Here is a 72,089-nt window from a genome sequence, read left to right on the forward strand (position 1 = left end):
GGTGTGGGAAGGAGCCGGATTGCATGACACGTTGGGTAGTTTCTTATTGTATGGAAAGGTCAGGGCCAATGTAGGGTCTGTCTCAGAAGGCGATAATGCTGGGTTATGTCACTGAACAAGACAAATGGGTGATTGTCCTCGCACACCTCGTTAGCACGGGGGGGTAAAAGTGCACGCTTCGTGGGCGTATCCGTTTCTCTCCATGTAAGCGTGAGCGGGTGTCCAGATGAGCTGAATGGAATCATTTGGGGAGTGGTTTTTCACACACGCAGTGCAGTTCGGGACACGAAACCCGACTGTTAATTCCCGTAGGCTTGCAGGGAATCGGTGACTAGCTTCATCATCATTATCAGCCTATCTACGCCCACTGCAGGGCAAAGGCCTCTCCCATTATTCTCCAATGAGCTCGGTCCTGTGCCAACTGTGACCAATTTATCGCCGCAAACTTCTTAATCTCATCGGCCTATCTAACTTTCTGCCGCCCCCTGCAACGCTTGCCTTCTCTAGGGATCCACTCTGTTACCCTTAACGACCAGCGCTTATCTTGCCTTGGCATTACATGCTCTGCCCACGTCTATTTATTCTTCTTAATCTCTACTAATATGTCCTTAACACGTGTTTGTTCCCGGACCCACTCCGCTCTCTTCTTGGCCCCTAATGTTACACCTATCATTTTACGCTCCATTGCCCGCTGAGCCGTTCTCAATTTAAGTTGAACTCTCTTAGAGAGCCTCCAAGTTTCTGCCCAGTAGGTGAGTACCGGTAAGATGCAGCTGTCATACACTTTCTTCTTCAGCGACAATGGTAGGCCGCTATTCATTATCTGAGAATGCCTGCCATATGCACCCCACCGCATTCTGATCCTTCTAATTATCTTTGCCTCATGGTTGGGATCTGGGGTCACAACTTGTCTAAAGTAGATATATTCGCTTACCACTTTCACTGCCTCGCCACCTATCTAAACCGCTTTGCTGTCCCGAGGTTATTGATCATTACTTTAGTTTTCTGCGTAATAATTTTCAGGCCCACGGTTCCACTCTGTTCGTCCAGTGCGGAAAGCATGCTTTGCAATTCTGTCCCCCGAGTTACTTAGCAAGGCAATGTGATTAGCAAATCTGAGGTTACTGAGGTATTCTCCATTAACACTTACTCCCACCTGTTCCCAATCCAACGTTCTGAATACTTCTTGTAAACATGCTGTGAATAACATTGAAGAGATTTTGTCTCCTTGTCTGACACCCTTTCTTATAGGTATTTTACTGCTCTCCTTATGGTGGATGATGGTAGCTTTGGACCCATTGTAGATATCATCTAGTATTCTATTATAATGCTCATCTACCCCCTGGTTCCGTAATGCCTGAATGACTTCTAGGGTTTAGACCGTGTCAAATGCTTTCTCATAATCTATGAAGGCTATATATAGGGGTTCAGTATACTCAGCGCAGTTCTCTATCACCTGATTGATCGTGCGAATATGGTCCATTGTTGAATAGCCTTTACGGAACCCTGCTTGTTCTTTAGGTTGACTGAAATCTAAGGTTGCAGAAATTATGTTAGCAATTACCTTGGTAAGTACCTTGTAGACGACTGACAGTAAGCTGATCGGCCTGTAATTTTTCAGGTGCTTCATGTCGCCTTTCTTATGGATTACGATGATGTTCGCATTCTTCCAAGATTCCTGTACCATTGCGGTTATTAGGCATTGCGTATACAGGTTTGCCACTTTTTCAACTACAATTTCTCCGTCATCCTTCAAGAGGTCTGCTGTTATCTGATCCTCACCAGGTGCTTTGCCCCCTTTCATTTCTTTCAAAGCCTTCCTTACTTCTTCGGTCGTTACTGGTGGGATGTCTATCTCCTCTCAGCTACTGTCTCGTTCGGCATTATCCTGGATGTCCCGGCTACTGTACAGATCCCTGTAGAACTCCTCGGCCACTGTGACTATTTTATCCCTATTTGTGATGACATTGCCTTGCTTATTTTTAAGTGCATACATCTGATTTTTCCCCACGCCAAGACGCCTCTTCACAGCTTTCAGGCTACCTCCGTTCTTTACAGCGTATTCGATCCTGTCCATATTATACTTTCGTATGTCAGCTGTCTTACGCTTATTGATTAACTTCGAAAGCTCCGCTAGTTCTATTCCGTCAGCTGCGGTAGAGATTGTCATGGTTTGCCGTTTCCTAATTAGATCTTTCGTCTCCTGTGAAAGTTTGCCACTATCCTGTCTAGCCATAGTGCCCCCGACTTCTACTGCACACTCCGTGATAATACGTGTAAGGTTGTCGCTGGCTTCCTGTGTCGTAAGCTCGGCTTCCTCGTTAAGAGCTGAATATCGGTTCTGCAGCGCCATCCTGAATTCTTCTACTTTACGTCTTACTGTTAGCTCATTTATCGGCTTCTTTCGTACTAGCTTGTTGCCGTCCCTCCTCAAATCTAGCCTAATTCCAGATCTTACCATACGGTGGTCACTGCACCTTACCCTTCCGAGTACTTCCACATCCTGTATGACGCCAGGGCTATCGCATTATATGCAGACTATTTCATTTTTATGCTCCCCATTCGGGCTCCTCCAGGTCCACTTCCGATTCTCCCGTTTACAGAAGAAGGTATTCATTATGCGTAGGTTATTCCGTTCTGCAAACTCACTAGTAGGTCCCCCCTGCCATTTCTACAGCCCAGACCATACTTCCCAAATGCCTTGTCTCCAGCCTGATTCTTGCCTACGTTATCATTGAAGTCCCCTATAACTACGGTATACTGTGTTTTTACTTTAGCCATTGCCGATTCCACATCTTCATAGAAGCGTTCCACTACTTGGTCGTCGTGGCTGGATGTGGGCGCGTAGCCTTGCACCACCTTGAGCGTGTACCTCTTATTGAGCCTAATTACAAGACATGCTGCCCTTTCGTTAATGCTATAATATTCTTCTATGTTGGCACCTAGGCTTTTATTGACTAGAAATCCCACTCCCAGTTCTCTTCTGTCCTCTAGGCCCCGGTAACATAAGACGTGTCCATTTTTCAGCACCGTAAAGGATTCGCCTGCTCTCCTAACCTCGCTAAGCCCTATTACATGCCATTTAATGCCCTCTAATTCCTCGAACAACACCTCGAGACTCGCTTCGCTAGATAAGCTTCACGCGTTAAACGTTGCGAGGAACACGACAGCAGGCAGTGCTACTACGCCAACTACAAACACAGTTAGTTATCACGCCGGCGCTCGCGCGTCACGTGTGCCCGGACGTGTACGCCAGTGACGTGTGTAGTGTGTGCGGGCAACATCGCGCAACTCTGGCCCACATCCTGTGGGACTGTGCAGTGCACCCCGTGGAAGCTGCCGACCTCTACGGCCGGCTGCCGGACACCATAACGAGTGCCGTATATTCGATGAACCTGGCCGCACAAACTCTAGCCGTCCAGCAGCTCGAGGCTGCTCTCGCCAGGCAGAAGCGGAGCGAGTCGCAGACGGGGGGGAAAGGGACGAACTCCCGAGTACCTTTCGCGCACCGCTCACGCCGATGCCGGCGGGGCCTAGTCCCGAAGACGTCGTGAACGTGGGTGGGATGTGGAGGCTCTGCGCATCCCGACCTCCCACTCCCTGCTGGCCATAAATAAAGTATTTCTCTCTCTCTCTTCAGATTCCATTGGCGGCCTGTCCGGATCCAGGGATTCTTCGTACCCTCTGCTGCGTCACAGGTCTGACCGCCACCGTGGTCAGTTGCTTCGCAGCCGCTGGGGATTGAGGGCCGAGGGTTAATTGGTGTATTCATGGGGGGTTGTGGCCGTTACTACACGAGGGTGGCCAATCCTGCTCTGGTGAGGGAGTGCATTACAAGCAATGGTCGCCGGGGTCAGGCCGCACCCCAAGCTCCTTTGTGCAATTCCATCAATACACGGTTTTTTGTTTAATCCGGTGGGAAGTGTCCGGTACCGGGATTTGAACCACGGTCCTTCTGAACGCGAGGCGGGTGCTCTACCTCTACGCCATCGCTGCGTGACTAGCTTACGAACCCCTGGTTGAATAAGAGGCAAGGCGCTGGCTGCAACTTCTGCTGCTGTAATGTATTGGGTCTTGAGTAAGGCACAAGAAAGGAGGTTGATTCTCGAGGAAGCCACGATGATGGCGTAGTGCTGCCCCCGATGTTGGGAGGCGTCTGTGTAGATAACTGCTTTAACCCCACCCAGGGTGGTATTCAGCGCTTGAGCCCGTGCTTGTCTCCGACCCTCGTTGTTTGAGGGGTTCATATTTCTATGCAAAGGGACCATCTTCGGTTCTTGTCGCCAAAAGTCCAGGAGTACATCCAGCGGCGTGACATTCTGTGCTGCCCAGCCAATCTGGTGAAAGATGCGGCGTTCCGCCGCAGCAGAAGATGACCCTCTATCAGCTCTAGAAGATGGCCCTCTATCAGCTCTTTCACCGTGTTGTGGAGGCCCGTGCTATGTAGCCTCTCTGTGGACGCACACATGGGAAGACCAATGGCCTCAATGGCTGAACCGCCTTTTTAATCATTATATAAAGCATGTTTATGTCTTCCTTGGCGAGAAGAAGACAGGAGGTTGACGTAAGTGATTCTTGAGAGGCAAAAGCTTGAACTAATCTAAAGGTATCAGATTCCTTGAGGCCTCGCTTCTTGGTGGCAACTCGCCTTATCATGTGTATGATTTTATTGATGCTGTGTTAGAGGCCCTGCAAGGATACGTCACTCTTGATGTTGGCCTGATGATGTAGGCCCAGGATCTTGATCCTGGGGCTAGGAGTGATAGTCTGGCCATCTAGGAGTGTTTGAATCTGTTCCTTAAGGTGTGGTTTGGCGTTAGGGTGGACGACACGGAGCTGAGATTTTTTACGCGAACATTGATACTCACAGATGTTAGCATATTGGCGTACTAGAAGTGAGATGCCATGAGTTGGTGTGAGCTCCCTTTAATCGCTATTGCGTGGCATTCAGCGAGTATGCAGGCGTTAAACGCGTAGATGTGCTTGGTGAGTGCACCACATGTCTTCCCTGTCTCCGCAGTGACTCGTAGCTGAATCGGCAAGACAAGGCGCTCTGGCTTCGTTACTCTATTAGTTCCCGGTTAGATTCCTGGCGGCGCCAGCACATTCTTTTATTTTTTCGCGGGAGTTTTCTATTGACAACAACGGTCGCGAAATAACGCTTGGGGGTATAGTTAAAAACATTTGCTCTAAAAGGCTTTATGACTTCTCACACGCAGGATTCTGAGGCTGCAGGAATTTGACATGGTTATTCAGTACAATTCTGGAAAGCAGCATTGCGATTCTCGCTTCTCTCGCCAGCCCGCATTCAGCCTGCAGATGGAGAACACAATTCATTTGTGTGTACGGTACGGGGCAGGCGACAACCATTGCAGAGCAACTGCGCCACGGCCTATAATTGCGGCTTCTCATTGATTTCTTGGAGTGACACACTTCAACTGCGCCTAGACTATTCTCAAGAGGACTGTACTCCTTTTGCTTTATTAATAACGTGTTATACAATAAAAACTTTAGCCCAAATGGCAGAAGCCTTTAGCTTGTATTTCCAACTCTCCTGCGAGAAGTCTTGCACGCCTCCCTCAAAAACCCCTCGGCCAGTCACCTTGGCTACACTGGAACATTAGCAAGGGTCCAACAAAATTATTACTAGCCTAGACTCTCCACCGTTGTCAGGCAAAACGTCCGTACCTGTAAGAATTGCCACCGACGCAAATAGCCACTGAACCGGCCTGCCGGCTTGCTCCAGCCCATTCAAATACGTTCGAAGCCATTCGAACAAGCTGCGATTGACCTGCTTGGCCGCTTTTCAACGTCCTCGCAAGGTAGCAAGCGGAGTATCCCGGCTACAGATTATCTCACGCTGCAGGCGGAAGCAAAAAGCTGACGCACCGGGAAAAGCAGAAGAAGTAGCCCAATTTTTGTTGAAAACATCGTGCTTCGACACGTTGCCCCTGCTTGCGTATATCACAGACAGAGACACAGCTTTTACCGCCAAGTTGTTAAACACCATCATGACCCTGAGTGGCACATCCCACCGACAAACGACCCCGTACCACCCTCAAAAGAACGGGCTTAAGGAGCGAATGAATGAAGCAATTGCTCACATGCTAAGGATGTACGTCGATGCCGAACCCAAGGCCTGAGACATCGTTTTTCTTTACGTCACGTTCACCTATACGTCACCGCACCTGCCTTCGACTTCACCCAGCGTGAAAAATAAGCACGGCAGGTGGCGGGTCAAAGGATACGCTACTCATAGAGTTTCTTAGTAAGTATACTATAGAGGAAACTGCGCGTTGTAAGCCATGTCGTCGGGGGGGGGGGGGGGGGTTCATGGTAAGACCCCCTTTTTTGATTTGGCTTGGCATGACAATTGTATGTTTAAGCGATTTTTGGGATTTGCTTTCTTCACTATGCATTAACACGTTTACTAGCTACAAGGAAGCCGAAATCCTCCCGCTTATGTGGTAGCCGTGCTCAGTAAAACAGCAGGCAATGCGTGATCACTGAGCGTGATTACTCGAAGAACGCATGACTCTGAGCGGTAGTATGCCGCCGCGAAATTTGAAGCCGACGAAAAGAAGAAACAAAACGCACTTCAACGAAGACAAGATACGACAGATACAGGCGCGTGTATGCGTCCTATCTTGTCATCGTCCACGACTGTTTAACGCGACGTTTTCTTTTTTCTGGTTAAGCTAGCTGACGGTCGGTGCACCGGTTCACCACGAAGGCAAAGTTTTCATAGGCACGCTCAAATAACTTTCCAAACAAACTTTCAAACAACTTATTATTTGAAATAAAGGTAAACTATTATTAGAGTCTTTAATGAGTTTCCCCCACCAAATATTAACACTGTTCGTAACTACACCCTTGGCCTGCGGAATAGCAGGCACAACCGTTTCGGCAAAACTACGCTTTACTTCCTTTTTCCATAGTTTAAAACAGCCTGTTTTTATTTTCTACATACATAATTGCACACTATTCGTCGCGTTTTGTGGCACTTTGTTTAAATTTGCGGTCACTAAAACGTTTCAATCCAAGCCAATGATGAAACTAAGGCGAGCGCGATGTATAATGGCAGCCCATGACGACACAGACGGCCTTGACGTGAGCCGCATAGACGCTAGCGCCAGATTCCTCTCTAGTGTATATAGTAAGAAACTCTATGATGCTACTAGGGTGCATCGATGCGCGCCCGCTCCGCTGAGGGTGAGGACAACCGCGTCGTGTGCTAGCGCGACCGCCATTTTCTTGCATCCGCTGGACGCGGGACGCGCGTTTGCTGCGTGACGCTCCTTGATAGTGCTGGTCTCGCTAACAGTGTGGGCTTAACTTGGCTATACTTTTGATATACAATTCTTTTCTAGGGTAGATGAACAGAATAGTAAGGTTTTCGTGAAGGATTCTCTATTTTGAGATGATTAGCACGGGTATGGTGAATGCCTTTCTTTTTTTTACGATAGGTGACACGGCGGGCAACTTCTCGCCGTCGTTGTCATACTGGTGCCTTGAACTGGCTGTCGTTGCGTTTACATATACGCATAGAAGAAAGTAGGTAAAGTACACGAAGGAAGGGAATTCCTACATATTCAAGTACGAATTTCCCGCACGCTTACGGCCAGTGAAAATATTATGCGGTACTTGCACATATAGGAGTGCCTGGCGGAAAACTGTGTGCTGCATGCACTGTGCAATATAAACATGATTGATTGATTGATTGATTGATGAGGTTTTACGCGCCTACGCTACATAAGCGATGAGACGCGCTGTAGTGGAGGGCTCAGGATTAATTTTGACCACCTAGCGATCTTTAAACTGTGCCGAAATGTGGAACACAAGGGCGTTTTCTTTTTTCGTCTCCATCAGAAAAGCGGCCGCCGCGGCCCAGAATCGAACCAGCGTCCTTGGTATGCAATCTAAACATAAACGCTTACACGGAAGGAAGAATAATCATTTAACACCTTGAAGCAAAATACACTATGTACAAAATGACGACGAACATACTCCACTGCTGTTACATAATACATTATGTACAAAATGATACAAACACACTTCACTGCAGTTATAATACCGGTAATTATGATTACATTGGAATGTTTTCTAACTTGCTCTTTGAGGTTTTGAATTGCGTTCTTAGAATGTGTGTGATGTCATTCAAGTATGGTGTATCTTCTTTCCAGGTCTGCCAACTGCTTTTTGAACTCAGCACAATCCCTTTGTGTCTCACTAGCTGTGAGAGTTTCATTTGCCGTGTTTGGAATTCCGACACTCAAAGCTTCGACACCTGGGCCGTTGAGTTGGAGGTTTTCCGATGACGTCTCTTGTGGTGCTGTGTGAGTTGACTCGGGGAGCATTTCCGTTGTCTCTGATATGCGTGAGGCTTCGATGCCAGTCACCTTCGATGTGGGCTCAGGCTGCGTTCTGTCTCTGGGTGGCTTTCGCTGCTTTGGAGCAACTGGGAGCATAAAGATATGCGAACCAATGATCAAATTAAGCAGTAAGTTCATGGAGAACGCGGTAATCAAGGGAACGGGAAATGAAGACAAAGGACAAAGCGGAAACACTGCAGTGCAAGCGTCTCAGCATTTACACTTGTAATAATTAACCAGGTCTTGCGATTGTGCCTTTTCCTGTAGAAATGGATTATGTGGATGCGTAAGGTAAGTTTGCTGCCTTGGCTGATCGACGTTACAATTGAATAGGTGGAAGTGACTCCCGATAAGAGAGGGAGAAGCAGCATCGATACATATACATACTTACATGCATGCATGCATAACGTGTTAAAGTCGAAATAAGTGAAGCATGCCAGACCGACGGCTCAAATGCCACTGGCACGCTTCCCAGTGGCCACCACCGATTTGTTAAGTAATGTACGCACTTTTACAAAACGACGCAGTGAATCAAAGGGTAAACGCCTACCTGTGATTGGGAAAGGCGTTGGCACCGCATTTTGCTTCAGCTTCTTCCGTCCACCTGCCAGGTTTTGTTCAAAACAGTCCTTCAAAGTGAGCCTGCATGGTAAATTGTCAATATAGGTGCCTTTTTGTCCCAAAAAATAAAATTAAATGACGTGAAATCAAGCAAATCGAACAAACTGGCATCCACACATATCGGCTCACATCTGCCCATGATTCACAAAATAGCGGTGTAATTGACACATTTCTTTTCACCTCCATGCGCTGCTTTTATGGCATGATAAGCGAGAATATATGTCTTAAATATCATAATGTTTACGCACAAAATTTACAACGAACCTTAAGACAACGCCGTAAAACACGAGCATAACGTGTCGCATGCAGTTTTTGCTTCGAATATATCGTTCACACTGCCAAAAATGGGCTTTTGCTGAAGTAGGCGTGATGCGCTGCGATGACGCTTCGAGACTGAGAAAAGTCGCGCACCTTACAACGAGCGCCTTATTTCGTGGCAAAAAGTGATATTACAGGAGGTCCAAAGCGCCACACGTTTTATATCGGCCCCCCGCTTTAAGAGGCCACGTTCGTTTGCATCAATCAAATATAAAAAGGCCGCAAAAGCATGATGAAACCTCCAACATAAACACATAAATCCATACATCTGGTATGTAGAAACAGCTGCACATACAAGCTGACAATAGCCCCAAATGAATTTCGCACTGCTGAGAAGCCGGGTACTTACACTCCATATGCAGGAGTGGTTCGTCGGCTGCCACTTGTCCCGCTTCATTTTCACCGCCCACAGAAGGCGCCTTTTTGGCTCTCTAGGAAACGAAAACATCCTCCAGACATTTTTAGCGCTGTTAGAATACTGGGGAATGCAGCACCCAGACATTCTGCAAAGACACTTCGTGAAGAGCGCCGCTTTTCGCGCGCCTAGTGCGGGAGCCGGCGGGTGCGGGGTGCAAGAAAATGGAGGCGGCGCCTCCCGAGAAAGGGTCTTGGTGGCGGCGACCCCTTCCAAGAGTGGCGCCACCCTCAGCGGAGCGGGCGCGCATCGAGGCACCCTATACGCAACAACAGCCCTTTGAAGCAGCCCGTTAGAATATCCGGCGTAGACACGTGGAGTTTGTGGAAGGTGACAGTCTGGATATGGACGCCAGTTCGTAGAAAGGGCGTATCGGAAAAGCTTCTCCAGCGATTTTTCTTACCCTATACAGTGCCAAGAAAGTGCCGCAAGAAGTTGTTCCATCATGCCCTTCTTCTGCAATACGCCGCCGGCCGCAAACTCAGTTAGTGCAAGTGGTACGTACAAAGCCGTATATCTCCCAATGACGACTCCCTAATCTGTGCCGACTCGAAGCATCGGGATGATACTTTCTTGGGAGGGGGGGCAAATGTCGCGTGTTCTCCTGCCCTACACAAGAGGTTTGAAGACGACGACGAGGAAGGGAGTGCCCCCAGCCACATCTCTTCGGCGCGTGCTGGATGACGATGACGGCAACGAGGAGAGTGTCTCGGACGGTGGTGCGCGAGAGCACGTGCAGCGAGCTGGGCGAGCAAGAACGCCAGTCTAGCGCGTGTGTTGCCGGAGCTAGGGACTGCTTGGCTCAGTTGTTGGAGGCGCAAGTTCGCCTTACAAAGTTTTCTTCAACCCCTCCACTCACCCGGACTATTTCACCTTCATTCTCTTTACGCCAGAGCATGCATCTATTCTCCTTTCACGCTTGCACAGAGCGACGCTCCGACAGGTTGTCACTAACGGACATTCCGTTTAACCGGAATAGGGTGATCAGACCGTCTGCACTTTCCAAACTGCTTTCGATAATAGCTGAAGGCATCCATGCTACCTGGGTCACAAAGACTGCGTGAACTGGCACCCTGCCTACGCCTGTAGTACCGGGTAATTGTCCAGAAGGCCCTAATTATTCCTAATTTAAAAATCACCTCCTTTCCGATAATTAGCCTCTTGCGCCTCGATAAATCTAGTTCTACCCAACTTGTGACATTTTTCATAAGTTAGCTTACTGCTTGTTAACTGCTCCTCAACAGGCTTATACGTACGTCTTCCCCTTAAAGATACGCAGAAAGGGCTTTCCACCCACTTTATCGGTGATCTCACGGCCACACCCCGAAGCGTAGTCTCCGCATCTACAAGGTCCCCTAAGGAGCCTAATTTGCAAAAATGGTATTGAATTTGCAGACAGTTGTTATTGGAAAAATGGAGTTGAAGCCTGTGAGAAGGAACTAAAACGTGTTCAACGCAATTTTTAGAATTTATTCGTAGTTTTGGCCTGCACAGTTACCAAAGTTCTTGTCAAGGATATTTGCACCGTAGTTAAATAAGCCCATAATTTCTGTCTGTGCTACACCTCAACGGCCCGCGTATTAACTACCGGCACCACACACCAAATATGTTTTTAGATGCCGGACAGGTTATCACTATTCAGTTATTTTCAATACTACGCATGAGTGCTAGTGTTAGATGAAATTCATACCTTGAAGCTATTTGAGTGCTTTGCCGTAAAACAAAACGGGGTGTTTTGTTATCCCAATAGGAAGATGCAGTGCCTTAGCCGTCTATTTGAATACATTAAAGCAGTCTTTCGTATTTCTATTCATTTCTCCATTGTTGTGCTGGACTTCGGTACGGCTGCCACGAAATAGGCCAAAGGCACTGAATGCCGCAATCACACAGGAGTGTTAAAGTACTCGTGTCCTTCTCGTTATACTCCTGACAAAAAAAGCCGCCCGCCCGCATCTTCCCACGGGGGGAACTCGAGTAAATGCGTTGCATAGGGGTGATTGTATTGCGTGAACGTTGCGTAATTGGGTAGTTTGTGGTTACCGTTCGGATATGGGGAGGGTTTCGTCTTTATTATTCTTATTTAATGTTTCGTGATTTTGGGACAGTGGAAGGACAGGTGAAGGTATTGTGGTCATTATTATTTCTTTTATTCGTTGGTGCTGTCGTAGTATTGAACCGAGAGAACGACTGCTTTATGGTCGCTAAAGTGGACTGTCAAGGGATCTTTGAGCAGCGGTCGTGCGTTGGAGTAACTGGTGAAGACGAGGTCGATGCAACTGCCGTGGATGGTGGTGGGTTGCTTGTTGTTGTTGTTGTTGTTGTTGTTGTTGGAGGTGGTGGAGACGCAGTGAAGGCCGTGGCGGGTCCCCATGTACTCGAGCAACCACTCGTCCTTGCGTATGTGAACGACGGAGCTCCGTGGTGGGACACGAGGAACGTGGATCGAGCATAAACCAAGGATCGCAGTTGACTGAATTCCGAGCGCGCGCTCCGCCGCTTATATACACAGCGCGCGCAGTAGAGGGGGAGGAGTACGGGAGAGAGAAGCGCATGCGCACACTTCCGTACACAAGCTCGCGACCTTTCCATGCCCACCCCCCCGCGCCGTTATCACGCAGCTGGCACGCCGCTAGCACGTCGCTACCACGTGTACACCTGCCGCTGTTGCTGCTGAGCGCGACGGAGCGCACGGGCGTGGCCTCCGCATGGCCTACGCGAGCGCGCACACACGCGCGCTCCCTGCCGCACCGCCGCAGCTGTTTGTGAGAGCGACGAGGCGCACGGAGCAGCTACGGCGCATGCGCGCGCAGACGCGCTCCTCCCGCACCGCTGCAGCTGTTGCTGAGAGCGAGGAGGGTGCGGGATAGCTACGGCGCATGCGCGCGCAGACTCGCTCCCCCCGCACCGCCGCAGCTGTTGCTGAGAGCGAGGAGGGTACGGGGTAGAGACGCGCACCTGCGGAGTGAGCGTCTGGACGGCGCCGCCATCAACGACGGAGGACTAGGCGAGCCTAAAAAATGCTCCGCATTTAAAAGTAGCGCTTATTTTTGTAACATACTCTAACTTTCATTGATTTTTTTCTCCGGCTATCTAAACCGCTTAGAAAAAACAATCTGACTTACCAGCATCTTTTTATAACAAAAGCGCACCTCCTACAAGGTGATACACTGTTCACCATAGGTAATGCCAGAAAAACATATGTAGAAGGATCGTATAGCTGCATATATCTTTGACGTTCCACCTTAAAGCGTAACTCAAAAGCATACGACAGTTACATCGACTCGGCTTGAAAAGCGCCACCTTTATGTTGTTTTAGCGTAGGACGATGAATATATCAAAGGGTTCTACGCACAATTTTATCGCACGTTGATATAGCCGACTTTCCCGAATTAAATCTTTACAGCACTCCTGAACGTTCTTGCAATGTAAACACGAAAAGCAATTAACGTATATAGTCAAATGTAAACAATTGCGAAAGCTGAAAATTTACGACGTTGACTGCACGAAGCAGCTTTCAGTTTTCTGTTTGGGACTACTTGAAATTGTTTGGAACAGGAAAAGATTTTTTTAAAATCTGCATGCATGGCTGTACATAGTTCTGTTGAAGCAATATCTATGACTATATCACCCAATTTTCAATTTAATATGTCCAAATTATGGACTTTTATTGGAAGCAAAGCGTACACACATTACCTAAGAAAACATTCAATTGCAAAAAAATGTGGACTCAGGGCAATTGGCCCTTTTTTACGGTTCGGTGTTAGGTTACACGGTGCATTGTGTATAGAATTTCACATATTCAATTGTTCGTGCACATGTAACTAGGTATAAAACCACTTATCACCCTCGATCTCAGATGCGTTTGGGCTGCGAAACGCGGCGCGTACACACAGGAGCGCACGTTTGCTGATAAAAAGGTGGGGTTACGATCCCACGCATGTTTCCTTGTTGTAAAGCAGAACTCCTGGTCCGCAGATCTTCTTGTTTTCTTGAATGCATTCCTCAGAAGGATTGTCGACAGAATCACTGCTCAGCCAAATAATGCACACTGAAAAAAGTACATGGGTTATGCATTGAATTACACAAGTTCTGAAGTGCACATAAATTTTGCTGTTTGTAATAAGATATAGTTGCCATAGCCTTAAGGTTCTGCAGAAAAGGAAACATCAACGCCGGATTCTATGGGGTCCGATAGTTGATCACCGTCTCCAGCCCTCCCAAAAGTTCATCGGACCTTCGTAATGATCACCGACATTGAGCACCCCATCCAGCCGTCTTCCACGCGGGGTATTTCATGCTATTTTGCAACACAATTATAAGAGTTACCTGCAAAACCTCCCGGTTCCTTTTCGGACTGTCAGTTGCTTCTTTCTGGTTGTTGTCCAAAGCGCTTTAAAGGAGGGAATTTTTGTGTATTGCATTGTATGTTTTCTAACTTGTGCTGCGTTCACCTTTATTGTGTGTGCCCTGCCCAGATATTTCTTATTCGCTTACTAATATTTTGCCTAGCCCTGATATGAAGATTTCTGTCGGTCTGGAGCTCCCGTATTCCCTCTGCGCTAAAGCTTGCAAAACCAGGGCATCGAAGCCCAAACAGATGTGTCATCTCGTATCGATGGAAAACTTCGTCACCTCCCATGAGTACATAGAACAGTAGGCATGACACTTCTCCTGCATTCTTGGCCTTCCGGTCTTTATGAGGACATTTAGGCAGCAGGCGGAAGAGGGCAAGGCATTTGGCTTCAACTCTTCACTTATTCGCGGCTTTGGCGCTTTTCATCTCTTCTGGGCTTCTTCATCTGTTTGACGGGAAAAGTATTCTTGGCCAAGGTTTTTATGGGACGAAATATGCTAATGCGGTCGCAGAGACCTGGAGAGCGCTTAGCCTATCGGGGAAGAGAGGAGATTCCAAACACGCATGCCGCATGTTAACCAAATTTTTCAGCGTGACGCTTATGAAGAGTAAGCTTTTCTAAACTATAATTTTGTCGGCAATGTTTATGCTTTTCCACATTGTTGAGAAAAAAAAAGCATAAAGGATGTAGACATTATCACCTGAGTGATACTTGCATTGTTCATTTATTTCAAGTACGTGGCTCTTGATATTTGCGATGGTAAATACGAAAGAAGCCGTGAAAGAACAAAAAGTGCTTGCGGCGCCCTCTTGTTGCAGTGTTCGAAGTTCAAAAGTAACAAAAGGTTTTAGGAGATGGCCCAAGCAGGGGAACACGGCCAAATGAATTGGTGCCAGCAGGACTCGGTCTGCTAGATTAGACAAGTTCTATGAAGCTCAGGCTTGCGATTGTAGAACACCAGCTTCGCATTTACGTCGGGTTTTGCCGAATTAAGTCAATGAATTTCCACTAACTGTTTTTGCTGTCTCTCTTCCTCGGTGCAAACGGCTTCGGCATTAGGAGTCTTAATAGCGCCAGTAACTTGAAATATTTGTGTTTCTAGCTGTTTGGCTTTCACTACACTCAGCCGCCCAGCCAGACGTTTAAAGATGCCTGATCAAAAATATATAGGGGTCGTCATCTACAAACGACTAAAACTGGTGAAACGCGTCGCACACAGCATGAGTGTTCGCGGAAAAAAAAAGTCATATTTAAGGCAAAGCATCAGTGCATACCTAATACCAGAACAATTTCTTCAAATAAAGATATACATGGGATGGGGTTTCATGTAGGAATGAAAATAGTTCAGTATTTAGTAAATGCATTTTTCGCTGATTTTCATCAAGAATCTCCATCTCAGCCAACTAGCCTAACCTGCCATCCTACATCAATGAAAAAGAAAACCTTAAAAGAGGCGTCAAAGTGAAGGAAAAAACGATAACGATGAAATGCAGATGCTTCATATAGTTGCTTCAGAAAATTAAAAGAAAATTTCTCAACTGCAATGAGGTAGCGATTTGGGCGAGTTGGAGTGCCCTTATGATGGTCAGTGGAGACGAAAACCAGACAAGAAGAGTAAGGACGACTCAAGCGCTGTCTAGAAACTGAACTTCTATTAGAAAAAATACGTATTACATAGAAAAAAAAGTGAGATACAAACCACAAACGGCTCAAAAATATTTAGTCACGCAACCACCTAAATACCCGACTTGTCTAGGAACATAACTTCATCCTCCGCAAGCGAAATTGACGGATGGCTCACGCACGTGTCACAGCTCTTTATACTTTTATAAGCTTCGGCTATTTCCCGCGTTTGCTGGCTCTTGCTTCTCATCAACACGATTGTTCGAATAAATTGCAGAGCGCTGCCGCACTCTTTGCAGTGATGGGACAAGTGTGAGGATGGCACAATTGCTAAACTTGTATCTGCAATTTCAGAGGGAGCATGTTTGCTAGTCATATTCTCCCCGATCTGTAAAACCCTTGTTAAATTTTCATTCCGCATATTCCAAATATTGTAAAAAACCAGTTGGCCACTTCGTGTCTCGGCTCAGCGCTGAAGGAGTGATGTGCTCATGCTGTGCACGAACGTTTTTCGCGCTAAATTGCCAGATTAGAAGCCGCAGGTTTCCCACGCTTGGCTCTTGCGTCCGTGTCGCAATGACTGCTAAATCTACGGAAGCAGGAACAAGTCTCTGTCCAGGATGCAGCGGAAACGCTCCCGGATAGGCGAAGAAAAATCGCTGTTATTCCGTATCTGCATTATCTCTCGCACCGCATGAAAAAGAAAAACCAGCCAATATAACGTCAATGTCGTCTTTCGTGCAGGCAAGAAGCTGGCGAGCATGTGTGCCGGTGTTGACAGAAGGTTGCACGAAGGAGAAGCAGCTAGGGGAGGGGGGGGGTGACAAGTGAACCATAAAGCACGAAAAACGATGCTCTTCTGGAGTCGGGTACTCTATTCCGCTGCTTCCCTGCGGTGGCAAGTAGATCGGCCAGACGGGACGATGCCTAAACGTCCGCCTAACAGAACATGCCGCTTCACTGAAAGGCGTGCCATCCTCGCACTTGTCCCGTCACTGCAAAGAGTGGGGCTGTGCTCCGCAGTTTAATCGGACAATGGTGATGATGAGAAGCAAGAGCCAGTGAACGCGGGAAATAGTCGAAGCTTAGAAGATTATAAACAGTGGTGTCACGTGCTTGAGCCATCCGTCAATTTCGCTTACGGTTGATGAGGTTGTGTTCCTGGACAAGCGGGGTATTTAAGAGGTTGCGTGAATGAAGATTTTTGAGCCGTTTGTGGTTTTTATCTCACTTTCTTTCCAATATAATACGTGTCTGTTTTAATAAAAGTTGAGTTGCTGGACAGCGCTTGGGTCGTCCTTACTCTTCTTGTCCGGTTTTCGTCTGCGCTGACCATCATTAATTTCCCTATAGATAGCACGCGAGCAGTGCGAGCTCGGGAAACTTTAATGCAAGCCTACAAACTTCCATTTTCAGTCAGCATATTACTAATGAGGTTAGAGAAAAACCACGTGAAGAATATAGGAGACACACAAGTGGGCATTTCGCTGTCCGGTAGGCTGAACACAGTCGTGTTTTGCCGAAATCTGTTGTGGACCATCTAGGTACGCGACCTTTGGTTTCGGCATTTCCCTGCAGTTACTTTGTTCTCTCGGTCAGTAACCCTTAGCAGCGTCTGCCGTTGTACTGCAAGCAGGTGTGATACAATTCCTGGTCGGTTGACTGATCTTTAAAATACTAAGCTAACCAAGAGTGCTTGCATTCTCAGTCGTAAAGTGCATCAACGTGCAACTGGAAGTAAAATGAGGGTGTCAGGGAAATGCCTATATTTTGTCTTCTTAGTGCGTTCTTCAATCTAACATACTTGCTTCATTATCAGATAGCAAGATTGTTAACGTCCTAAACGACCTAGTTTCTAACGTAGCGAATCGTGACGCCTCCTTGGCCACACTTTGAAAAGATTCGCTTTTCCTGGGCAGTTTGCTTCAATTGAAGAACTTTTTTTCTGTGACTGGCACACACCTCTAACCTCCTACTTGCTTGTGGTGTGCGATCTCTTATGCAGGGCATTTGTCTTCGGGAAGCTAGAGGAACGTACTTACACAGCATAATTTTGTGATGTTTCTGTTCCGGATAAACCTGTGTGGCGCAAGCGATTCCAGAACATTATTTGGTTTTACCCAATGAGACCGTTTAAGCAACGAGTCGGGTGCTGAACGCAATTTCTGAAAGCAGTGGCGCTTTCAAGGTCACGTGGTAGATCATAAAACAAATTTATTTTCGAAGAATAACAGTAACTTAGGTGCCCAATTGAAAATAAAGTGACGAGGCATGAGTCACGGCAGGTGGCTGTCAAGATAAGGGTATCAAGTTTGAAATAGTCGCAAAATCACACCTTAGATACGCACTACAGAAAGAGTTGTTATGGGGAAACTGCAGCAACTAATATACTTCCTGGGCACTACATTTTACCCGGCATAACAAAAGAGCTCTATAAATATTAAGGACGGGTTTCGAATAGAATTTGCCATTAGAGAGCTCCCGTTTTTGCGATTCTTTGGCTGGTAGTAATTCGGCATAGCAGATGATATATTTGTTGTAAATTGTGATTGAGTGTCGACCAAAATTTATGAGGCTGTTCGGATTTGTCTGCAAATGATGCTCTAGCGAAATGCTTGAAAGATTGTTGGGTGACACTGTTTTGAAACCGCTTCAGCTGAAAAGAATACATGCCAAAGCAATACATGCCCGAAAGCACACTCCTGCCAACGCAGCTGTGTGAATTAGGAGTATCGTAGCCCAACTGCTTCCACCACTCTTTTCGGTGGCAACTGTATACATACCAAATATAAGCAGGTGAAAACATTGTTTATCACATTGCGTACACAATATTGTAGCGTAATACAGCTGACCTATGCGAAATTATGAGTACACTTAATACTTGATTGAGGCAGTCCTACAACGGATCTTTGTACCATGAACAGAGAGGTCTCTAATTTTTAACATTACACAGTTGCTGTATTTCTCACATTGTGCTAGATGTATTGAAAGATGTGAAAATGTCTTATAACTCTACGTTTGTTCCTTTGTATCTTACCGCTTTGGGCACCCCTTCGCTTCAGGATAAGACAGGTCTTGCCGTCTGTGAACCGTATGGTAGCAATCCAAATTCTTTTCGGATCTGAAAAGCTGAGTTGACTGTAGCTTGATCATTCCTTTTTCTTAGTTTATAGCGCAATAAAAAGTAATATTCTCTGGGAGCTTTTGCGAAGCTAAGTACGCATAATGTGCGTCAAGTATGAGTCATGCCAAACTGAAAAAAGTGTTGAACAATTATTTTCGAATTAGTAACACTGTAAACATAAAAGCGCGTGAAATATTAAATCATTACACTATACTTTGATTCCGAGATATAATGAGGGAAAGAAATGACGAAGCATGTTGTTAGCCCCTTTTTCGCGTTTCTCCAATGATGAAGGCATATACAGTAGACTCTCGATAAACGGAACTTCAAGGGACCGAAAAAATTAGTTCCGTTTAACAGGTTTAGTGAGATAGATGTGCAAAGGTGCAAATTTATGTGCGTGCACACTCGTAAGGGCATTTCATGAAACTCTAAGCACTAGAAGGTGAATGTAGCGTGTAGTTTTTGAGAAAGCAAGAAAACTACAAGAAGCTTAGGTGAAGCATTCACAAAGTTGATTTGGCAACAATGAGTCGCTGGGCACTACAAAATGCATCAATTATTTTTGTTTGAGTCCTTGCAGCTGCATTTTCATGGGGGCTAGAGGCCGAAACTTCGCGAGTGCTTATGAGCCACCGAGTGCTTACGAGCCAGCGAGTGCTTACGAGCCACCGAATTAGGAGCCACGAGCCACGGAATGGCAAGAACGAGGCGGCAGGAGCTGAGCCCTGTAACCTCGGCGTCTTGAATCGAGACCAAACGACTGGAACAAGAACTGCGATGTTGCATTCGTTGCGTTAACCCGGCTAACCACTTACGAGACGAGGCTTACGAGGCCAACGAGGCTAAAAAAACACGGACGAAGAAAAAACAAAAACCAAACAGCCGGAACCGAAAAATCTGATTCTCATGCCGAGGGGTATCACAAGAAGTTCTGATTCTAGTTCAGTTTACACGGTGATGCAGAAATTTTAGTTCCGATTACCGGAAGTTTTTTTACGTTAGCTGAATACAAAACCAACCAGCTACTGTTTTATTTAAGCGGCAATTCTGTTTAAGCGATTTCCGTTTATCGAGATTTCACTAGAACCTGTTGACTACACCTTAATTACGCATTATATACTGGTATTTATTTGGAGGTACTGTAAGGGTGCTCTTGTGAAGTTGTAAGTGTGCTAGTTCAAAGTCTGTGCAATGAACTTGTGATCTGTTTGGGCTATTGATGTAAATAAATGTTACTTATAAATTTAAAGCCATTGCTGTAACCAAATACTTCAAACAGGTTCCTAAGTGCACCTACTTTCCAGAAAAAATTTCACTACATGCCGTGTCAGTGGGTGTAATTACGCTAGTCTGTGGTGGATACAAACACAAGCATTGAAATTTTCAGGCGCAGTTAGAACCGCAAGGGGAAACCGCATCATTCTGCATTCATAAAAGAGGGAACTATAAAAAGTGAGGACTTGCAATAGAACACTTTGGCTAGGAAGTAGCAGTGCAGTTAGCGGGGTGTTTTGGTAGCAGTCAAAGCAGTAGAGCATTTTGGTGCGGTATTTCTCGCGAGCGCACGCCTTCTACAAGTCTCAACTTTTGGTTAGAAACAACCGCGGCTCATAGAATCGCAACGGCCGGTCATTTGGACGCTGAGAACTGAAAGTCACGCTAGACACGGGGACTGTCAAGACAAGAGCGCCGAACATGCATTGCAAAAGGCTCCCATTGTGCCTCTACCTTGGTTCTCGAGCCTCCGCATTGGCGGTCTCGGAGGTGACGTGATACAGAACCGAAACGCCTGTCTTCTCTCTGTTCGGGCTATGGTTTATCAAGTTTTTCTTCCCTTTGGGTTATTTTGTCCGCTCTGGAGGTGATGTAGCCTAAAGCGTAGGCAACAGGTGCGTTTTCTTTGGTGTGCAGTTGGATTCCAGCCGCATGTGCGCGGTGTGAATTTTATTTTATTTTATTTACAAATACTGCTGTCTCACAGTTCGAGACATTGCGGGAGTGTAAGCAAGTGGTTATCCATGATTATCCATGGGTGTACCTACCGCTGTTTGAGTTAACCGGTTATTTTTACATAAATTTGTATGAAACTTGCCCGCACAAAACGATCATTTCGAATTATCCATAAATTTGAACACTGAAACTGCAGTTACCAACCTTTCACTTTACAGTGATGTTTACCGTGCGCTTTTAAAATGCAACTATAGGTTGTGCAAAGACTAAAGCATTCGCATATTTATTCTAAAAGTTTTAAGCGTGTAGAGAAGGTCTTAAAATGCTGTTTTTGAAGGCGATGAAAGGTTTTTGCAGTTTGAAAAATGAAGACTCTCTTGGGGCGTTTAAACACGAACAATTTCATCTCTTTGTACGCCCGTTTCTCTATCGATCGATTGAGCCGTCTGGCCCCTAATTTTGAGAGTTTCCAAAAGGGAGGTTTATACACTTAAAACATCTGCAAACTGCTACATTTAGAGGCAATATTTCTACTTGAAAACAATTTTGAAGAAACAAAAAACATTGGCATATTTGAGGCAAAACATCAATACCCAAGCGACGTTTTAGTGATACTTCCATTTAAAATTGAGGTTGCTAGATTGTAGTGATAGCAAAAAAACGTCTTGAAAAAATATATGACCCAAAAGTACGAAAAGGGTTCGAACCCGACACAAACCATGCTCCGGCATTCCAAGAAATCCAACAACAACGAAAGTTTCCAGTAAGCGTGCGAGGAGCGGTACTCGTTAAAACTGGAGTAGTTTGGGCAAACCTCTGCTGTATTTATTGTTACAGGAGTGAGATGGAAGAGGAAGGCCGTGAGACGTGAGCGGAAAAGAAAAAAAAGGCATTTATGTTCCAGGGTAGGCAGACGACTATCTCCTTGCGACGTCATTCGCAGCGTATAATAAGATACGCGGCACATTTTTATCCGCTTATTATTGCGGTTCTGGATTAGAAACACCTTTGAACTTTATTATTCGTTTTTGGGCGTGCTGATTGCTAGTAATTTTTGCTTGTGTTTTTAATTAGGTAATACCATGAGGATGCAGTATTGAGTTCATCCATTTCAACACTTCATTTTCTGTTTTAATTTATGTTGTGCTGCCATGGATGATGGTTGCCATATTTGGCAACCAATTTCAAAATTGTCATATTCGTCAATATTTAAATTGTGAGACTTTTATTTTCTTGACTTCTTTTAAATTATTTGCCCGTGTTTTCGTTCGTTTGAATACGATCAAACTATTGCACCAAACTAGCAAACTTCGTCTGTTACGCATTTCGTTAAGATGCCAGAACACTGCATTGGGGTATTAGCGGAACAATTTACGCACAAAAATAAACACCCCAGCCGGTGTTTCAGACGAACAAGGAGGGGCTGCACAGTTCGTGTCAATTATATTCATTTACTTACAGGAGAGTGAGTAACTCCCGTGTGTTTGAGATTTATGGGCACGTTAATGATACCCAAATGGTCAAAATTAACCCAGAGGGCCCTACCACGGCACGCCTCAAAGTCCGTTTAGCCTCCGCACGTTAAACCTACTAATCACTGACTCACTCAATCAATCAATTATTCCGCAGCGCGAGTTGAAATTACTACGCTGTAGATTGTGATTGGTGTTGTTCCCCTGGTTTGTGCATGCGCAAGAGTGCCTCTGTAGAACTTGCTTTTATATACGAAATGGTTTTAGATGGAAAGTTCTACTGGTATACATCTGTCAAGTTCAAACACAGTGTATATGAACCTGATAAAGAGGAAACGTATGACAGCACTACCATCGGCCTCTGTTGGTGCTGATGCTGACACAATTGATGCCATTTATTCCCTAATTATAGCACTAAACAATCACTTCACCCTTGTTGGGGCCGTCTGTTGCGATCATCAAAAAGTCTATAAAACTAAACAATAATAAAAGAGGCTACTAGGTACGCCCCTGAGAAATCACAGCGAACTCTCTAGACGCTTGCTCGGTGTGTGACGTGTTTTGAAATTTTTATCTCTAAAATATTCGAATTTTCTGGCAATCAAAATGAACATTTTATTCTTACCTGGGGAGCTCACAACTTGTGCTTTTGTGGGCAATAATATCGATTTTATATAATCATCAAAAGTTCTGCAAGAAAACAGGCAAGAAATAGGCTGAGGGTGTTTGCAAATCGATCCATTTGTCCATTTTGCACAATAGGAAAGCACGAAGTATCATTGATGGCCATAATCCTGTTTCGTACTCACCCTGTCACTCATTATTACCTTGTCCCTTCATACGAATGTGCGAGTACTTTTGTGGCTGACGTTGTTTTCAAGCTAAGGATTCTACGTGTAGGGCATGGAGCGTGTGTACGACAGTCTTGATCTGCCACAAAAGCAGTGTAGTTGCAAAATATTGACGACGTCCCGGCAAGATATTACATAATTTAAGGAATACATACCTCGATGATATGGAATATCTTGAGGAACATACAAAAACTTTTTGTCGGATGTTCGAACTTTTATATCTTGGCAATTACAATTGTGCGATAAAGTCCTCTGTGTGGGGTGGAGTGGGTAAAGTTTATAGAAAAGCAAGGGCGATATTGCGGCGTTCTGCGGGGGCTACGTGGCCTCAGTTCACGACACCTTCTTGCTTGCTGGCAAGATCGGAAATCTCCATTAGCATTTGCTGAACGGCTAGAGCTGAGGAGGTCAGCAGTACTGCCCACTGCTGTGATGTAATGTTAGCCAGCCAGGGCAAAGTTGTACACTGAGATCTCGATATCACGAACTCCATGGGACCGCGGAAAATTGCTCGTTGTTCTGAAAGGTCATTGTAGCGAAAGTCGCACTGGAAACAAATAACATTTCAATGCCTAAAACGACCTACCTGTATAGCAGTGCATCCTTGGGGTCATGTTTCACAAAAAATCCACAAGTGATCATGAAACAATGCACGTCTATTTAAAGCAGATGGCAATTTTCGTCTGGTGAGTGCAGCACAAGCTTCCTAGCACGAAGGATTACCACTGTTCCACATTCCTCTGGAATAACTCAGTGTCCATTAGGTTTTTCCCCTGAAATGTGGCAAGTTTTCTTATGCTGTCCAGCACATCCGCAGTTGTCACGTGCTCGTCAGAGTCTTCGAGTGCTGCCGCAGTATCCTCAGAGGCATCATCGTTCATGCCGTCCTCACTGCCTTCTTCATCTTGAACGCTCACGCTCTGGAGAATTCCCTCTGTCGTCAGCTCCGCTGATGTCCGTGAAGATCCAGCAAGGCACCCGAGCAGCGGCGGAACGTAGAAAAACTTGGGATGCGGCGCGAATAGCGCGGCCGCAGCTTCCTGGACAGAGCAGGGCAGCCATGCTTCGTCTTTTTTCTGCTCGTCACCTTCATTTTTCTCTCTCTAGCATAGGCTCGCATATTCCGCGGAACAAATTGCAAGACGTCCCCTGTGCGCTGCGCTTTTCAGTCTCGTCTGCTAGCATACGGCTCCGCTTTCCGCGATTGTGTAACGTAAAATTAAGAATAACCGGCCTTGCAAATGCGAGTTTGTAGTACTGAGGCGTTGTTAACATGGCGCGGAACTAAATAAAATGATCGTTATTCTGAAAAGATCGCTATTCTAAAGTACGTAGTAGCGAAATTATTTTACATTAAAACTATAAGCAGTCGGCGTGGGATTTTTTAAATGGGCATTAATCTGAAAAGTTTGGTACAGTAGGGTTCGTTGCACCGAGAATTGACTGCAGTACGCTGGCATGCAGATATTCTTCGACGGTGTGTGCCGAATTGTGGGTACTACACACATTTAACGGTGTATTGCGGGTAAAAAGAGCGTGGAGAAAGGTGTTAGGGTCATTGCTACAAAATATGCCATTTTAGATGCGACTGCATCTCATTCACTCGCCTTGTCCCTCCCATACGGCGTTGTTGTCCGTCCACACCCCTCCCCCATTCTCCTCGCCGCGCGAGCTGCGCTCTCCGCCGCTCACCCCCTCTCCTCTCTGATAGCGAACACTCTCTCGCGAGGGGCATTGGATTGGATTCGATTGGGTTAGCTTGACTTGGCTTGGATTGGATTGGATTGAATTAAAGTGGATTGTGTTGGATTGTGTTGCGTCATACCATCGCCACGTTGCGTCATAGCCGCGGTCGTTCCACCATCGGCGTTCCGATTTCGGGCACGTGCATACTTGATCTTCGCTGCAAATTGCACGGTGGTCCCGTTACTTCACCATCCACTACCCGTACACTTCATCGACCACAAGGCCGTCATCGTTAACGTTACGCCGCGTGTTAAATAAAGAATACATCATACGCGTTCCTCACACGTTTCACGCAATTAGAGAATCAACCCAACGGAAACACCAAATGAACCCGAAGATGCGTCGCATCTCCACAGGGTTCCCCTCGCGGGAAGGTGGTGTAATTTTTTACTTGGAATGCACCTAAGCGGATGCCTTTATTATCACGGGTTTTAATATAGGATTCTGCTTTCCATATACAATTAAGGCTACTTAGGCCAACGAATTCGAAGAAAAAGTCATAAATGATTGAGCCCTATTAGCCTCGGCAATGTTTGTAAAGTTTCATTCAAGAACACCAAATCATTGGTACCAGAACACTTGCGAAACGGCATAAAATATGACACGGTATGCGTCCCCTTGCCCCTGACAATTGCAGAGTGTTGTATAATAACCCCTAATAAGCGCAACGAATAGACAGAAAGAATGCTACGTATAAAATGTCAACCATGTACAATTAAGTGTTCGTGTGAACTTCTTGAAATCAACCCTACAAATGAGGTGCTTGACATTTGTGGCCTATACAAATATATTTAGGGTGACTGAAAGGTCCTTTTGAAATTAGTATTCTAGCATTCGCATGCAAATTAATCATGACAAGCTGGATGCATTCGGGATACCGTTTCAAAGTCCAAACGAACACAAACCACGCTACTGGTTGTATACATAACACCGCGGTCAGCTTTCGTTGAAACATGTACGTACGTTCCGGCGTCATCGCCAGCTTTCAAGTACCAGGTATAGGTGGCGGTTCCTCGCTCTCCGTCGAACTGCGTCAGTTGTACAGTCGTGCACTGCAGATTTTTGCCGAGGTACGTAGACTTTGTTGAATATAGGGCTGTAATATTGGGGAAATTTTGAATTGTCTGTGGAAGAGATAGAGAGAAAGAGTAATTGTAACAAAATGATGTATTCTCTAAACAGTTACTTAGGTGTACGAATATTTCGAGCGAAGCTGTGTACGAATATTTCGAGAGAAGCTGCCAGAAACCGTATACATTCAATCAAAACTGGAAGCTCGCACTTCAAAAGCATGGGGCTTTTTTCTTATGATGTTTACTGTTTGAGCAATATGTCGCCGAAGTTATCTCTAGTGTATACCCGTATTTTGAATGTGAAACGACAAACAAACAGAGAACGACTGGTTAGTGTGAACAACGGTGACGTCAAGTGAACCTGGAAACGGATGCGCTGCTTTTAGGTGCTCATGACCTTAGCAGCGAAGAGCCAGCTTATGGTCACCCGACAAGGTTATCGCTATGCATCACAGCGTACATGTCATATAATAGCTTTGACAGCGTTGCTTATAGGCCAGGTAAAAAAAATTCGTTTTTATCTCAAATTCTGTGTAGGCGGATTTGACTCCTGTCGAAAAAAATATAGTTTTGCTCCTCATATAGTTTTGCTGCCCAGATTTGAAAAAGAGTATTTCTTTACGCCCCTACTGTGCTATAGAGGAGCCGACCTTGGACACGGGGTTACAGCGAAGGACAAAAAGGTGGCGCTGAAGCACCGAAGCATCAACAATGGGAACTGGAAAAATTGTAAAGAGAGGCAGATATAAAGCGAGAAAAAGCACAATACCAATATAAAAGCGAACGACAGGCGGCTGCCGGCGAATCAATTCGCTAGCAAACAAAATCCGGGTGAACCTCACAACGCAGACAACTTGAGCGGGAAGCAAAAACGCGACACGGACTTCCGCAGCTGGTCAACATGAAACCCGCACTCCAGTGTGCAGAATCGGAAGGTCATCAGTTACCGAGAGCAGTGTTGAAGACGAGTCGGTCGGCATGTGTCTGATCCCCATCTGGATTCTGTTTTCGTTCGAAGAGAGAAAACACGACCTCTCAGGGCACAATCTGTTATTCGAATTTACCGCTTAATTAAAGCAGATGTTGAGCGAAAAGTACGTACGCTGCCGCATTGAGTCCTTCAGAAAATTCGGAAAGCTTTCGACAAGGACAGCAGAAGGATGCTTCCAGTGTATTCCTGCACAAGTAAACTGCGTACACCTACCGCCAATCGCTTCGGGAAAAAAACTGTTTTTTTCCCTGTCAAATGACTACCGGCAATCGTAATGCCTTCTGCCAAAACCTCCAGCCCCGAAGGCCTGGTGTTTGTTTTGGTCTGGCATTTTCGCTGTTGTCGGTTATAAGCAGCTGGCCCTCCCTTTGTTCTAAAGATTTCTGAACACTCAAGCTGACGCTTACTCCGACTTTTCGCGATAGGCACAGGGCCGGCTTCGCAACAACTGGGGCGCACAGGCAATGTTTCTTCCGGAACGGTATCAAAAAGGAATTTCTTATTGTTCCAGTAAAAGTTGGGAAAATTTACGTGTTTTTGTATTTTTTAAAGTTCTGTTCTGTATATATGCGCATTGTGTCTTGTCTGTTTTAACTTTTTTTGTTTTCACTGTGTTTCTACTAAGTTGTTCATACTGTTGTTCATACTAATTTGCGAGGTACGACACTTATGTTATATGACCGCCGATCTAGAAAGGGGATATTTGTGTGCGAGAAACCCTTGTGAGGCCCACAGCACCGTATAGAAAATCGGAACGTGAGCCCTGAAAAAAAAAGCAAACCCAATTTAGGCAGAGCTTATAAGCTTGCCGAATGAGCTATTTTCTCCTAAATGTAATGCATATCCATTTGACAGCAGGAAGAATGGTGCGGAAAACAACAAAGCGCGTCATCCCTATTTCATATTTGCCGCGCTTTCGAGGCGCTTTTTCAAAGAAAGTGCTACGAGTTGTGCCACGCCTCCGCCAGATGGCGCCACGGGTCATGCGACCGAGAGAAGGCGCAGTGAAACATCGCCCTCGCGAGGGGCACAATCAAATGCAAAGCATTTCCGGGGGCGCACGACGTTAAGTAGTTTGCGTTACGTTAATGTTGTTGCACTTGTGGCAACTGCTGACGAGAGAGCGCTCGTCAGCAGTAATTTTAACGAGTCAACGATATAAGGCACGTTCGTAACGTCCCATTCTGTGTCGGCTTTGTGGTGCAGTGGGTAGAGCACCATGTACATTGCGTTCCGCCCGCAGGGTCGAGGGATCGAAACCGGGCGCCGGATAGAATTTTTTTTTTATATAGTAGGGAGGGGAGCGGTGCGGACTACGGACGTCAACGCGGGTGACATCGTGAGTTACTGAAATGCTCTGCATTTAAAATCTGGGATGCTGTTACGGTAGGGACAATTAAGGCATCAAATAGGATGGAATTGGATGGACCTAAAAAACGCGCCGACACTAATGGAGCACAAAAACAGAGACTGCCAGACAGTGTCGTTGCTGACGCAAGCAAAATGAACTACTGATAGCATTGAACCGCAAATCAGAGTAAGAAGAATGAGCGAAGAACGCGCGAGAAGTACGTCGTGGCGGGGGTTTAAAACCAGAGCACAAAGCGGGCATAACAGCCTCAAAACTACGAGACAGAGGTATGAAATGATTTGATATTCCAAGATATCTATCAGTGGATCTTAAGGCAAATTTTGAAATAAAATCTTAGCGCCCCATACTCGTACTACGTTAGATGAGGGCGAATGAAGTGGGGTGACTTTGTGGACATAAAATGTATTGCAAGCTGCGCGCTTACCCAGCACGCTTCGTTTATGCTGAAAATATTTGACCTGGTCATATGTTTCCGCACAGTTGGTATCAAAACCTAGCGATAGTGGATGGTGATGTCTGTGCCTCAAAAAAGTTTGAATAACAATAGTGGCAAAGTCTCTATTGTGCTCAAATATAACGGCATCAGTATAAATGTTTAGAGTACACTGAATGAAATCAGCTCGTTTTGTCCTTTGCTGCTGCTGATAGTTTTTAGAATATTCGTCGTTTTATACACGTAGACATTTCGTAAGTTGCACCTTACCTATTTTTCTCAAAGAAAACACACATTAACTCTGAGAAGCGATGCCTCTGTTGTGAACCGCTATCGGCCTTTCGTCATACATAGAGTTCCTAATGGGTGCCGGTTGTGGTTGTGCAAAGATTTCTTTCGAAGCGAAACGCCCCGCGCTTCAAGTGTTTTGGTGCTTAAGGGGCGCTCATCTTGATCACCGAAAACACATCGCATGTGGTGTTGTATTGTATGTTGTATTATATTCCATCGTATCGTGTAGTATGTTCTTTTTTAACGCAATCGCTTTCTTAACAGCGGTTGATATTCTCAGAACCTTATACTGTGGAACTGCTCTGTTCCGATGAAGTTCAGGTGCAGAAGACTAAGCAAACGCTTGGCTTAAGCTACAGTTCTAACAGTCGACTGGGTTCGTTTCGCCAAAATAATCTGTCAAGCTAATCAAGGAATATTGCTTAGTCAGGTAGCGCTTTTCACCAGAAGCCGCGGATAAGCTACGTTTGCGCTTTCGAATTCTGAGCGCCTTCCCCAATGCATAGTGGCGGAGGTGGGCATGGCTAGGCTTCCTCGTCTTCCTGTAGTGACACATGCGACAATGTGTCGAAAATAGGCTAGGAAGCGCTAAAGTGTTCTCGAGTGGCGCTGGGGACCTCGCGGTGTTGTCACGAGGTTCAGTGTGGAACACGGGATGCACATCACCTCTGGGATACATCCGACACGGAAAACTTTGCAGAGCTCCACAATGCACATCTCACGTAGTTAGCATCTCTCAGTCCGAATGTCCTAAATTATCAGGAGGCCATAGGCGTTTTGGTGTCGCGCTGCCCACCACACAGGTCTTCGCGACACTGCTCCGGGCGGCTCTCAGGGGTTCCAGTGTTCAACACCTTCTGTGGGGCCTATGGTTAGTCAGCGCAATAACACTGGTGTGTGCTGTTCTTGGAAGGATAGAAACTCGTTATGTAGAACGACTTTGCTGCGAATCCCAGACGTTGTAAACAAACAAAATAAAGCGCGAGACACGTGGACGACTGGTGCGTGCGATTAGCAAGCGGCTGATCGTTAGGACGGTCGCCACGACTAGTCGTACGCGTGAATTTGAGACACATGCCCCAAAGCGGGCGTGGGGTGCGTCGTCGGTGTCGTTCCGCCCACTGTTTTCGCTCCATGGTTGCCTGCCTGTTTAGGCGCATTCCGGCTGATTTAGAAAAGTGCATGAGAAATCTGAGCGGAAAATGAAAATATTTATCAACATAAGTAAAAATGAATATTGCTATTACATTATACATTCCATTTTATATGTTCGGTAAACCACTCTGGGCAAGTTAAGCACCGACGATTTCAATCGCCCGTGCTGATGGTACCGCTGGCAACATGTGTCTACCAGGTATGGTGTCTGGAAGGGGAAGTGTGACGGGCGCTATATGCGCGCCATGCTTGGGTGGTGCACGAAACGCGATGAAGACCTTGCCAGTCCGCTAGGGGCGCTGCACGAGGGAGGGGAGCGGCCTTGGAAGGGTCGTCGCATGCGTCGTCGGCGTTGTGTTTACCTTTCAGCCGAGCGTGTTGTGCTGGGGATGTTGCCTGTTTTGTATGCGTACCGTATTCATCGCCTTGAATGTACGTTGTGCGTTTTCCTTGTCGATCGACATTGTCAGGAATGTAGCGAAACCTTCAAACACATCATTCCGCCGAACCCACGGACGGCAAGCTTGAATTGGTGCTTTAGGAGGCGTTTACAATGTTTTTCTCGTAGGATAAAACTGCATGCGTTCAGCATACATGATTTCTTCGCCTCTTTAAGCTGCCTAACATTCGACCAAGCCTGTTGTCAGGCTCACTGTAAGGCCCTGAATAAGGAAAGAGTTGCGCAGAGACAGCGGCAAAAGCTTTGATTGATTGCGGGGTTTAAGCGCCGACGCTAGGCGATGACGCGCGCCGTAGTAGAGGGCTCCGGATTAATTTTGACCACCTAGGCATCCTTAACGTGCGCCGAAATCTCGAACGCACGGGCTTTTTTGCTGTGGGCGCCTCCGTCAGAAAAGCGGCCCCCGGGGCCGGGAGGCAAAAGCATTTGAAGCTTCGGAGATGTTGCGCTTTCAAATTGACGCACTCTACATGCTTTTTTGAAGTGTATGCAAGAAATAAACTGGAACATGCCCTTGAAATTGTGCTTGTGTGTACTTATTTTGCAGGTGTATACTGATTCCCAACGAACTTGGTGTGATGTTATGAGGTTTCGGAGACTCGAGACGAGGTACTCAGAGGTACAGATCAGAGACTGCAGCACGGGGTTTCGTAACTATGCGAGGAAGAACATTTATGACTGACAATAAAGATGCCGGGAGGCGCAACACAAACGGATACAGAGTACGGTTGAAATGTTCAGGTGGCGGAAATGATGTGGACAACGGAAAAGTCAAATTCGTAACCGATAAACAAAGTGGAATGGGTGCAGTCTTACGATTCAACAAGTCTCGCTGTGGTTGCAGAGGCGAAGTGGAGACATCTGTGTTGACAGGTGAAGCAGCGGATGCACAGAGCTGTGGCACGATGCTTCCTCGGCCTCTTGTGGAGGTGCGGACGTGGTGCCTGACTGGCCGGTCGACAGACGCAGGACACCATGGTTCTGGCCATCCGGTCGACAGGCCGCAGAACCTTACGACTTGATCACTAACAGCGAGTGCGCTGCGCTGCCCTCCGATTCTCAACGTCTTCTTTCTCCTCCACCGCTTTCCTCTTCGTCATCACGATACCATTCAATCATCATTGTCTTTGTTGCGCCGCACACCTCTAGTGGATTGTCCATAGTCTTTTGATTTTTACACCCTATCGCATCACAATACTCCCCCCTCATACAAAGTTGCTGGGGCACAGCCACACACACTTTCAAAAATAAAAATCAAAAGAACAAGACCACACTCTAAGTAGTATCTCGGAGTCTCGTCACAGTCATTTTTAACTACTGAAACTCGCACTAAAGTTCACGGGTTCATCCTGAAGGGAAGCATCAGAGAAGAGCATACAAGTCCGAAGTCAGGAAAGGGGTCGTGCCGTTGGAAGCCGATTGGTTCAGCACATCCTCTTCCTCCTGCACTTCCAAAGGAGCTGACCTGGAAGTTTCACATGTCGGCCCTCATCCGTGACTTGTCTGTCTTTGGGCTACCGTGTGCTCCTGGGACAGATTTGTGGCCATAATAAATTATCTGTTCACCCGGACTGTTTGTTGGCCCTTACGCATCCGGTTTCTTCTGAGATGAAAGCGGTTGGCGGCCGAAACTCCTTAAAGTTCTCACTTGGCGTCGCTTAGCTCTCGGCTGTCTTGGAACCGTTCGTTCTCTTACACCGACGGAGCGCGTCTCACGTCGATTCAGCATGCCAGCCTTGCGCTTGAGTACCCTCCACTTCAAGAAGAAAGGTATGCGCAACTTCCTCCTGGTGCGGTTTATGCTCTGCTGTACTTCACGGCTCTCGGGGTTGGTGGAACCCGTGGTGAAGGAAGGCTCTTCTCTTTTTTGGGCTTGTGTTTGCCTTCCCGCATTTTCCTCCCCTCTGGAGAAAGTTGGGGCTCCCTCCGGGTCTGGCTGTATTGAATGTCAGAGCACTCAGTTTTGGAATATTCAGGTCCTTTGTCAACTCAGAACAACGGCGTGTCTGTTTGAGTGATCGCTGCGCCTATAGCTGCAGCTTCTTTCACCGCAATGCCTGATGATTCGGAGTCATCAACATTCACAGATCTGCTTTCTGTACACCTAGCTTGGACCTCTTGAGGGACTATTTTCCTTTCGAACTTGAAACTGGGTCTCTCATTAGGCAGTATTTTGCCACCCTGATGGAGGCCTCCTCCAAAGGTTCCTTCAGAAGAACTTTCGTCCCTTTCTGGCCTGGGAAGATGTTCTTTACTGCCTGCTTCGCAAACATCTTCCAACTTGTTATGTCCTGCAACCATGTTCGTAACCAGAGAGGCTTGAGCCACCTTTCTCTTATACAAGTTTTCGAGAATTGCTAACTGGCGGTTCAGCTCTGCAATGTGTTTTTCGTGGGCATCCTTCAACGCCTGCATTTCAGCTTCGCGCTGTGCTTTTAACCTTTCCTTTTCCTCTTCACGCTGTGCTTTCAATCTCGAACGCTCACTATCGACCCAATTGCGAAGTTCCGGCCCTTTGAGTCCCAGTCGGACTCCATCAGCAATAAGCTTTTCCAGTTCCTCGAGCCCCATGTTAACAATCACAACCCTGTAGATCCTTTCCACTTGTCTGAGCCTGACTCTCCAAGTTGTTATGGGAGAGGCCTGTCGCGGACGCCACTTTGTGATGTTATGAGGTTTCGGAGACTCGAGGCGAGGTATTCAGAGGTACAGATCAGAGACTGCAGCACGGGGTTTCGTAACTATGCGAGGAAGAACATTTATGACTGACAATAAAGATGCCGGGAGGTGCAACACAAACAGATACAGAGTACGGTTGAAATGTTCAGGTGGCGGAAATGATGTGGACAACGGAAAAGTCAAATTCGTAACCGATAAACAAACTGGAATGCGTGCAGTCTTACGATTCAACAAGTCTCGCTGTGGTTGCAGAGGCGAAGTGGAGACATCTGTGTTGACAGGTGAAGCAGCGGATGCACAGAGCTGTGGCACGATGCTTCCTCGGCCTCTTGTGGAGGTGCGGACGTGGTGCCTGACTGGCCGGTCGACAGACGCAGGACACCATGGTTCTGGCCGTCCGGTCGACAGGCCGCAGAACCTTACGACTTGATCACTAACAGCGAGTGCGCTGCGCTGCCCTCCGATTCTCAACGTCTTCTTTCTCCTCCACCGCTTTCCTCTTCGTCATCACGATACCATTCAATCATCATTGTCTTTGTTGCGCCGCACACCTCTAGTGGATTGTCCATAGTCTTTTGATTTTTACACCCTATCGCATCACAATACTCCCCCCTCATACAAAGTTGCTGGGGCACAGCCACACACACTTTCAAAAATAAAAATCAAAAGAACAAGACCACACTCTAAGTAGTATCTCGGAGTCTCGTCACAGTCATTTTTAACTACTGAAACTCGCACTAAAGTTCACGGGTTCATCCTGAAGGGAAGCATCAGAGAAGAGCATACAAGTCCGAAGTCAGGAAAGGGGTCGTGCCGTTGGAAGCCGATTGGTTCAGCACATCTTCCTTCCTCCTGCACTTCCAAAGGAGCTGACCTGGAAGTTTCACATGTCGGCCCTCATCCGTGACTTGTCTGTCTTTGGGCTACCGTGTGCTCCTGGGACAGATTTGTGGCCATAATAAATTATCTGTTCACCCGGACTGTTTGTTGGCCCTTACGCATCCGGTTTCTTCTGAGATGAAAGCGGTTGGCGGCCGAAACTCCTTAAAGTTCTCACTTGGCGTCGCTTAGCTCTCGGCTGTCTTGGAACCGTTCGTTCTCTTACACCGACGGAGCGCGTCTCACGTCGATTCAGCATGCCAGCCTTGCGCTTGAGTACCCTCCACTTCAAGAAGAAAGGTATGCGCAACTTCCTCCTGTTGCGGTTTATGTTCTGCTGTACTTCACGGCTCTCGGGGTTGGTGGAACCCGTGGTGAAGGAAGGCTCTTCTCTTTTTTGGGCTTGTGTTTGCCTTCCCGCATTTTCCTCCCCTCTGGAGAAAGTTGGGGCTCCCTCCGGGTCTGGCTGTATTGAATGTCAGAGCACTCAGTTTTGGAATATTCAGGTCCTTTGTCAACTCAGAACAACGGCGTGTCTGTTTGAGTGATCGCTGCGCCTATAGCTGCAGCTTCTTTCACCGCAATGCCTGATGATTCGGAGTCATCAACATTCACAGATCTGCTTTCTGTACACCTAGCTTGGACCTCTTGAGGGACTGTTTTCCTTTCGAACTTGAAACTGGGTCTCTCATTAGGCAGTATTTTGCCACCCTGATGGAGGCCTCCTCCAAAGGTTCCTTCAGAAGAACTTTCTTCCCTTTCTGGCCTGGGAAGATGTTCTTTACTGCCTGCTTCGCAAACATCTTCCAACTTGTTATGTCCTGCAACCATGTTCGTAACCAGAGAGGCTTGAGCCACCTTTCTCTTATACAAGTTTTCGAGAATTGCTAACTGGCGGTTCAGCTCTGCAATGTGTTTTTCGTGGGCATCCTTCAACGCCTGCATTTCAGCTTCGCGCTGTGCTTTTAACCTTTCCTTTTCCTCTTCACGCTGTGCTTTCAATCTTGAACGCTCACTATCGACCCAATTGCGAAGTTCCGGCCCTTTGAGTCCCAGTCGGACTCCATCAGCAATAAGCTTTTCCAGTTCCTCGAGCCCCATGTTAACAATCACAACCCTGTAGATCCTTTCCACTTGTCTGAGCCTGACTCTCCAAGTTGTTATGGGAGAGGCCTGTCGCGGACGCCACTTTGTGATGTTATGAGGTTTCGGAGACTCGAGGCGAGGTATTCAGAGGTACAGATCAGAGACTGCAGCACGGGGTTTCGTAACTATGCGAGGAAGAACATTTATGACTGACAATAAAGATGCCGGGAGGCGCAACACAAACGGATACAGAGTACGGTTGAAATGTTCAGGTGGCGGAAATGATACGGACAACAGAAAAGCCAAATTCGTAACCGATAAACAAAGGGGAATGGGTGCAGTCTTACGATTCAACAAGTCTCGCTGTGGTTGCAGAGGCGAAGTGGAGACATCTGTGTTGACAGGTGAAGCAGCGGATGCAGAGAGCTGCGGCACGATGCTTCCTCGTGCTCTTGTGGAGGGTGCGGACGTGGTGCCTGACTGTCCGGTCGACAGACGCAGGACACCGTGGTTCTGGCCGTCCGGTCGACAGGCCGCAGAACCTTACGACTTGATCACTAACAGCGAGTGCGCTGCGCTGCCCTCCGATTCTCAACGTCTTCTCTCTCCTCCTCCGCTTCCTCTTCGTCATCACGATACCATTCAACCATCATTGTCTTTGTTGCGCCGCACACCTCTAGTGGATTGTCCATAGTCTTTTGATTTTTACACCCTATCCCATCGTACTTGGAATTATTTCCCGGCATTTGCTATTGTAAACATAGCAAATTTTCTTGGATGTCAGACAATTCGTTTTAAAGAATTCTACATCAGTAACAAACGAAACGCGATCAAGACAGGTGAAACACGAAAAGTAACGTTCAATCATAGGCTGGGAAAGGTTGATACTATCCCAGGTTATTTCGCTTTGAAGGCGCAAAGACTGCCCTTTAGAAGTGTTATTCAACATCGCCTGTATTCCTCCTCCAGAAGCTACTATGTTTACATTTCTTTGTGCATATGTCTACTGTCTTGTTCACGTTTGAAAGTGTAGTGCTGAGTTGGGCAAGTTGGTGTCCGTTCACTACGAAAAATAGCGCGGAAGGAAGACCGACAGCACGACCAATGCCTCCAAGGCATTGGCACGACGCAGACAAGATAGCTCTTGTCTAAGTTATGGGGCCCGTCTTCCTTTTGCGCTATTTTCCTCGTTCAGTATGCGATTCACGTTCCAAGCTGGTCCGCATGCGCACGAAAACTGCCTTTGCAACGATATGGCAATACTGGCGGCAGTTAGCAATGAACTTGGATCACTATCTCGGCGCAGCATTGTTAGTGAATGACTGCATCGAACAGACAGCCGTTCTAGCACTGGACAATGAAACGAGCTCGTCTGCTTAGGTGCCGAAAAACGCGAAAGAACCAGCGTAGCAACGAAGCCGTCTGCACGCAACATGTGTCAGCACCAGTTCCAAATTACATCGTCTTGTTAGTCGTTTCTTCAATTGAGGAACTGCTTCACCCTTTTTGCGTAGCATATTTAGGGACACAAATCAAATTTACGCCTATCAAGGGCGCTTTCTGAAGAAACGCAATGCCAGCCGCCGGCGCTCCGTACTTTCGGTGTCAGCGCTTCAGCGCTAGCGCTGGTTCCCCTCCTCCATTGTGGCGCCACCTAGAAGCTGTTATCGCTGATCTGTGCAGCCTCTCGCTTCCGCCCGTCACACTTCCCCTTCCAGACACCATTTACCAGGTGTCTGTATTGTCGGCGGAGAGCGTGCAAGTCGGAGGAGACCGCTCAAGCACGCACCGCGCTGCTCCCTTTGAAATACTCGCCATTGTCACTAGCGGCACCTGGAGGTTTCAAAAGAATCTTTCAACTTTCACAGTGATCTTATTGGACGACACCTTCGGGATCTCATTGGCTGCGGCCGCACTGTGATTACACCAGCCTCTCTGGTTCTGAACAGTCCGCGCAAGTAGGAGAGCCATTGCGCCCGTGTCGGTGCAGGCGGAACGCCTGCACCGACAAAGGCGCACGGGCTCCCCCTCCACTGCACCCAACGCCGGAATTCAAGGCGAAAGGCCTAAATATCCCGATCTACGAAAAAGCGTGATTGTTGTTGTTTTCCGTGGAAGAAAATGGATGGCACACTACAGAGTAAATAAAAAAAGATATGTATTCTCTGTTTTAATTTGGACCCGGGTATGCACCGAAACATATTAGTCCCTTACCAATGCTGATATTTCCACACGTTGCCACCGTGGAATAGAAGTTGTCGTTATTGTTCCCGTCTTCGGGGAACATACAAAGTTGTGGAATTGGGCAAGTATCGGGAGGTTTGAGGTGAAATGATGCGTTTCACCGAACTCACAAAAGTATAAACTGGGCACGGCAAAAACTCTCGAATAGGGAGCACAGTGTAACAGCAGAAAGGTACGTAACGTACCTGGAGCAGATGTCCAACAGCTGCCCATAATCCTGAATCAAGGCAAGCTGTTGGGTGTGCCAGTCTACTTGCTGACGTAATTCGCGACGTAGGCCAAAAAGCGGGAGCGAAGAAAAAAATCACACCATATCCACGGAATGAATGATGATAAGTGGGGCGAAGCTCTAGAGGGGGAGATCATCGGTAACCGTAACTCTCCCGTGAAAGTTCGCCCATTACATCATTAAGAAAGACGTAAGACTGTGTGCGTACATTGTACAAATCAACTTTTATTTTCGGAGTCAATGCTTCCTGGCCCAGACCTGGTGAAAGACCCCGCGCCATCGAGGACTACCCCGCACCTTCACCACAATTTGTCACGTAGGATGGGACACAACAGTAAAGAAAGAACTTTTATTTAGGGCGAACTTGTGCCCGAACAAGAGGAGAGGAAACGAGCAAAGGTCCTTGCGTCTCGTTCGATCTCCGAGAACGACTGCCTGCGTTCGTGGCGTGATCTCTTGCGTGATCTCCCCCTCGCAGTGCACGTGCGCTCGCGCCACCGTTGGCGAACACAGACAAGCTCGCGCTCCCGGTGCCGAGTTTGCGCTGCCGGTTGCAGCCGGTTCTTGCGCCTGCAACGCGGCCCACTTTGCGACATCTCCGAAAGCACGCGGCGGTCACGTACCACGAGACACAAGGGATGGACAGACCCATGGCTTTAGGAGCTTCGCCCCTAATAGGTGCATACACGGATTAGCAGAAAACAAACTCGCTCAAGTATCTCGCAAAAGACAATGAAAATAAAGCGATAAAAGTTTACAAATACTACGCAGGCGTAAACAGTTATTATTAGTTGTCCCCACGATTTTGTCTTCGAAGATGTAGCCATATTTCAGTCACCCGACGAATAGTTTTACGTCATGGGGCACATATAGATTGCAGCTTAAAAACACAGTGACGTGAACCACCTCACCACCAACGACGATAAGGTCAAGATTAGCTGCAATCAAAATATTTGCAGTTGTTCGCCATGTAGCAGTCTCAGTGTCCTTCACGCTGTTCTATTGAACTTCGGGAAGATAACAGAACAAAAATTAGTCTGAATGGGAGTCTTTTGGCTCAAATACCTCTTTGAAACTCCTGACTGCTCGCGGCTTACCCCCACGTTCCGTAGTATGATGGTGGAGTAAAAACTACCTGTTAATTCCCGTGGCCAAGAGCCGTTGTAAATCGGCGCATTTACCACGATTGTACCTAATCCGAAACGCAGTATCCGGATTTGAATACCACACTGGTGCTGTGGGAATATGAAAAACTCTCTCGCTTTCCGTTCCTCCTCTTCCGCCACGCAATCCACTACACCTCCATACAAGATGGATGCCAGTTGGTGTCGTGTTAGTTCTAGCGTCACCAAAATGTTTTTGCAATGTGAACTTGCGGCTCAACGAGTGAATTCGAGTCGCTCCCTGCCCACTGAAGCGCGTTTTGAAAATTGTAGAACAACATCGAGTAGGTGCGACGCACTGCAACGCCTCCTCCCTCGCACTATTACAGGTGGAGCCACCTGATTGCAATAGCAGTATTTAAAATACTGCAATTTCGAATTTTAAGTTAAAGCCAAACCCACCCCTCTCTAATACCTCCAAGTTCTGTGGTATTCGTAATAATTAAATAGGAAATGAAATAACTTCGACAAAAAACGCTTTTTTCGCAAGAACAATATGAGGTAAATGGATTAATTAAACTACAGAAAAAAAAACCTCCGTCGCATGCCCCCGCGCGAGGGACACGAGTAAATGCAGAGCATTGGGGTGGTCACTTTGGCGTAGGTTGTAGTAGTTGGCGGTGGTAGTTGTAGTTGTTGTTGTCGTACGGGTGCGTCGACGGAGCTTTAAGGCCAAGTACGACGAAATGCATGAGGCGTTGGAGAACGGGGAGTTAGAGCTTGCACGAGTTCCTGCGCGCCTTCGACGTGCGGTCCGGGGAGGAGTACTCGGAGATTCTGCGGGCTGGCGCGTCGCGTCCGTCCGTGCTTCACGCGAGGACCCCCGCCGAGAAGCGCCTGAACGCTTGCAACCCGTGGATCGGAAGGGTTCTCGACTCCAACATGGACCTGCAGATCGTCCTCGACCACTACGCGTGCTCGGCGTACCTCGTGGACTACGTCAACAAGGCCGACCACGGCATCTTCTTCTCGTAACGCGGGGTCCGCCGCTCGCCGCTGACGTTTCGAAGCCGTGTCTCGCTCTCGATTCGATGGATCCGCAGCTCGACGCTGACGACTGGCGGCGGCCTCTCGTTCTCGACGCTCGGGATCGGCCGCTCGACGCTGACGCTTCGCCGCTGCCTTAGCGCGCGCAGTAGAGGGTGAGGAGGTAGCACCTGCTGCTGCAACGCCTCTTTCAGCGCCGGAGCACGCGCATGCGCGCCCGCACCTGTTCTTGAGAGCGAGGAGGAGCGGGGGAGGGGTGCACGTGCTGGCTGGCTGCGGACGCCGATCGCCAACGGACGGGTGATATTGTGAGTTAAAGAAATGCTCTGCATTTAAAACGTGAACTGGTGACGCGATAATAAGCATTTTGTTCCTTCAAGACTTGCCTTCGAGCCGACGGAGTACGCCAGTGAACGAACGTGAGCCTTAATGCAGTGACTGCAAACGGAGAGCGAGAGTGGCTCGTTAAAAACAACGCGGTTGCGCCTCTGTGAGCCGGTTCAACGTAAGCATTGCACATTTGTTTTTATTGGAACGAATATTTTGTGCTACCTATGGTATATGCAGTAATACATTAAACTGTGTTTGCCGCGTCACTCTCCCGGCGATTCTCCGCCTGTCGAGGCGAGCGTTGTGCGTGAGAGAGGGCGCCATGCCCGGACGTAATTGGGGAGACCGAACAAGCAATGCGGATATCACCTGTCTCAGCTTCAGTGTTTCTTTGCCCGGGTGGCGAGCAGAACAACAACACGGTCAAAAAGTGAACTAGTAATTCCAGTGAGGTTTTGTTACGTTGAAGCTGGAGTTGGCTGAGCGAGCGCCGCTGATCTGATTTTCTTGATAAGTTCTAGCAGTGCCCGCCGCGCCTCGTACGTGGTGGATGACGACCGCATGCACCTGCCCGCCGCACTAGTTTAACTAAAGAACGAGAGTTGGTGTGCCGTGCGAGGAGACCGTAGGAAGAGATCCTTGCGCTAGGCGGGTGAAAATAAAACCAGGAGGTGCTATTTGCAGGAGCATTCTTGTAGGGTCCTAGGGTCGACATACGTCTGTTTGGTTTGGGAGCGTCGAAAAGTTTGTTCATTCAGCGGACGCGTTATGAGGACGGGAATATTTTCGCAACTTTAGGGGAGGAGGCAGGGGGAAGGGAAGGGGGTAAAACCTAAACCCCGCTACCACAACACTAGACAAAAGGCGATGAGGAAGATGGACTAGCATTTCGAGAAGTTGGTTGCAACAAAGGTCGCCTTCCGTATAGAAAATTTCGTCTTGACCAGCTAGTGAGCGGAGGTGTCTCGGATGAAAGCGCAATTTTGCATAGCTTTCAATAAAAATTCAGATATCGTGTAAAGTTCTTTTATATTTGGGGTTTTATTGCCCTCTTAAGTCAAATTGAACAACTGTGAATATGGTCGAATAAAGCATCCAGCGATTGTAGTATAAGATAAAAGTATTTCCGGAGAGCGCGGGGATCGGAAAAAAGTGAAATTAATTCACTTGCCAAACCCAAGCCCCGGTTGCAGAGCCGAAAGTACATCTTTCGAAAGTACATCCGAAAGTACATCTTTCAAGAGAAAATCGTTTTTGTGGCATCATTATATAGTTTTTCAGAAATAATTCTGCTGCAACGAAGAAATTTTTAATAAAACACTGTTTGCCTTGAGCACAAAGTGACAAGCGCCGCGTCATTACAAAGCTATTTTTTTTCAGGACGAGTGTACAACATGGGCTCCTATTTGATGACGTAGATTTAAAGAGTTATGCTTTCCATGTTATGCCGGCGCTCCGGTGGCTTCGAGGGCAGCATGCCAGGAGGCGGCGGCAAAGTCAGTGTTTGGGAAGCAAGCGAACAGGGAACTACGAACGCCTGGCTGACTTAACTGCTTGCAAATGGCTTATATTTCTTTTTTCGTTGAAGAGAGTTGTAGTAGATAACGTTGCATTCTAAATGTACGTGTTCTGTTTATTTAGACTTTTATATTGTGTCGTTAGGTACGTGTACAGAACCATTTTTGTGTATTCAATTGCTTTGCAAAAGTGTCTGTGTGGAGGAAACAAAGCTTTCACGTTTGGCCTTGAAATGTTCGAAAAAACAAGAAATTACGCTAAATGCGGTTCTTCGACAGTCTTAAAACAATACAAAATACGTGCTATGAGCCTAATAACTCCCAAATACCATCATAAATTCTCTTAGAGCGTTTCTATAGAACACCTACCGTAAAATCCCGAGAGATAGCCCACCTAAGATCGAGAGCAAATCGAGTGAAATAATGACGTGGGCTAACTTTCGGTGTGCAGTAAAAAAAGATGAGAAATGTAACGCAGCCAAAGAGCAAACACGCGTCTACTGCCAATGCTCCCCTGCATAACTCCCATTTTAGTGCCAGTAAATGTGTACTTCTATGTACCACTAAACAAATCCGGGAAATACTGGGAGCAAGGTTATACTCCCACTGGAAGGAGGATCGGATACTCCGACTTGTGAGTGTTATGCGGCAACACATTTGCACCCATTTCTTCTTATTTGTGTTTTGTGTGTAGCGTATCGTAGAATAGCTTAGTGGGTTCCGGAACCTTTATTCTTTGCACGTAATTTATGGGATTGCTACGCTGAAACAATATTATAAAACATAAAAGGCGTAAAAGAGCCGTTTGCGTAGTTTACAACAATGAACCTTCAATAAAACAAGCCTGCCTTCATAATAAAAATGATCTCTGCGCAATGCTTAAAACTTTCATACTTGGAACTTACGTTTACAGACCAGACGCCAGGTGCATTTTTTTCTTCTCCTTTCCGGTGGGTTACTCACCCGTAGAAACAGTAAATCCCCCTCGAAGTCGAGACAACAACAACTTAGGATATCGGTTTTTTTCATCTACTACGCATCTTCGAGAATTATGTGACGAATTTTACAAACCAACTGCTCGGGCTATCTTCGGCAAGCCCGTTAAAGTAAAAGGAAAACAGGCGAAGGTTTTTTAATCAGGGCGAAGCGTGCAGTACCCGTACAAAATATAGGACTCCCGTTTTAAACGGAGGGAGAGTATAAAGACAAGATCCTTTGTTTTAACTGGCGGTGGCCTTCATACAGGTAAATGACTGTATCTGAAGATTTGCTAAAGTCTCTAGAGAGGAAAATAAGTGCTTTCAAGAGAAGAGAAAAGCATGTACCTTCAGGAAATCAGCATTTCCACATTTGTAGACCGCTGCTCCGAAAATCGCCGAGAATAGTATGAAGTACGGGGAGTTTTTAAGAAGAAATGCCATACCTGCCCTGGGCGCACTGCAGTTTCCAAAAGCTGTTGACTGTCGGTGGAACATCTGCAGAGTCCGCTCGTTATATAGCACGCTATGAGTGAGGTACTATCGGCGTCAAATGAAACACGAACACGAAAATATGAACCAGAACACACAAATAGCGCGATTTCTGTCCATGCAAGACGAAATGACGCGTGAATTAGTTACAAAAACAAAGTTGGAAAAAGTTAATTTCCAAGCAAGCCATAATATAAACATTACTTTTTCATTTTTGTACGTTCTGTTTCATATTATCGTGTTCGCGTATCATCTGACGCCGACAGTACATGCTTGCACGACACGTGCCGAGGCCAGAGGTCTGTTTATTTCAGGACGACTGCGGATGTGACGTCTCCAATGTCAAACTGTTTGAAGTTTAAAAAAAAATTCGATTGCCCTGTAAAAAAATCGTTTTTGTTTGTGAACTACCCAGGCGGCACAGAAAGTGTGCCGCAAGACCGGCCCGTCTATGGCCGCTTTCTGGCATGTCCGGCCAGCATCCAGGTTCTGGCAGCCACTGATCATGCGTTGAACGGCCAGCATTCGGCAACCAGCGCTTCGGTATTTTTCCGTCCGCCCGTGTACGGACGCACAACGGCAGCTAACCGGCTGCCAGATATTCAGTTCTCTTACGGCTGCCGATGTTGAGAAAGAGAACGGCCGAAGTACGGCCTTAGGGCATCCGTTTTTTCTTCGGGAAGCGGTAATCGGCCGAAGCACGGCAAGCGACCGGCCACAGAATATGCCTATTCTTGCGGCAGTTGGTGTTCAAAGGAGACCAGCCGGAGCACGGCTGCCGTGCATTCGTTGTTTCAACGGTGAACCGCGCGTACGGCGGTAGAATATTCATTTTCTTCGGGCAACCAGTGTTATGAAGGATACCGGCCGACGTACGGCCCCAGAATATACGTTTTTCATTCGGTTAGCTGTCCTCGGCCGATTTACGGCAAGCGAATGGCCACAGAATATTTGGCAACCGGTGTTCAAGAGGAGACCGGCCTACGTAAGGTATCTGGTTATTTGTCATTTTTTCGGCAAACGGCATACAGCCGGACAACGGCACGCGCCTGGGCGCCGAGAATTCATGCACAGACGTGTTTGGAAGTAGACCGACCGGTTTTTTTCTGGGGGGAGAAAAAGCCGTTAGGGAGCCGAACGACGGGGACGCGTTTTTCATCCGCTCCGTGTTTCTACGTTTTAAATGAACGAACATCGTTTGTCAAACAGTAATGAGTGTTCTCGGTGAACGGGCAAGGTGCAAGGAATCACTGGACATTAGCAGGGAACCTTTTAGGCCATCCAAATGTCATTGCCAGAAGAAGACTGTGCCACACCGACGGGTGAGCTAAGCCTCGCCAGTCATCGCCGCTACCACGCCTCTGCCGAAGGCTTCGTCGACGCATCAGCTCGAGGCTATTCGCCCCCTCAAGAAATGGAGATCATTGGAGACATCGACCCGGCAGAGATGTCCGATCCGAGATGGAGATGGTTCACCAGAATAACTGGCCTTCAAGGGCCTCAAGCAAGCTGCCACCACGCAGGAGCTAATCCGCCATCATGTCAAGGACTCCTCACCAAAGAAACGCAAGTGCGAGCAAAAGCGCAAGTTATTCTGCTTACAATTAAACTGCGACAAGCAATGTTGCACTATGTTGTTGGTGATAAACGTAGAAGAGACTCGCTCGTGCATTGGTAGGATCAACTTCATGCCCTGGACTATGTTACTTCATGGGATTTTACGACTGCCTCTTTAGAAAAAAAAATTATTTTAAATTTCCGATAACAACAGAGCCTTGTCACTGACGAAGCCTAGCTGTTAATTTAGTTCCGATGTTTGAAGGTGAGCTTAGCTACTCTTGGGATATGACTCATTTGGTTAAACATAATCGCCAGCATCCTAGCAAACACGGATTTTGTCAGGATTTTCTTGCTCGACGCAGATTGTTGAGTTCACGCACGATTTGGCTCTTGCAATAGATAAGCTTAAAGTGGTTGACTGTATATTCTCGGACTGCAAAAAAGCAAATGATGGTGTTCCATATCACCTTCTGCGCAGTACATTTCATCCTATGAACTGAATGAATCGGTTTTTGCATTTTTATTACTATTAGCCCAATAGCTTTGTTCAAAAGTACTGTGTAGTTTACCGGACTATAGCGAATGAACGTGATTTCGTATACCTGCAGCGTTATTCGAATTTAATAACATCCTGGTGTGCTGATTCACAAAAGTTTTTGGATGTTAAACAGTGTGTTAACGGCACCTTTACAAGAAAACCTTCATTCCAATTGAATACGTATGCCGTAAATTATGCTGCTGTGGCAACGGCCGAGGAATATAAATACCTAGGAGTTTATTTAGGGAGTGGTTAGAGGTTAAATTGGCAGGTTCACACCATAAAAGTTACGGCTGCATATGTTTTTGGCTTTCTGAGACGAAATTTCACTGAACCTCCATCTAACTGAAAAGAACAACTGTATTTTACTCATGTGCGCTCAATCTTGGAGTACGCATGCGTTTTCGTGGATCCCTACACCAAACAGCTGGTTGATACGCTCGAAAACACACAGAATATGTCATTGCGATTCGTATTAGGTAATTGGCACGCTGAACTTAGCATGAGAGAAAGTAAAAGTAAACTGAAATGGCAGGACGTGAAAGATCACACACGAAACCACAGGTTGAACTTTTTTCGTAATATCTATCATTCGAAAACTGGAGTAAAAGGGGAGAAGTATGTCCAACCGCCATTCTACATATCGCGAAGTGGGACCGCTAGCTTAAAGCAAATTATTAACTTTCCTTTAAAGGTGACGCCTTGCGCGATTCATTTTATTTTACTTCAATACTGCAGTGTAATTATCTTCCACGTATTATTGCTATAACTGTTTATATTGACGATTTTCAGCGCGCTTTGTAGAATTATTTTGTTATTTGGTCTCATATTTGATGCTTAGTGTTATGTATCTCCCTTCTGTAATGCATGCAAAGGCAAGCAGGCATCAAATAAATAAATAATAAATAAATAAATAAATAAAAATAAATAAATAAACAAATAAAAATAAATAAATAAATAAACTTCCAGAGGCGCAAGTTTGCCTCCGACGGGTTGAGAACCCTACGCATTCAACCTTGACCAATAAAATATTTATTGCCCTAGTAGTAGTAGTAGTAAGTATTGTTTATTAAGGCGGACTTAGCCTTGCATAGCTGCCGGCAATTGCTCCGCCTAATCGTCCCCAATACCATATCAAATCTCTCAAAGTCATAACACATCACTTAGTCCTAAAATAACAGACCCGCTATGTCACCACACCTCACTTAGTCCTGTGGACTGCAAGAATCCGAGTAGGAGATGAGACACATCTCTTCACACAATCCAGTGGTCCCTAGGAAAAATAATGTCCTCCGATGTAGCATGGGGCACTCCTAACTTCTGGAGATCACGAAAAAAGTTCGTCCGCTCAGGGGTTGGTTTTGGAGCAGTTCATAATGCCCTATTCGTTGCAGTATGCAAGGTTTCCTGTATGCATGCTACCATTGATATGTTATTGGTTTGAAACAAATTATGTAACTCTAATTTTACGCCTTTCCTTGCGTGAACACAGAAGGATACAGCTGCAGCCACCTGAAGCAGGGGGTTATTCGCAACGCGTCTAGAATTTTTTGAACGTAGTATGACATTAGAAGAAAATTAAGTTATTTTGGACTATTAAGTCGTGTGGACGTATCCCAGGCGGCACAGAAAGTGTGCCCCAAGACCGGCCCGTCTATGGCCGCTTTCTGGCATGTCTGGCCAGCATCCAGGTTCTGGCAGCCACTGATCATGCGTTGAACGGCCAACATTCGGCAACCAGCGCTTCGGCATTTTTCCGTCCGCCCGTGTCCGGACGCACAACGGCAGCTAACCGGTTGCCAGATATTTATTTCTCTTACGGCTGCCGATGTTGAGAAAGAGAACGGCCAAAGTACGGCCTTAGGGCATCCGTTTTTTCTTCGGGAAGCGGTAATCGGCCGAAGCACGGCAAGCGACCGGGCACAGAATATGCGTATTCTTGCGGCAGTTGGTGCTCGAAAGGAGACCGGCCGGAGCGCGGCTCCCGTGTATTCGTTGTTTCAACGGTGAACCGCGCGTCCGGCGGTAGAATATTCGTTTTCTTCGGGCAACCAGTGTTATGAAGGATACCGGCCGACGTACCGTCCCAGAATATACGTTTTTCATTCGGTTAGCTGTCCTCGGCCGAATTACGGCAAGCGAATGGCCACAGAATATTTAGCAACCGGTGTTCAACAGGAGACCGGCCTACGTAAGGTATCTGATTATACCTCATTTTTTCGGCAAACGGCATACAGCCGAACAACGGCTCGCGCATGGGCGCCGAGAATGCATGCACAGGCGTGTTTGGAAGGAGACCAACCGGTTTTTTACTGGGGGGAGAAAAAGCCGTTAGGGAGCCGAACGACGGGGACGTGTTTGTCGTCCGCTCCGTGTTTCTACGTTTTAAATGAACGGACATCGTTTGTCAAACAGTAGTGAGTGTTCTCGGTGAACGGGCGAGGTGCAAGGACTCATTGGACATTAGCAGGGAACCTTTTAGGCCATCGAAATGTCATTTATTGCCACAAGAAGACTGTGCCACACCGACGGGGCAGCTAAGCCTCGCCAGTCATCGCCGCTACCACGCCTCTGCCGCCGGCTTCGTCGACGCATCAGCTCGAGGCTATTCGCCCCCTCAAGAAATGGAGAGCATTGGAGACGGCCACCCGGCAGAGATGTCCGATCCGAGATGGAGATGGTTCACCAAAATAACTGGCCTTCAAGGGCGTCGAGCAAGCGGCCACCACGCAGAAGCTAAACCGCCACCATGTCAAGGACTCCCCACCAAAGAAAGGCAAGTGTGAGCAAAAGCGCCTGGTATTCTGCTTACAATTAAACTGTGACAGGATATGTTGCACTATGTTGTTGGTGATAAACGTAGAAGAGACTCGCTCGTGCATTGGTAGGATCAACTTCATGCCCTGCACTATGTTACTTCATGGGATTTTACGACTGCCTATTTAGAAAAAAAATTATTTTAAATTTGCGATAACAACATAGCCTTGTCACTGACGAAGCCTAGCTGTTAATTTAGTTCCGATGTTTGAAGCTGAGCTTAATTAGCTACTCTTGGGATATGACTCATTTGGTTAAGCATAATCGCCAGCATCCTAGCAAACACGGATTTTGTCAGGATTTTCTTGCTCAACGCAGATTGTTGAGTTCACGCACGATTTGGCTCTTGCAATAGATAAGCTTAAAGTGGTTGACTGTGTATTCTTGGACTGCAAAAAAGCAAATGATGGCGTTCCATATCACCTTCTGCGTAGTACATTTAATCCTATGAACTGAATGAATCGGTTTTTGCAGTGTTATTACTATTGGCCCTATAGCTTTGTTCAAAAGTACTGTGTAGTTTACCGGACTATAGCGAATGAACGTGATTCCGTATACCTGCAGCTTTATTCGAATTTAATAACATCCTGGTGTGCTGATTCAGAAAAGTTTTTGGATGTTAAACAGTGTGTTAACGGCACCTTTACAAGAAAACCTTCATTCGAATTGAATAAGCATACCGTAAATTATGCTGCTGTGACAATGGCCGAGGAATATAAATACCTAGGAGTTTATTTAGGGAGTCGTTAGAGGTTAAATAGGCAGGTTCACACCATAAAAGTTACGGCTGCTTATGTTTTTGGCTTTCTGAGACGAAATTTCAGTGAACCTCCATCTAACTGAAAAGAACAACCGTATTTCACTCATGTGCGCTCAATCTTGGAGTACGCATGTGTTTTCGTGGATCCCCACACCAAAGAGCTGGTTGATACGCTCGAAAAGATACAGAATATGTCAGTGCGATTCGTATTAGGTAATTGGCACGTTCAACCTAGCATGAAACAAAGTAAAAGTAAATAAATGGCACGACGTGAAAGATCACAGACGAAACCACAAATTGAACTTTTTTCGTAATATCTATCATTCGAAAACTGGAGTAGAAGGGGAGAAGTATGTCCAAGCGCCATTCTACATATCGCAAAGTGGGACCGCTAGCTTAAAGCAAATTATTAACTTTCCTTTAAAGGTGACGCCTGGCGCGATTCATTTTATTTTCCAATCCAATCCTTTAAAGGTGACGCCTGGCGCGATTCAATTTATTTTACATCAATACTGCAGTGTAATTACCTTCCACGTATGATTGCATTAACTGTTTATATTGACGATTTTCAGCGCGCTTTGTAGAAATATTTTGTTTTTTTGTCTCATATTTAATGCTTAGTGTTATGTATCTCCCTTCTGTAATGCATGCAAAGGCAAGCAGGAATCAAATATATAAATAAATAAATCAAACAATGAATAAATAAACGAATAAAAATAAATAAATAAATAAATAAATAAATAAATAAACAAACTTCCAGAGGCGCAAGTTTGCCTCCGACGGGTTGAGAACCCTACGCATTCAACCTTGACCAATAAAATATTTATTGCCCTATTCGTTGCAGTATGCAAGGTTTCCTATATGCCTGCTACCATTGCTATGTTATTTGTTTGAAACAAATTATGTAACTAATTTTACGCCTTTCCTTGCGTGAACACAAAGGGATACAACTGAAGCAGGGCGTCATTCGCAACGCGTCTAGAATTTTTTGAACGTAGTATGACATTAGAAGAAAATTAAGTTCTTTTGGACTATTAAGTGGTTTGGACGTATACTCATGAAAACAACATTAAAATAGATTGAAAATGAAAGTACCTGTTCGCTCCTTCTTAGGATCAGCCCTGCGCAAGATCATCAGAAAAGTTGATGGAGTAGAAAAAGTCTTTGCAAGAAAAATGGCCAAAAACTGGACATACTTTTTGTGAAGGAGTTATATAAAATGCTCCTGAGTGTTTTGTTGAGAACCAAAACGCTTCGTAAAGGCATTCACGCCGGTTTTATATACATCAAAATTGGTCAAGCAACTGTTATAAAAATAGTTTACGTAGTCATAGCATGAAAGTGTTCCGGAATATTGCCCTAAAAGAAATTGGCTAAAAGCGGCGCAGTTTATCTCTCTGAAATTCAACCCACTAAAGCATGCGCCCTCCGCTGCCCCCCCCCCCCCGCCCCCCCCCCTCTTCTTTCCCCGTTTATTACAGGTAAGCCGCCCCACAGAGGATATCAGGACCTGGACAATACATCTATTCAAGCTCTACAAAGAACTGAATATTTTCTTTGTTCGGCAGCAAAAGAGGCACAGCAATTAAAGGAACGACAATTTGTAAGCACTGTTTAATAAATGAATTTTGCTGTCAACTGAGGCTGGTAATTAAGAAAGGATGCGCTGAAAGCTTGACGGCTGGTGGTTGCGGGCGAGCTCACTTTGATGTGACTGCATTGGACCCAAAATGCTGGGTTTGTGCTGCTTCTGCACTGCGCGAATGAGTCATGTGCTTGCGCGACATGCAGTGACCGGCCTCAGTACAGTTAACGTACTGTGGCTGAACTCCAATGCCCGTAGCACGGCCGTATTTTCGTAGCTGTAGTCCGGCTGGAGTCCGACGACCGCATCTCGGCTGTCCTCCGGCGGCCCACCTCCGGCCGTGCACGGGTGGCTTTGGAATGGCCGGAGCCCTACGGCTGGAATCTGGCCGTATGACCGTAAGCCGGTCGACTGGCCGACGGACACTGGCCGTTGGACAGCCATGGGAGTACGGCCGTATACGGCCAAAAGGCCCACATTTGGACATGGGCTGAACATGGCTGCCGGAAAACGGCCGGACAGAAAATCACCGGCCAAAGTACACCGGCCTGTTTTAGGCCGAACAGTCCTGTGCTGCCTGGGATACTCATGAAAACAACATTAAAATAGATTGAAAATGAAAGTACCTGTTCGCTCCTTCTTAGGATCAGCCCTGCGCAAGATCATCAGAAAAGTTGACCGAGTAGAAAATGTCTTTGCAAGAAAAATGGGCAAAAACTTGTGGTAATCCGGCAATAGTGGCGGGAGACAATCCCACGGGATGGACATGTGCCGGCTGAGGATGAGGAGGCGGCGCGAGAGGAGCGAGGATAGGACATGGCGGACTCGGCTGGGCGACGTGTGTGCAGCCGGATCGGCTGGATCACCATCGAGCCACCCTTGTTCACGTCGTTCTCCACCACTTTGGCCACCTTGCGGTAATAAGTGAGTGCCGCCTCGCAACTGGTGACCACACTGGTGCCGTACCAGTACCGGTAACCGAGAGCCATCTGGTCAAAGGGGTTGCCACCCAGGGCCCCGAAGGTGTAGTACACGAGCGCCTTGGCTTGGCTCGAGTCGACTCCCAAGCCGATCCCGTACAGGAAGCCCAGGTACATCTGGCCGGCCGGCGAGCCGACCGCCGCCAGGGCTTCAAAGTAGAGCCGCGCCTTGGTCACATTTTGGCCAATCCCTCCTTCGCCAAACAGGTACGCCTCGCCCAGCGCCTACTGGGCGGCCGCGTGGCCCAAGTCCGCCGCTTGCTCCAGGAGCTCGTAGGCCTTTCTCTTGTCCGAATCTGTTGAGTTCAGCAATGTTTTTCCCGCATCGTAAAGGCTGTTGGCTTTCTTCTCTTCTTCCGTTAACTCTCGCGGCAGTGGCTCTGGTGGCGGCACTTGTGTCTCCTCCTTCGCTGTCGCTGCCGAAGACGAATCCACATCCGATTCGTAGTCGCTGTTCGCTGGAGGCAGGGCCTCGTCCCCTGTCCCATCATACGATTTCTGTTCGACAGCAGCAGATTCCGGAGTGTCCGCTGTGAATGCCACTTCTCCTTCTTTCCTCTCAAGTGGTCGCGTCGGCACTCTCGAGGGACTCCCACGGCTCAGCCCGGATGGCAGTAGACCGGTTCCACAGGTGGCCTCCTAAGACCCGGGGGTCCTTGCAGAAGGTCCAAACGTGGCAAGGTCCTGTCGCGGGCCTTGCTCCGCGGGGGTGGTGTCCGGCGCAGTCGTCAGCAGCTGTCCGCCTCGAGCTCCTGCTTCATCTTGGCGAACTCCTCCTTGGTCATGGAGCCATCGCCCTCGCCGAGCTTCTGGAGCTTCTCCCGCGAGGCGTCGAAGTCCGGCCGCGGAGGGGCCGGGGGAATGATCATCCCGGCGTAGTCCTCGCTCTCCTCCAGGGCGTCATGGAGCCAGATGAACTCCTCGTGCTGCCGAAGCACAGAGAACTCCGGCTTCTGGAAGTCCGACAGCGTCGTCTTGGTGTGGACAGTGAACTTGACCTTGTCCCTCTCGCTGAGGGCATCCGAGATGTCCACCACCAGAGACTGGTCCGCCAGGTCGATCGTGTCTGACCACATCTTCAGCGAGCTGTCGGTCACATTTGCCGCGGAACACCAAAACGAGGAAGAAGACCACAATGCCCTTCCTAGGAACCACGGCCGGCCCCACGTTGGGCGCCAAATGTGGTACCGGGGTTCTTGCACCCGGCCGCGGTTCCCCAGAAAGACACTGAGCCCCCTCGATCATACCTTTACTGGGAGTCCCGCTCCATGACCAAGCAGGAGTTCGCCAAGATGAAGCAGGAGCTCGAGGCGGACAGCTGCTGACGACTGCGCCGGACACCACCCCCGCGGAGCAAGGCCCGCGGACAGGACCTTGCCACGTTTGGACCTTCTGCAAGGACCCCCGGGTCTTAGGAGGCCACCTGTGGCACCGGTCTACTGCCATTCGGGCTCAGCCGTGGGAGTCCCTCGAGAGTGCCGACGCGACCCGCGGAGCAAGGCCCGCGGACAGGACCTTGCCACGTTTGGACCTTCTGCAAGGACCCCCGGGTCTTAGGAGGCCACCTGTGGCACCGGTCTACTGCCATCCGGGCTGAGCCGTGGGAGTCCCTCGAGAGTGCCGACGACTGCAGCCGAGGGCAGCCAGCGTCGGCCTTTTCTTCGGAGGGGGGAGAGTGTGGTAATCCGGCAATAGTGGCGGGGGACAATCCCACGGGATGGACATGTGCCGGCTGAGGTTGAGGAGCTGGCGCGAGAGGAGCGAGGATAGGACATGGCGGACTCGGCTAGGCTACGTGTGTGCAGCCGGATCGGCTGAGCAGTGGACCTTGGCGGAGCGGGACTCCCAGTAAAGGTGTGATCGAGGGGGCTCAGTGTCTTTCTGGGGAACCGCGGCCGGGTGCAAGAACCCCGGTACCACAAACTTGACATACTTGTTTTGTGAAGGAGTTTTATTAAATGCTCCTGAGTGTTTTGTTGGAACCAAAACGCTTCGTAAAGGCATTCAGGCCGGTTTTATATACAGCAAAATTGGTCAAGCAACTGTTATAAAAATAGTTTATGTAGTCATAGCATGAAAGTGTTCCAGAATATTGCCCTAAAAGAAATTGTCTAAAAGCGGCGCAATTTATCTCTCTGAAATTCAACCCACTAAAGTATGCGCCCTCCGCCCCCCCCCCCCTCCTCTTTCCCCGTTTATTACAGGTAAGCCGCCCCACAGAGGATATCAGGACCTGGACAATACATCTATTCAAGCTCTACAAAGTACTGAATATTTTCTGTGTTCGGCAGTAAAAGAGGCACAGCAATTAAAGGAACGACAATTTGTGAGCACTGTTTAATAAATGAATTTTGCTGTCAACTGAGGCTGGTAATTAAGCAAGGCTGCGCTGAAAGGTTGACGGCTGGTGGTCGCGCGCGAGCTCACTTTGATGTGGCTGCATTGGACCCAAAATGCTGGGTTTGTGCTGCTTCTGCACTGCGCTAATGAGTCATCTGCTTGCGCTGCATGCAGTGGTCGTCCACCGGCCTCAGTACCGTTGTAGCGTAGCGCCCTCTGGTTGGCGCTCTTAGCCGGCGCCAAGGAAGACGAGAATAAAGAGACGAGCGGCGCGTGCTTGGTGCGCCAGCACGGCACGGGCAGTTCGATTCTGAAAGCCTGCCACGCTGGTACTTTCTCTCTTGCGCTGCGCTGAGACCCCGCGGTACCCGACACAGTTAACGTACTGTGGCTGAACTACAATGCCCGTAGCACGGCCGTATTTCCGGTAGCTTTAGTCCGGCTGGAGTCCGACGACCGCATCTCGCCTGTCCTCCGGCGGCCGTACTTCGGCCGTACACGGGTGGCTTCGGAATGGCCGGAGCCCTACGGCTGGAATCTGGCCGTATGACCGTAAGCCGGTCGACTGGCCGACGGACACTGGCCGTTGGACAGCCATGGGAGTACGGCCGTATACAGCCAAAAGGCCCACATTTGGACATGGGCCGAACATGGCTGTCGGAAAACGGCCGGACAGAAAATCACCGGCCAAAGTACACCGGCCTGTTTTAGGCCGAACAGTCCTGTGCTGCCTGGGTACCTGCGAACGTACGAGTACTTCTGGGGAAATCAGCTATAAAACTACTAGTACCACCTTAACCATGTATGGAGCATGAGCTTCATCGTAGGTTTGTCTTGCGCTTAGTGCGGGACGGCCGTACCCAATGCCTCATGTTCAAATTTTGTACCGTCCAATGTACTTTTACGGAAAAAGTATGTGCCGCTGTAGCAGGGTACAAGACAAAAAAGATTTATTTCGGGTAGGGGCTTAGGCCACGTTACTTGCTTTTTCGGTTTTATAACACCGCATGTCATTATTGTAGACTGCTCAGTTGGGAGAAAGCTCATTTTTGGCTGTTATGAGTTTTTTTTACTTCTTTTAGGCTCGCTAAGATATGTCAGAGTGAAATTAATACAAGGAAGAATGATACAGATGTATATACATGCTGCAAAATCACCCACACATTTACAGAAAAACTACAAATGCAATTGATTTCATTCTCGCCGAGGAAGTCGGAATAACATGAATCAACTACCGGGCCTCACAACCGGAATTCTCGCGGCCCCTTCATAAACGGCTCAGCGCAAAAAGATATTGAGTTTCCTGCGCGAATATAGTATGCACTTTTGTAATGGCCGCGCTTGTTTTTCAACATTTAGAGGATAACCCACAGTGTGGCCGCCATGACGAAATAGCGCCGGTTACACGCCATTTCTGCAACGTACCTCTATCGAATCGAATCACATTACGGCATCAACAGTAAGCATCGAAGACCATAGATGTACCAACAACTATATTCATCATCATCATCACCAGCCTGTCTACGCCCACTGCGGGGCAAAGGCCTCTCCCATTATTCTCCGATTACCTCGGTCCTGTGCCAACTGTGCCCAATTTATCCCCGCAAACTTCTTGATCTCATTTGCCCATCTAAGTTTCTGCCGCCCCCTGTAACGCTGTTACCCTTAATGACAAGCGATTATCTTGCCTTCGCATTACATGCCCTCCCCACGTCCATTTCTTCTTCTTAATTTCTACTAATATGTCTTTAACACCAGTTTGCTCCCTGACCCACTCCGCTCTCTTCTTGTCCCTTAATGTTGCACCTATCATTTTCCGCTCCATTGCCCGCTGAGTCGTTCTCAATTTTAATTTGAACCCTCTTAGTGAGCCTCCAAGTTTCTGCCCCGTAGGTGAGTACCGGTAAGATGCAGCTGTCATACACTTTCTTCTTCAGCGACAATGGTAGGCTGCTATTCATTATCTGAAAATGTCTGCCATATGCACCCCACCCCATTCTGATCCTTCTAATTATCTCTGCCTCATGGTTGAGATCTGGGGTCACAGCTTGGCCTAAGTGGATATATTCGCTTACCACTTCCGCTGCCTCGCCACCTATCTCAAACGGCTGTGCTGTCCCGAGGTTATTGATCATTACTTTAGTTTTCTGCATAATAATTTTCAGGCCCACGGTTCTACTCTGTTCGCCCAATGCGGAAAGCATGCTTTGCAATTCGTCCCCCCAGTTGCTTAGCAAGGCAACGTCATCAGCAAATCTGAGGTTACTGAGGTATTCTCCATTAACCCTTACTCCCAACTGTTCCCAATCCAACGTTCTGAATACTTCTTGTAAACATGCTGTGATAAACATTGGAGAGATTGTGTCTCCTTGTCTGACACCCTTCCTTATAGGTTTTTTACTGCTCTCCCTGTGGAGGATGATGGCAGCTGTAGACCAATTGTAGATATCCTCTAGTATTTTTACATAATGCTCATCTACCCCTGGTTCCGCAATGCCTGAATGACTGCTAGGGTTTCGACCGAGTCAAATGCTTTGTTATAATCTATGAAGGCTATATATAGGGGTTCAGTATACTCAGCGCACTTCTCTATCACCTGATTGATCGTGTGAATATGGTCCATTGTTGAATAACCTTTACGGAACCCTGCTTGTTCTTTAGGTTGACTGAAATCTAAGGTTGCCGAAATTCGGTTAGCGATTACCTTGGTAAGTACCTTGTAGACGACTGACAGTATGCTGATTGGCCTGTAATTTTTCAAGTGCTTCAGGTCGCCTTTCTTATGGATAGGATGACGTTCGCGGTTTTCCAAGATTCCGGTACAATTGCGGTCATTAGGCATTGCGTATACAGGTTTGCCCGTTTTTCAAGTACAATTTCTCCGCCATCCTTCAAGACGTCTGCTGTTATCTGATCCTCACCAGGTGCTTTGCCCCCTTTCATTTTTTTCAAAGCCTTCCTTACTCCTTCGGTCGTTACTGGTGGGATGCCTGTCTCCTCTGAACGACTGTCTCGTTCGGCATTATCCTGGATGTTCCGGCTACTGTACAGATCCCTATAGAACTCCTCGGCCACTGTGACTATTTTCTCCCTGATGACATTGCCTTGCTTATCCTTAAGTGCATACATCTGATTTTTCCCCACACCAAGACGTCTCTTCACTGCTTTCAGTCTACCTCCGGGTCTATGTTCCCTAGGCTATAAGACGCTTTCTGGAAGCGTATAAGACAGTGAATGAGACTCAAAATATGATTGCGATAACACTGCAAATAGGCCTGCTCCGAGCATTCTTATTCAGGTTACTTCATCATAAAGTTCGACCTCCATGCAGTGAAAAACGAGTGAAGAAGCCGTAGAAGTGGCGAACGATGCCGAGCGGCGGCCGCCCGGCCATCGCATTCCACCACATAAAATTTCTGTCCAGTGGAGATCGACGCCGTTGCAAAGGCCATCGTGAGAGAGGTGGGAAAGGGCCGGATAACGTCGGTTCCGGATGCCGCAAGGCCTACATACTTTGATGCGGTGGCGACGGCTGCAACAAATCACTGTTTTCAACTTTGCTGTGCGCCATGGCGTGTGCCTACTTTCCTGGGTAGCGCGGCTTTTTCGCTCCCTCACGACTAACAAAGGTGGACGAGATGGATCGCCTGCGACCCCATACTTGTCACGAGCAGACATCGGGCGGCCGAGCCCGCGGTTTGGATGTGTGATCATCTGCTATGTCGGTGTCGGCGAAGTGCCTATAAAAAGGCTGCATAGAAATTACCGAAGAAATCTATTATATTTACAAAATCATAACCACTAACTCTGAGACAACAAAAAGGCGTTTATAATGTTACTAATACGTGACAACAAAACTAACAAAGATAAAATGTTCAGACCCTGCAATGCCTCTCCCATGAGTCTTAATAACATCGCATTTTGAAAGGGAAGCTGGAGTTTTTCGACCAGTCCATTCGAGAGTGGTGGTTACGAAGCTTGAGTGTTTGGGTACGTACTTGGATTGCGCATTCTGCTTGAGCAGTTGGGATGTCTTGCACGTACAATCGTACATGATATGAACATTCGGCTATGTTCACAGCGCGATTGTGTACAGCTGCAGCCATGGAAAGAGCATGTCGAGGTGAAAAGGGTGGTAGGCGGAAGGAGCAAGGAGTATCGTACCTGTGAACAAGTAAAGAGAGTAAGAAATAAAACAAAAACGTGATGGCTTCCAAAAAATGGACATCCAGAATTCGAAACGATCCGGGGAAGTACTGTTGGTAGGAGACATGCACGCCCACGTTGAAGTTCTAGACGGGTACACAGACAACAACCAGCATCTAACGCTGGAAATGTGTGAGTAACAGAACGCTATCATAGCAAATAAGGAACAAAAACAATAATGCTGTGGTCATATCGCGTGGGATTCCGTCAGGAGACAGCCGAGTTTCGACTACTGGATCCTCTCGGAGGGATTATATGAACGGTTGGACGGAATGAGCATAGATGAGGAAGGAGGTCAATGTATGGGCAGTGACACCAAGCATATACAACTGAATTTTGGGACACCAGGCGGCGCGAAACTGGATCGAACGGGGCAGTACACAAAGTGAAGCATTATTCAAATTGCAGCTACAGCCAAAAGTGTAAACGACGACAAAGAAAATTCCTGAAAAATATGGGAATATGACAGGCTCATCACACCTATGAAGAGAAAACTTGTCAAGACAGAAAGAGCAAATTACTTGAAAGAAAAAAAACGCAAAGAAGCTGGTAGAACGCACAAATCGTGGAGGCTATAGAGAGGCATAAACAGGCGTCTAGAAAGCGCAAGCAGGGAAGGGGGCAGGGAGGCAGCAGGAAGAGGTGGACATAAAATGGCAGAAATATAAGCAAAGAGAAGTGGCAGTGCAACTGTTGGTGCAGGCGAATTGAAAGGGCAACAGCAATCGATGGGTGGCACAAATACGCGGAAAGGGTAGAGATGTACCGGAGAAGCTTTGGAATCATGTGCGGGCATTAGAGAAACGCTGGGGACATACAGACGGTGGTACTATGGAAAGCGAAGCGGTGCATATGCTCAAGGGAGAGCAGGCACTGGCATACCTTTTAAAATTATAACTGATAAAATCTGCAAGGTGGATACAGCGGCCACCCAGCGCCACAGCGATGTCACTACGGGGATACCGAAAGGTTGGAGATTGCAAGCAACTAGCTCAAGTAGAGAAAAGTAAAGGGAAAGGTGTCCCAAAATATGGCAGTGGGCACGGATGGGATCCCGATCTAGTTGATCAACCAATTAGGAGCAATAATCAAGAGCAGGCTACTTCAAGCCGTCATAACCGTTATAGAGAGGAAGACAATACCGGAGACGTGGCATGCTAGCAGGATTAGCTTATTCTTTAAGGGCAAAGGCGACAAGACTAAGCCGATTTCGTAAAGGCCAGTCACCATCATGTCCGTGCTGCACAGGTAGGGAATGCAGGCAGTGAAAATTGAACTAGAGCAGCGGGTATAATAGAAAAGAGTTCCAAGTAAACTTCAAAATGGTTTTCGAAAGGACAGAAGACTATACGACCACTTATTTGGGGTAAGCCAAAGCGTAGAGGCGGCGACGATACAAAATCGACCTTTGTGGTTAGCCTTTCTTTATATTAAGGTGGCGTATGAAAACGTAGACAGGGAGCAGCTATGGAAGATACTGGAGAATGAGGGAGTGAGGGAATAATTTATTAACTGGCTCAGAGAAGTATACCGGGAGAACCAGCTGCAAATAGTGTGGGAGAGGGTAGCATACAATATGCCGGTATACACCTACAAGGGTTTGAAACAAGGATGTCCTCTCTCTCCACTGCTGTTAATGCTCTACATGGTGGGTTTAGAAAGGAAACTATACAGCAGTAGGCTGGAGATCAATTTATCATACATTTCAAATGCACAGGTGGTGAAGCAGCGAATTCCAGGAATGATGTATGCAGACCACATATTGTTGATGACAGATTACTCGATGGGTATGCAGGTATTGAAGGATATATGCGGAGAGGAAGCCACGATCTTGTGCTATCCTTTAGGAGAGGAAATTCATAGATCGCGGTGTTCAACGACGACATGGAGCAAAAATTGCTGTCAGTTCAACAAGTGGAAATACGGCGGCTCCTCATCATCACCAGCCTATCTACGCCCACTGAAGCGCAACGGCATCTACCATTAATCTCCAATTGCCCTGGTCCTGTGCTAACTGCGACCAATTTATCCCCGCAAACTTCTTGATCTCATCTGCCCATCTAATTTTCTGCCGCCCCCTGCAGCGCTTTCCTTCTCTAGGGATCCACTCTGTTACCCCTAATGACCGACGATTATCTTGCATGTGCATTACTTGCCCTGCCCATGTCCATTTCGTTTTCTTAATAGCTACTAATGTGTCCTTAACACGGGTTTGTTCCATGACCCACTCCGCTCTCTTCTTGTCTCTTAAATGTTACACCTATCATCTTCTGTTCCATTGCCAGCTGAGTCGTTCTCAATTTCAGTTAAACCCTGTTAGTGAGCCCCCAATTTTCTACCCCGTAGGTGAGTACCGGCAAGATGCAGCTGTCATACTTTTTCTTCTTCAGAGAGAATGGTAGGCTGCTTTACATTATCTCAGAATGTCAGCCGTACGCACTCCACCACATTCTTATCCTTCTAATTATATCTGCCTCATGGTTGGGATGCGGGGTCAAAACTTGGCCTAAGAAGATATATTTGCTTACCACTTCCACTGCGTTGCCACCTATCTCAAACCTCTGTGCTATCCCAAGGTTATTTATCATTACTTTGGTTTTCTGCACATTACGTTTCAGGCCCACGGTTCTACTGTGTTTGTCCAGTGCGGAAATCTTGCTTTGCAATTCGTCCCCCGAGTTACTTAACAAGGCAACGACATCACCAAATCTGAGGTTAGTGAGGTATTCTTCATTAACCCTTGCACCCACCTGTTGCCAATCCAATGTTCTTAATACTTCTTCAAAACATGCTGTGAATAACATTGTGAAGATTGTGTCTCCTTGTCTGACGCCGTTCCTTGTAGGTAATTTACTGCTATCCTTATGGAGGATGATGGTAGCTGTAGACCCATTGTAGATATCCTCTAGTATTCTTACATAATGCTCATCTAGACCCTGGTTCCGTAATGCCTGAATGACTGCTGAGGTTTCGACCGAGTCAAATGCTTTCTCATAATCTATGAAGGCTACATATAGGGGTTCAGTATACTCAGCGCACTTCTCGATCACCTGATTGATCGTGTGGATATGGTAAATTGTTGAATAGCATTTACGGCACCCTGCTTGTTCTTTAGGTCGACTGAAACCTATGGCTGCAGAAATTCTGTAGGCGATTACCGTGGTAAGTACCTTGTAGACGACTGACAGTAAGCTGATCGGCCTGTAATTTTTCAAGTTCTTCATGTCACCTTTCTTATGGATTAGAATGATGTTCGCGTTCTTTCTAGATTCCGGTAAACTTGCGGTCGTGAGACATTGCGTGTAGAGGTTGCCAGTTTTTCAAGTACAGTTTCTCCGCCATACTTCAAGGGAGCTGTTGTTATCTGATCCTCATCAGGCGCTTTGCCCAATTTCATTTCTTCCAAAGCCTTCCTTACTTCTTCTATCGTTACTGGTGGGATGTCTAGCTCCTCTGAACTACTTTCTGGTTCTACGGGTAAAGGAGCATAAATATTTAGTAGTATGCCTTAACGAAGGCGCAGAGAACACGCATGCGCGTGAGGCCCACCTTAAAACAAAAGGAAGACGGAACGCGGCTATACTGAAACATAGAGCACTTTGGGGCTTCAAAAAATACTAGGTGGTCGCGGGAATATGGAACGGGGTCATGGTACTATGACTGACTTTCGAAATTTGGTTCTATGTATGAAGTCAGAGATACAAGCTGGCTTGGAGTTAAATGAGGGGCGATAGGCTGGCTGGCCCTAGGGGCCCATAGCAATACTACGAAGGAAGCAGTACAGGCGAAAACGGCTCGTCGTCCTTTGAAACAAGGGAGGCGCATAGCAAGGTAACATCTGAGGAGAGATTAGGTGACCTGGAGGAGCCAAATTGAGCCGCAAGAGTGTTTAGGTACCTGTATATGAGGAGCATGAACATGCGGTAGAGGCGGAGTACCAAAGAGCTGACAAAATGGTACCAAAATGTGATAGGGGAGGTGGGGTATATACAACAGTTAAAAGGCACCAAACAAAAGCACCAAACACCACGAATAGGGTACAGCGAACGCTAGTTAAAACTACGCTGAAGGCCGTTAGAACAGAGAAAATAGACATCAGAAATGAAGGTTTTTATGATAATGCGCGAGGCGGCGCATTGCTCTTTTAAGCACGGGCGGGGTACCCAAGAACAAGGGCATACACGGGAGAATTCAGGCAACAGGAAGAAACTTGTGCGTGCTGCGGCAGGGATCGGGAAACCATAGAGCATATTGTCATAGACTGCACAGAGATACGACCACGGCGGGACGATGGGGAAACGACGTTGCCGAAGGGTTTTTGGATTTGGTGTGAGGGGGAGCCTTAGCTTCAGGGCCGTAGAGGTGACATAGAGGCGGCTGGAGGATTGGAGAAAGAAAAGTATGAAAGAGAGTGGAACTTAGGAAGAGTAACACAACGACTTAGAATTCAGAAAAGAAGGGGGTTAGGGCGAGATATAACAGGTGTGCCAGGGCAAAAAGATTGGGGGAGGCAATGAGAGTTTAAAATCAGGGGGAGAGCGGCAGACCCTTCAGGATATTCAAGGGAAGTAGAATAATGCAAGCAAGTCTGTTGGTAACAGGCGACGTCTCGATACAAAAGGAGGGCCTCTAACGCCATCGTCGTCAGTATGAAATTTGAATCGCTTCGAACAAAACTGCACTTCATCCTGGGGGGAGCGAGGTGGGATGAGAAGAGGGAGCGGAGTTTCCATGCACAGCGGAAAATGAGTTACGTGGCGGGGTACGGAGACCGCTATCGTTTTTTGACGATTTGCGCATTCAAGCAAGATGCCACGCGGCGAAGGCTTCAAGGTGCACATTCCAGAAACGTTATCCATTGGGTATACCGGCGGTTTCCCAGATATTTTTTCGGTTCAAAGAAGAGGTATAAAACGTCAGAGGGAAATGTCCCCTTCACTTGCAGAACATCAAATGGTTCAAATCAAAACAGTGTATAGCTCGAGACGTCTGGGGTTTCAGCAAACAACGAAACACGGAGAGTTCACCAGGACTAGAATACTTGTACTGTGCAAGCCGTTGAAACTGAGTGTAACAGGTTTTGGCAATTATGCCTATTGCCAGTGGTGCTTCAACATCTTGAATTCGCGCAAAAAACAGACAGAAGTTTGGTTTTTAGCGTCGAAGCATAGGGCCTCAGGCTGTCGCCGTCTCCTGTCACGGCAAATCAAGTTGTGAAACGGCGATCAAAAACAAAGATGAATCAATAACACTTGCTCAAAATGACCTAATAGAGTTTGAACTAATTTATAATACAGGAAACACCAGGACCTAATTGCCTTAAAAAGAAAATTTGTTTAATTTCTTTTCGAATTTGGTTTCAAACGCCAGGTTTTCTCCTGTACTTTTTAGCATGCTGCGGCGTATCACACGAAGACAACGTACGGCCAGTCTGTTTGATTAATTATGTAAATCGGGTTCAACCCAAGAGAGGGTTCCCCAGCCTCAGCAAGCGAGAGTTTGCTCCTGTCCCCGACGCTTATCCGGCGCCCAATTAAAGTGAGCCGTGTGGGAAGAGAGGAAATGGTGCGCGTTGGCTACAGAAATGCCCTTTTCTGCAATGAACGCTTGCCCATTAGCAGCGATTTTGCTGTGGGATGCACCGGCGCACACTGGTTGCTTCGCCCCTCCACAGGTTTCGCGTTAGTGGAGATGGCCCTTGCGTTTTTTGTTCTATTTCGTTTTTTTGCTACAATTTTGTACGTGTTCAGTTTGCGCTGTTACAAGATATATAAGATATGCCACCAGTCGTTTATCACTGCCGTTGCGCCGAATTTCTGCAAAAACAAGGTGTCGTCGTCTGGTTTCTCTGGCGCGCACTGAAGCTTTCAATGAACATAGGTAAGTACTGTAGTTTCGTTTGCATTTTCGGTCTTCCAATAAATAGAAAGTGATTGATATGTATCTGTTGTTTACAAAGAAAACTTCCAAAAAAAAACAATTTGCTTGAAGCTTGTTTGTTCTCTAGCAAAGGATAAAAACCTGCCACCTACAGCAAAGAGTATCTTCACTGATGCAACGTTTTCTCCGCCACGAGAAAAGTTTAACTTACCGTGAGCGTATTAAAACTTGAAAGCTAGTTACGGTCTCATTCTTTTCAAACAGGGCTGAACATTTTAAGGAGTTTGAGAGATTACTTTGGACTCCACTTTGGGCACCTGCTTTTGTCCCTTTTGTTCCCAAAGATAAAAACCATTAACGTCACTATTTCGTATATGAAAAAAAGTCGCATTGTTCTATATGATTTCCTTAGTATGCTAGATTCCTGGGTTTCGTTTCCGTATCACTTCAACAATCTCCTCAATCATGAGCACATTTGTCTGTCAGAACAGCTAGAGATTTCGGTTCTGATAGCCATGGTACCAATGTAAAACTAGAGCGATTACAGTTTCTCGACTGCACATTTGCAAGCTGTAGATTCTTGAGTTTTACCCCGGGCGTTACAACGGTCCCTTTCACCTCGAATTCACCTAGCATTACTGGCTACCAACCTTTACGTGTGCGGTACAGTTCTACTAAAATAAATACCAAGAATGGAGAACATGGACACCCAGATAGCCGAATTGCTAAGACATCAGACGTCTAATCGGAAACTGTGGGTGCGGTAGAGCTCTGGACGTGTGTTCTTTTGACCTTTTTTACCAAAATGAAAAGTTTACCTTCACAAGTCATATTAAAAAAAACTACAAAATAGAAAATTGTTTCTCCTAACATGTGCGTGGAAGTCCAGATGGCAGGCATTCCATTCCACATCTACCAACAGGAACATCATTTTTTAAGCCATATTAGGCAGTCTCTTAAGCAGTTTCAACCATATTAGGCAGCATTAACCACTTTCTGTTGTTAGTATTTCTGAGCCTGGAATATTAAATTTACTGTTGTATCTTGATATCAAAACATATCCAGGGCCGGACGATATCCCCAAATTCCTCTTAAAAAGATGCGCGGAAAGATGTGCAAAATACTTATATGTTGTCTTCACAAAGTCTGTAAATGATGGCGCTTTACCTGATGACTGGAGGCTAGCCAAAATCAAACCTGTACATAAAACCATAGGAAAAACTTGCATTCCAAATTACCGCCCAATCTCACTCACTTCAACATCATGAAAACTGCTAGAACATATCATTTACGAGCACATGATTAGCTATTTTGAAAAACACAAGGTAATAACAAATATGCAGCATGGATTTCGGAATGGTTTCTCGACCACTACTCAGATAGTGGAAAGCGGTCATGAGTTTGCGAGTGCCATTATGTAGGAAAACAAACTGACATAATATTCATGAATTTTAAAAAAGCATTCGATAAAGTACCGCTGCAAAAGCTCCTGCACAAATTAGGACATAATATACGAAATGATAAATTACTTGCATGGATTTCTGCATACCTCCGAAATCGAAGTCAATTTGTCGCCACCAATAACGCTTTTTCCAACTGTGCACTGGTTGATTTGGGCGTCCCTCAGGGGTTAATACTGGGTCCTTTATTGTTTTTATTATATAATAAAGACATCGTTCTTGACCTTTATGTTCATGTTAAACTGTACGCAAATGACTGCATTGTATATGAAAGATAAAATCTCCACAAGACCAGTTACGACTAAATAATGAATTCCAGAAAATAATTGCTTGGAGCCACCAGTGGCAAATGTCTATCAACTTCCAAAAAACTGTCTTCATGAAAATAACCCATAAAAAAGTTCCTTTCCAGTACCAATACACCGCTAATAATATTCTCCTGCAGGAAGTAGAACACTACAAGTACCTCGGCCTATGGATATCGAACAAGCTTTCCTGGACGAAACGCATAGACAACATCACAGCTAGATCAGCAATTCGTCCCCTATACCCGTTTCTGGGAGAAATAAATACAGCGGCTTACACACACACACACACACACACAAACACACACACACACACGCGCGCGCACACACACACACGCGCGCGCACACACACGCACACACACACACGCATACCCGCATGCACACACACGCACACACACACACGCACGCACGCACACACACGCACACGCACGCACGCACGCACGCACGCACACACGCACGACACACGCACGCACGCACGCACGCACACACACACGCACGCACGTGCACACACACACACACGCACATTCGCACACGCGCCCACACACACGCACACACGCACACGCTCACGACACGCACACACACGGCCCGGGAGTTAAGAAGAAAGTCCCCTTCACCAAGAGTAGTGAGTGACGGTAGCTACCACCCCCAAGTGCAAGTAACAAAACACCTTAACATAAATACCCCTGAAAGTGGAGGGGAAAATAGTCCCGCCGGTAGCGTACTGGTCATCGCACCAGACGCGTATTCTTGAGGCCATAGGTTCGGATCCCAACCGGCGGGAAATTTTTTCTCCACTTTCTTTCTGTCTTTCCGAAATTCGCTATCTGTTTCAGTGACCTACCACATTCTTCCCTTTGCTTTCCGAGGTTGTCTTGACTGCCAACCCTTATTACTACACACACACACACACACACACAGACACACACACACACACACACATATATATATATATATATATATAAGGTAAGTACAGACAGAGACACACGAGAAAGACATTAAAATAAAAATAAAAGTTTACTGACGTTTCAGGAAGAGGACTTCTTTCTTCAGAGTACAGAATATGTTGGTTTCAGGGTTCTATATATACAGAAAATGTAGCAAGGGCGAGGGCAGGGCACGGAAAGAAGAGTTTGTACAGTGGGATCATGGTTGGTGGGCAGCAAAAGAATGAGAGAGGTGAAAAGGGAGAGGAGAATAAATAAATAAATAAAAATGATAACAAGAACCAACAGTCACGTGGTACGAGCATGAGAAGAAAGAGGCAAACAAGAGAAGCAACAACGAGAAAAAAAACAAAAGAATTGAAAATTATAAAAAGAAAAATTTAAATTTACAAAGTAATTCCCCCCTCCCCCGTGGCAACAGGGGTGAAATAGGGGTCAAAACAATATCTGCCCATGCACGTGTTTGACATCGGCAAAAAAAGCAGTCACGCGGAACGAAGAAGGTCCAAAGAACATATGCCCAAGCACACAAAGGGCGAACATCTGCCCATACACACCCGTTCTTAGAATCAGGGTTAGGTGATTGAAACATGAGACACTTGGCTTGTGTTGGTGACATGCAAGGGTCGCGGCCAAAAGCAGTAGGACAGGCAGTTTCGACAGGAAATGAGTGTACATTGGTATACAAAGAGCAGAAAAAAGCAGGACAGAAAAAAAGAAAAAAAAAGACACGGTCAAACAATTCATGAAAAGAAAGATAACAGAAGGCAGGTGCACGCGCATGACGCGCACGGGGCGGCTCACGCCTGGTCGGCACATGGCACCAGTTCAGGGAAAGCCAAGGCGGTCAGCAACTAGAAACCCTTGGCGGTCTGCGTCGCCGTGTTGTAGGCAAAACTGAGAAAGGCCAACACAACGTCCCAGTTAGACTGGTTGGAAGATACATTAATGGACAGCATGTCGCCAAGGGCACGACTGAAGCATTCCGTGCGCCCATTTGTTTGCTCATGGTATGACGTAGTTGTCCGGTGAAATATGGCATTCAGCGATAGGGTTTCAATAGCGTCGGATAAGAAAGGCAGTCCTCGGTCACTCAAGAGTTCCCGAGACGCCGCGTGGCGAAGAATGAGTGACGGAGAAAAAAGCAGGCAAGGTCTCGCGCTGTCTCAGCAGATAGCGGAGCGTTTTCCGGGTACCGGCTCAGGTGGCCCACAGCCACAATAATGTATAGGTTTTCGGCGGACGTAATATGCAGTGCGTCATACACGTCGATGCCGACGCGCTCGAAAGGCCTTCCTGGACAAGGTAGAGGCTGCAACAGGCCGGTCAATCGAGATGACGGCGATTTGCGGCGTTGACATTCTGCACCTGAGCGGACGTACTTGCGCACGAAGTTGTACCTGCTGCGCCAATAGTACCGTAAGCAAAGTACAGGACGCCGGCATGAGCTCAACTTGGCTCCGGGTGTAAGGAAGCACATATGGCAGCACAAATGGGGACGAATAACGAACAACCACTTCCGCTCGTAGGAGAGGTAGTTGCGCCAGTAGAGCAACTCCTCAAGGAGGGCGAAGTGGAATAATTGGTGACGCAGAGCTCGCTATCCTCTCCGAAGTGACGCATTGACAGCCGACCGTAAGCCAATCATAGAAGTAATCCACGGATCTTTGCGCTGCTGAGCCGCCGTGTTAGTGACGTAAAGGGGCTACAAAATGGTTCAGTATCATTGGTGGCAAGGCAGGAAACGTCTGGGAACACTGGTGAGCGCAGTAGGGCCTCAGCATGAGTCTGCTTTTGTCCCTAACGTTACATGACAACGATGTCGTACTCTTGCAGTCGAAGAGCCCACAGAAAAATATGACCAGAGAGATCTCTCAGGGACGACAGCTAACAGAGTGCGGGATGATCTGTGACACCGAATGAGTAGCCGTACAAGTACGGGGAAATTTCCAAACGCCCAAATCATGCCAAGCACTCTTTTTCAGTAACTGAATAGTTTGACTCGGCTTTCATCAGCGTGCGGCCTGCGTACGGCACGACGCAATTATCAAAACCGGATTTTAATAGGGCAATCACGGCGCCGAGACCAATCCCACTAGCATCCGTGTGGATCTCCGTTGGCGCATAAGGGTCGAAATGTCCCAATATATGCGGAGGTGTAAGAATCTGCCGCAGGGGCGGAAACGCCTCGTCGCACGACGGCGACCACGCAGAGAGATCGCTGTCACTGCTCAGAGGCTACGAAATGTAAAATGATGGTAGCAATGTTGGGAACGAAGCGTCGGAAGTAGGAGCATAGGCCGATAAAGCTTCCAAGTGCCTTCATGATGGTAGGCTTCGGAAACTCAGCAACCGCTCGAAGCTGGGTTGCGTCAGGAAACGACCCCCCCCCTTAGATACGATGTGGCCCAGAATGGTGAGCTGGTGGGTGGCGAAATGGTACTTTTTTATGTTCAGCTGTAGTCCGGTGTTGGTAAGGCAGGTCAAAACTTCCTCTGAACAAGCAAGGTGCGCCTGGAAATCCGGTGAGAAGACGACGACATCATCGAGATAGCAACGATAACGTCTTCCACTTTAGTCCCGGCAAAATGCTGTACATCATGCATTCGAATGTGGCAGGGGCGTCGCAAAGCTCGGACGTGATAACATTAAACTAATAATGGGCATCCGGGGTAAGGAACGCCATTTATTCTCGGTCAGACTCTGCCATTGGAACCTGCCAGTACCCGGAACGCAAATCAAGGGATGAGAAAAATTCAGCTCCCTGTAGGCAGTTATCGGCGTCCTCGATGCGCGGGACACTATAGACGTCTTTGCGTGTTAGGGAGTTCGAACAGCGATAGTCAAAGCAGAATCGGATGGATCCATTCTTCTTTCTGACAGGGACCAACAAAGACGACCACGGGCTCTTTGAGGGCCAAATTACAAAATTACAACGCACTGGAGCATGTCAGCCACCTGGTCGTCAATGGTGTGACGCTCAGCCGGCGAAACACGATCCGGTCGTTGGCAAAGAGGAGCATGCGGGCCAGTGTCAACCAAATATGCGGCAAAATACGTCCGGCCCACCGATCGCTCGGTGCAGTAGAAATAAGATTGAATACAGCGAGTAAGCTTCGTAAGCTGTGCTTGCTTGGTCGTGTCTAAATTACTGTCGACGAAGTTCCGGAAATATTGGACGACAATTCGGCTGGCTCGCATGAACAAACATTACGTTCGTCTTTCTGAAGGTGGAATAAAGCATCCAGTAGTTTTGTGACGAGACGAGGACCGACAAGCTCGACAATGCCGAGTGCTCCACCGTGTACGAGGGGGCATGGTATCGTCGATAAATTCGTAACCACCATGGCACTTGCACCATCGCGGAAAGTTAGAAGGGTGGAAGTACGGACAGACACCTGCGTTTGAGAAAGACGTCAGGCGGCGTAAAGAGTACAGTTGCATCAGGGACGAATGCGCAACACAGGGAAACAACACGGGATCAGCGTGGTGAAACGTCTGTGTCTTCAGTGACGACTAACTTCGTGGCGGAAACATCGTGAGAAACCTAAGGCAGCGATGAAAACTCGATTTCAGTGGTAGGGCAGCGGTTAACAGCCTCATGCCGCGATAGAACGGCTCAGCCCTAAATGACATCATGGGAGCGAAATGGCAACACGACAAATTCAACGGTGCAGACTATGTTAGGTATAATGGCACGAGCTGTGCTAGCGACTAGTAGCTTAATGTGTTGTGCATCGGCGGTGCTCAACTAAACTCCAGAAATTGGCGTCATAACTTTTCGAATCGAACGGCAGAGGTCGGCATGATTTACAGAAACAGCAGCGCCAGTATCGATGAGTGCATGAGTGGGGACATCTTTTACAACTGTGTCGATAACATTATCGGGAGAAAAACGAGGACTTGGACAGTACGAGGTAGACACAGTCCTTTTCTCTAGGACTGTGTCCGCTAGTTTTTCTCCTCGGTGTTGGTATCGTGGCGTCACATAGGCGACAGCAAGCGACGACGAGGGGGAGATGAGCGGCGGTCGTTGTACGTGGAAGAACAATTGCATGTCGAGGAGGTAAATTGCGGCTGAGATGGGACTTCGTACATCGTTTGCTGCACATATGACGCAGATGGGCGACTGTAATATGAAGCTTGTTGGACGTTCTCCGCGAGCGGCATGAGACGCAGACAAACGGGCGACATGTCCGGGAATTCGGAAGGCGAAACAGATCGGTTGGTTTTCCTGCGTACGCCATGAACCGGCAGGGTGAGGGCTACTCACACAAAAGGAAGGACGCCGTCTCGCCACAGTAGTCAGAGTGTGGCGGCGGTACAGCGCGTACGACAGGCAGAGGTGAGAGTGCTGGCTACTGCGGCATTGCGCGGTGCGACAATCTAGCTGGTTGTAAAGACGACGTTTTTATGGCTGCGGCATACGTGATTAAGGCAGCAACAGGCGCATGATTCTGAGGAGTTGGAAGTGCCTCAGCTACCTCTTCTTGTATAACGTGTGTGAGCCCACGATACACAGTAGACGACGGCTCCAGGCAACACGGAAGAGGGGAGATTTGGTGGGCAACTTCATCCCGAATAAAAGCTTTTATTCGGCCGAACAGTGCCGGATTGTCTCTATGAACAGCCAAACTGCACAAAGAGGCCTGACTGCACGCTTCCCGGGTGAGAGCCTGCTGCCTTCGGAACTAGTCAAAGCTTTGGCAGAACTTCACGACGTTAGAAATCGTCTCTGGGTACTTGGCCAGAAGCATTTGAAAGGCGTCAACGTCTACTCTTGTTAGTATGTGCTTGACCCTGTCGGCTTCCGTCATCGAAGGGCCGACGCGCTTACACAAGTCAGTTACGTCTTCAATATAGCTGGTAGAAGTTTCATCAGCTTTCTCGCCTCGCGCACGCAGTAATTGCTTTGCGCGGAGCTGGCGTACAGCAGGGCGGCCGAATTCACCAGCAAAGCCGCTGCGGAAGGCAGACCAGGTAATAATGCCGGTGCATTATGCCATACTTGGCTACCTCGTCACGGTAGAAGCCGACGTTAAACAGTTTGCCTTTATCGTCCCAGTGATTGTGCGTACTCACGCGTTCGTATGATGAAAGCCAGTCTTCGACATCACTTTCATCCAGGCCGCTGAACCTGGCGGGGTCCCGCTGTCGCAACGAGCCAGAGCAGATCACGGGTGCGCCCTGCGTCCCAGCGGGAGACTGACTGCTCGTGGGACATCGTAGACCGCGCCCGGTTGTGAAGCTACAGGGTGGAATCAAAACCCTTGACCTCCACCGCTTCTAAGGGAGATAGTCGGGGGTCACGTAAATGGTTTAGGGGATTTGTTTATGGGCAAGAAGTGAATCCAGCGTAGATCTGAGCGGCCAGACGATGGCCAATATCACGCGCAAAAGCGTCTCCTGCGGTGCTTCTTCTTCCGCTGACACCGGCGTCTGACGCATACATTCACGTGTAGATTGGACAACTTGTTTTAGTAGTATCAAGAAATTGAAAGCTGCT

The 72,089-nt window shown here is 47.3% G+C and overlaps 1 long non-coding RNA gene across 1 annotated transcript; it reads right to left on the reverse strand.

Moving 5' to 3' along the window:
* Positions 1 to 13,537: 13,537 nt before the first annotated feature.
* LOC144151834 (uncharacterized) lies at positions 13,538 to 43,192 on the reverse strand. Its single transcript, XR_013318984.1, has 5 exons — positions 43,065 to 43,192; positions 25,814 to 25,974; positions 22,879 to 22,943; positions 18,742 to 18,825; positions 13,538 to 13,774 (listed from the first exon to the last, which is right to left on the reverse strand). It is a non-coding gene; the product is annotated as an uncharacterized LOC144151834 (long non-coding RNA).
* Positions 43,193 to 72,089: the final 28,897 nt, after the last annotated feature.

The sequence above is a fragment of the Haemaphysalis longicornis genome, unplaced genomic scaffold, assembly GCF_048455015.1.
Source record: "Haemaphysalis longicornis isolate Haplotype H1 unplaced genomic scaffold, Haemaphysalis longicornis Haplotype H1 scaffold_9, whole genome shotgun sequence".
Classification (NCBI taxonomy): domain Eukaryota; kingdom Metazoa; phylum Arthropoda; class Arachnida; order Ixodida; family Ixodidae; genus Haemaphysalis; species Haemaphysalis longicornis.